This window comes from Oncorhynchus mykiss, chromosome 1 (genome assembly GCF_013265735.2).
Source record: "Oncorhynchus mykiss isolate Arlee chromosome 1, USDA_OmykA_1.1, whole genome shotgun sequence".
Lineage (NCBI taxonomy): Eukaryota > Metazoa > Chordata > Actinopteri > Salmoniformes > Salmonidae > Oncorhynchus > Oncorhynchus mykiss.
The window spans coordinates 50,709,931-50,775,075 of record NC_048565.1 but is presented as its reverse complement, the minus strand read 5'-3'; the positions used below and the strand labels follow the sequence as shown (position 1 = coordinate 50,775,075).

At 41.8% G+C, this 65,145-nt stretch overlaps 1 protein-coding gene across 2 annotated transcripts; it reads left to right on the top strand.

Annotated features, from left to right (window-relative positions):
• The first annotated feature begins 22,903 nt into the window (after positions 1-22,903).
• Positions 22,904-56,440, top strand: LOC110524488 (alpha-1,3-mannosyl-glycoprotein 4-beta-N-acetylglucosaminyltransferase C). Of its 2 annotated transcripts, XM_021604198.2 has the most exons (4): positions 22,904-23,263; positions 54,622-54,762; positions 54,853-54,988; positions 55,100-56,440. In XM_021604198.2, exons 2-4 carry the CDS (start codon positions 54,634-54,636, stop codon positions 56,239-56,241), a joined length of 1,407 nt encoding a protein of 468 aa, XP_021459873.2. In that variant the 5' UTR covers positions 22,904-23,263; positions 54,622-54,633; the 3' UTR covers positions 56,242-56,440. The 2 variants fall into 2 exon arrangements, with proteins under 2 accessions (XP_021459873.2, XP_036835389.1); XM_036979494.1 differs by lacking the exon at positions 22,904-23,263 and having other exon boundaries at positions 54,108-54,762.
• Positions 56,441-65,145: the final 8,705 nt, after the last annotated feature.

Here is a 65,145-nt window from a genome sequence, read left to right as displayed (position 1 = left end):
AAGTAATCTAACTAACAATTCCAAAACTACTGTCTTGTACACAGTGTAAGGGGATAAAGAATATGTACATAAGGATATATGAATGAGTGATGGTACAGAGCAGCATAGGCAAGATACAGTAGATGGTATCGGGTACAGTATGTACAAATGAGATGAGTATGTAAACAAAGTGGCATAGTATAGTATAAAGTGGCTAGTGATACATGTATTACATAAGGATACCGTCGATGATATAGAGTACAGTATATACGTATGCATATGAGATGAATAATGTAGGGTAAGTAACATTTATATAAGGTAGCATTGTTTAAAGTGGCTAGTGATATATTTACATCATTTCCCATCAATTCCCATTATTAAAGTGGCTGGAGTTGAGTCAGTGTCAGTGTGTTGGCAGCAGCCACTCAGTGTTAGTGGTGGCTGTTTAACAGTCTGATGGCCTTGAGATAGAAGCTGTTTTTCAGTCTCTCGGTCCCAGCTTTGATGCACCTGTACTGACCTCGCCTTCTGGATGATAGCGGGGTGAACAGGCAGTGGCTCGGGTGGTTGATGTCCTTGATGATCTTTATGGCCTTCCTGTGACATCGGGTGGTGTAGGTGTCCTGGAGGGCAGGTAGTTTTCCCCCGGTGATGCGTTGTGCAGACCTCACTACCCTCTGGAGAGCCTTACGGTTGAGGGCGGTGCAGTTGCCATACCAGGCGGTGATACAGCCCGCCAGGATGCTCTCGATTGTGCATCTGTAGAAGTTTGTGAGTGCTTTTGGTGACAAGCCGAATTTCTTCAGCCTCCTGAGGTTGAAGAGGCGCTGCTGCGCCTTCTTCACGATGCTGTCTGTGTGAGTGGACCAATTCAGTTTGTCTGTGATGTGTATGCCGAGGAACTTAAAACTTGCTACCCTCTCCACTACTGTTCCATCGATGTGGATAGGGGGGTGTTCCCTCTGCTGTTTCCTGAAGTCCACAATCATCTCCTTAGTTTTGTTGACGTTGAGTGTGAGGTTGTTTTCCTGACACCACACTCCGAGGGCCCTCACCTCCTCCCTGTAGGCCGTCTCATCGTTGTTGGTAATCAAGCCTACCACTGTTGTGTCGTCCGCAAACTTGATGATTGAGTTGGAGGCGTGCGTGGCCCCGCAGTCGTGGGTGAACAGGGAGTACAGGAGAGGGCTCAGAACGCAACCTTGTGGGGCCCCAGTGTTGAGGATCAGCGGGGAGGAGATGTTGTTGCCTACCCTCACCACCTGGGGGCGGCCCGTCAGGAAGTCCAGTACCCAGTTGCACAGGGCGGGGTCGAGACCCAGGGTCTCGAGCTTGATGACGAGCTTGGAGGGTACTATGGTGTTGAATGCCGAGCTGTAGTCGATGAACAGCATTCTCACATAGGTATTCCTCTTGTCCAGATGGGTTAGGGCAGTGTGCAGTGTGGTTGAGATTGCATCGTCTGTGGACCTATTTGGGCGGTAAGCAAATTGGAGTGGGTCTAGGGTGTCAGGTAGGGTGGAGGTGATATGGTCCTTGACTAGTCTCTCAAAGCACTTCATGATGACGGATGTGAGTGCTACGGGGCGGTAGTCATTTAGCTCAGTTACCTTAGCTTTCTTGGGAACAGGAACAATGGTGGCCCTCTTGAAGCATGTGGGAACAGCAGACTGGTATAGGGATTGATTGAATATGTCCGTAAACACACCGGCCAGCTGGTCTGCGCATGCTCTGAGGGCGCGGCTGGGGATGCCATCTGGGCCTGCAGCCTTGCGAGGGTTAACACGTTTAAATGTCTTACTCACCTCGGCTGCAGTGAAGGAGAGACCGCATGTTTTCGTTGCAGGCCGTGTCAGTGGCACTGTATTGTCCTCAAAGCGGGCAAAAAAGTTATTTAGTCTGCCTGGGAGCAAGACATCCTGGTCCGTGACTGGGCTGGGTTTCTTCCTGTAGTCCGTGATTGACTGTAGACCCTGCCACATGCCTCTTGTGTCTGAGCCGTTGAATTGAGATTCTACTTTGTCTCTGTACTGGCGCTTAGCTTGTTTGATAGCCTTGCGGAGGGAATAGCTGCACTGTTTGTATTCGGTCATGTTACCAGACACCTTGCCCTGATTAAAAGCAGTGGTTCGCGCTTTCAGTTTCACACGAATGCTGCCATCAATCCACGGTTTCTGGTTAGGGAATGTTTTAATCGTTGCTATGGGAACGACATCTTCAGCGCACGTTCTAATGAACTCGCACACCGAATCAGCGTATTCGTCAATGTTGTTATCTGACGCAATACGAAACATCTCCCAGTCCACGTGATGGAAGCAGTCTTGGAGTGTGGAGTCAGCTTGGTCGGACCAGCGTTGGACAGACCTCAGCGTGGGAGCCTCTTGTTTTAGTTTCTGTCTGTAGGCAGGGATCAACAAAATGGAGTCGTGGTCAGCTTTTCCGAAAGGGGGGCGGGGCAGGGCCTTATATGCGTCGCGGAAGTTAGAGTAACAATGGTCCAAGGTCTTTCCTCCCCTGGTTGCGCAATCGATATGCTGATAAAATTTGGGGAGTCTTGTTTTCAGATTAGCCTTGTTAAAATCCCCAGCTATCAATCAATCAATCAATCAAATTTATTTTATATAGCCCTTCGTACATCAGCTGATATCTCAAAGTGCTGTACAGAAACCCAGCCTAAAACCCCAAACAGCAAGCAATGCAGGTGAAGAAGCACGGTGGCTAGGAAAAACTCCCTAGAAAGGCCAAAACCTAGGAAGAAACCTAGAGAGGAACCAGTCTATGTGGGGTGGCCAGTCCTCTTCTGGCTGTGCCGGGTGGAGATTATAACAAAACATGGTCAAGATGTTCAAATGTTCATAAATGACCAGCATGGTCGAATAATAATAAGGCAGAATAGTTGAAACTGGAGCAGCAGCACAGTCAGGTGGACTGGGGACAGCAAGGAGTCATCATGTCAGGTATTCCTGGGGCATGGTCCTAGGGCTCAGGTCCTCCGAGAGAGAGAAAGAAAGAGAGAATTAGAGAGAGCATATGTGGGATGGCCAGTCCTCTTCTGGCTGTGCCGGGTGGAGATTATAACAGAACATGGCCAAGATGTTCAAATGTTCATAAATGATCAGCATGGTCAAATAATAATAAGGCAGAACAGTTGAAACTGGAGCAGCAGCACAGCCAGGTGGACTGGGGACAGCAAGGAGTCATCATGTCAGGTAGTCCTGGGGCATGGTCCTAGGGCTCAGGTCCTCCGAGAGAGAGAAAGAGAGAAGGAGAGAATTAGAGAACGCACACTTAGATTCGAATAGGACAGGAGAAGTACTCCAGATATAACAAACTGACCCTAGCCCCCCGACACATAAACTACTGCAGCATAAATACTGGAGGCTGAGACAGGAGGGGTCAGGAGACACTGTGGCCCACACTGTGGCTACAATGAATGCAGCCTCCGGATAAATTGTTTCCAGTTTGCAGAGAGTTAAATAAAGTTCGTTCAGAGCCATCGATGTGTCTGCTTGGGGGGGGATATATACGGCTGTGATTATAATCGAAGAGAATTCTCTTGGTAGATAATGCGGTCTACATTTGATTGTGAGGAATTCTAAAATCAGGTGAACAGAAGGATTTGAGTTCCTGTATGTTTCTTTCGTCGCACCATGTCACGTTAGTCATAAGGCATACGCCCCCGCCCCTCTTTTTACCAGAAAGATGTTTTTTCCTGTCTGCGCGATGCGTGGAGAAACCTGTTGGCTGCACCGCTTCGGATAGCGTCTCTCCAGTAAGCCACGTTTCCGTGAAGCAAAGAACGTTACAGTCTCTGATGTCCCTCTGGAATGCTACCCTTGCTCGGATTTCATCAACCTTGTTGTCAAGAGACTGGACATTGGCAAGAAGAATGCTAGGGAGTGGTGCGCGCTGTGCCCGTCTCCGGAGTCTGACCAGAAGACCGCCTCGTTTCCCTCTCTTTCGGAGTCGTTTTTTTGGGTCGCTGCATAGGATCCACTCCGTTGTCCTGTTTGTAAGGCAGAACACAGGATCCGCGTCGCGAAAAACATATTCTTGGTCGTACTGATGGTGAGTTGATGCTGATCTTATATTCAGTAGTTCTTCTCGACTGTATGTAATGAAACCTAAGATGACCTGGGGTACTAATGTAAGAAATAACACGTAAAAAAACAAAAAACTGCATAGTTTCCTAGGAACGCGAAGCGAGGCGGCCATCTCTGTCGGCGCCGGAAGAAGAACAGTACGTCCAACCAGCCTCACAACCACAGTCAACGTGTAACCACGTCAGCCCAGGACCTCCACATCCGGCTTCTTCACTTGCGGAATCGTTGGAGACCAGCCACCTGGACAGATGATGAAGGAGGAGTATTTCTGTCTGTAGTAAAGCCCTTTTTGTGGGGGAAAACTAATTCTGATTTGCTGGGCCTGGCTCCCCAATTTGATTTATTTTTATTTTACCTTTATTTAACCAGGCAAGTCAGTTAAGAACAAATTCTTATTTTCAATGACGGCCTGGGAACAGTGGGTTAACTGCCTGTTCAGGGGCAGAACGACAGATTTGTACCTTGTCAGCTCGGGGGTTTGAACTCGCAACCTTCCGGTTACTAGTCCAACGCTCTAACCACTAGGCTACCCTGCCTATGCCCTCCCAGGCCCAACCATGGCTGTGAAATCCATAGATTAGGGCCTAATTAATTAATTTCCTTCAATTAACTAATTAAAATCATTGAAATTGTTGTATTTACATTGTTTTATCATTATATTTCTATGATGAAACATACCGATATGTAGCTATAGCCAGGGGCATCATTTGGATTCCTGCATTGGAATTATATTGAATTCTGCAGTAACCAAATTTTCCACCCACTCTTCTATGAACCAGTTGCTATTAAATTAATGTTTTTGGACAGAACCTGCAGCTAGGGTAAGATTCTAGCTAACCTGGGCTGGCTCCTCGTCAGGAACAGTCGGAGGTGGAGAGGGCTGTAGAGCCATTATCCTGGCAGAGCTTGTGGAAGGGTGGGTAGGCTCTGCACTTGGCGCTAGCTGGAGTCCGTCAGCATCATCGCTGCTGGGCTTGATGTCGGCCTCGTGGTTTGATGCTCCTGCTGCTCATTGCTTTCCTCCTTTTGGCTTTGTTTTGTCACTTTAGCGAAGCCTATTTCTGATAACCATCATGGCAGATTAGCTGGTTCGAGCTAGCTAAATAGGCTAAGGCTAATAACACTAACACGTTCTACAGCTAGCTCAGTGGTGGGGTGTGAGGCAGAGTTGAGTGAAGCAGCAAACTTGATCAGTAAATTTGATCCCGCCCTTCTAAATCCAAATATGTGCAACACAGAATTGTATCACGTTATTCACTTATCCTATCACAGATGAGAAGTGTTTCTTTCATTATTTTTATGGAAACCCAACGGAGCCATACCTAACCACCTCATTTGCTTTCCATAGCCACCCTACACACTGCGGTACGCTCTGTCCATTGGCCTGACAGCGCAGAGGAGATACATATTTTGTGCCACCTTTCACGTATCCTTTGAATTCTTTTGATATTTTTATATAGGCACATAAAATGACAACTGAAGGGGCACAAGTTCAACTGAGGGGGCTAAGCCCCCCTTTGCCCCCTTGTGGAACCAGGCCTGCATGGCCAAAGAGGCTTATTTTCATTTTGGAGTAAATAAAATGGAGGCATCAGCAGGAAAGTACCTTGTACTGACTGCAAAATATGATGGTGGATCTTTGATATCATGAGGCTATTTTGCTTCCACTGTTGTTGTTTAAGGCCCAGTGAGGTCAAAAATGTGATTTTAGTGTAAGAGCTGTTTGAACAAACTTCCTTGAAATATCAGCCTCTTTTAGTGGGAAGGAGTTTTGGCTTGCCTGGTGATATGATATCACCAGTAGTAAAACAATAAGAAAGTGAGTTCCAAAGTTCTCTGCCAATAACAGCTAGTTTTAATTGTTCTGCTCCCCACTCAGGCCATTCCCAGACAGTCCTAGCAAAACTCTTTGCTTGAGAAATCGCTATTTGCTAAGAAGTTATTTTTATTTATTTTTGACCATTTTAATTGAACAATTCACAGTAAGGTACTCAGAAATGTTTTGATATGGAGATAAAAACAGATATGTTGGTCCTTTTAAGGTCAACAGCATCATGAACTTTACCAAGTACCTGGACATTTTTGCCAAAAATGTGGTTGCCTCTGCCAGGAGGCTGAAACTTGGCTGCAAATGGATCTTCCAGCAAGACAATAACCCAAAGCATACATGAAAATTCACAAAGAGATGTTTAATTGACCACAAAATAAATTAATTGCAATGGCCATAAATTGCAATGGCCGGACTGTGGTTTGAAATGAAGAGGACAGTCCATAAGCAAAGATGAAGGATATCAAGGATCTGGAAAGATTCTGTTTGAAGGAATGGGTTCAAATCCCTCACAATGTGTTTTCCAATCTCATAAAACATTTTAGGAAAAGGCTGTGTCGTTATCCTCGCAAGGGGAGGCTGCAGGAGTATTGAAAACGGGTGCAAATCATTTTTGCAGGTATATTGAAAACAGGGGTGTCAATAATTTGTACTATTATTACTTGTTAAAGGGGCAATCAGTAGTTGCTAAATCCATGTTTGGACTTATAAACTAACAATATGTACCCATTGATTCTTGAAGAATCCAGACCTGACTGCCCTTAACCAACACAAAAACATCCTATGGCGTTCTGCATTAGCATCGAACAGCCCCCGTGATATGCAGCTGTTCAGGGAAGCTAGAAACCATTATACACAGGCAGTTAGAAAAGCCAAGGCTAGCTTTTTCAAGCAGAAATTTGCTTCCTGCAACACTAACTCAAAAAAGTTCTGGGACACTGTAAAGTCCATGGAGAATAAGAACACCTCCTCCCAGCTGCCCACTGCACTGAAGATAGGAAACACTGTCACCACTGATAAATCCACCATAATTGAGAATTTCAATAAGCATTTTTCTACGGCTGGCCATGCTTTCCACCTGGCTACTCCTACCCCGGTCAACAGCACTGCACCCCCCACAACAACTCGCCCAAGCCTTCCCCATTTCTCCTTCTCCCAAATCTGCTCAGCGGATGTTCTGAATGAGCTGCAAAATCTGGACCCGTACAAATCAGCCGGGCTAGACAATCTGGACCCTTTCTTTCTAAAATGATCTGCCAAAATTGTTGCCACCCCTATTACTAGCCTGTTCAACCTCTCTTTCGTGTCGTCTGAGATTCCCAAAGATTGGAAAGCAGCTGCGGTCATCCCCCTCTTCAAAGGGGGTGACACTCTTGACCCAAACTGCTACAGACCTATATATATCCTACCAGGCCTTTCTAAGGTCTTCGAAAGCCAAGTCAACAAACAGATTACCGACCATTTCGAATCTCACCATACCTTCTCTGCTATGCAATCTGGTTTCAGAGCTGGTCATGGGTGCACCTCAGCCACGCTCAAGGTCCTAAATGATATCTTAACCGCCATCGATAAGAAACATTACTGTGCAGCCGTATTCATTGATCTGGCCAAGGCTTTCGACTCTGTCAATCACCACATCCTCATCGGCAGACTCGACAGCCTTGGTTTCTCAAATGATTACCTCGCCTGGTTCACCAACTACTTCTCTGATAGAGTTCAGTGTTTCAAATCGGAGGGTCTGCTGTCCGGACCTCTGGCAGTCTCTATGGGGGTGCCACAGGGTTCAATTATTGGACCGACTCTCTTCTCTGTATACATCAATGAGGTCGCTCTTGCTGCTGGTGAGTCTCTGATCCACCTCTATGCAGACGACACCATTCTGTATACTTCTGGCCCTTCTTTGGACACTGTGTTAACCTTTCTGATCTCCCCATCCCGGATCCGGGTTCGTGAATACAGACTCAAGCTCATTACCATAACGCAACGTTAACTATTCATGAAAATCGCAAATGAAATGAAATAAATATGCTAGCTCTCAAGCTTAGCCTTTTGTTAACAACACTGTCATCTCAGATTTTCAAAATATGCTTCTCAACCATTGCAAAACAAGCATTTGTGTAACAGTATTGATGGCTAACGTAGCATTTAGCATTAGCATTCAGCTGGCAACATTTACACAAAAAAACAGAAAAGCATTCAAAAAAATCATTTACCTTTGAAGAACTTCAGATGTTTTCAATGAGGAGACTCTCAGATAGCAAATGTTCAGTTTTTCCTGAAAGATTATTTGTTTAGGACAAATCGCTCCGTTTTCTGTGTCACGTTTAGCTATGAAAAAAACCCTGTATCCAGGATTGTGTAAATCTATCAGCAAGCTCATTAGCATAACACAACGTTAACTATTTCTGAAAATCGCAAATGAAATGAAATAAATATGCCATCTCTCAAGCTTAGCCTTTTGTAAACAACACTGTCATCTCAGATTTTCAAAATATGCTTCTCAACCATAGGAAAACAATCATTTGTGTAAAAGTAGCTAGCTAGAGTTAGCATTTCGCGTTAGCATTTAGCGTTAGCATTAGCGTTAGCATCCAGCACGCAACATTAACAAAAACATAAAAGCCTTCAAATAAAATCATTTACCTTTGAAGAACTTCTGATGTTTTCAATGAGGATACTCTCAGTTAGATAGCAGATGCTCAGTTTTTCCAAAAAGATTCCTTGTGTATTAGAAATAGCTCCGTTTTATACATCACATTTGGCTACCAAAAAAAATCCATAAATTCAGTCCTCAAAACGCAAACTTTTTTCCAAATTAACTCCATAATATCGACTGAAAACATGGCAAACGTTGTTTAGAATCAATCCTCAAGGTGTTTTTCACATATCTCTTCATTGATACATCGTTCTTGGACACATGCTTTCTCTCCTGAATCCCAGGAGAAAATGCCCGCACCTGAAGATTACTCACAAATTTAGACAAAGGACACCGGGCGGACCTCTGGAAAATGTAGTCTCTTATGGCCAATCTTCCAATGATATGCCTACAAATACGTCACAATGCTGCTAAGACATTGGGCGAACGACAGAAAGTGTAGGCTCATTCCTTGCGCAATCACAGCCATATAAGGAGAGAATGGAAAACAGAGCTTCAGAAATTCTGCTAATTCCTGGGTGATGCATCATCTTGGTTTCGCCTGTAGAATGAGTTCTGGGGCACTTACAGACAAAATCTTTGCAGATTCTGAAACTTCAGAGTGTTTTCTTTCCAAAACTGTCAAGAATATGCATAGTCGAGCATCTTTTCGTGACAAAATATCGCGCTTAAAACGGGAACGTTTTTTATCCAAAAATGAAATAGCGCCCCTAGAGCTCTAACAGGTTAACAACCCTCCAGGCAAGCTTCAATGCCATACAACTCTCCTTCCGTGGCCTCCAATTGCTCTTAAATACAAGTAAAACTAAATGCATGCTCTTCAACCGATCGCTACCTGTACCTACCCGCCTGTCCAACATTACTACTCTGGACGGCTCTGACTTAGAATACGTGGACAACTACAAATACTTAGGTGTCTGGTTAGACTGTAAACTCTCCTTCCAGACCCATATCAAACATCTCCAATCCAAAGTTAAATCTAGAATTGGCTTCCTATTTTGCAACAAAGCATCCTTCACTCATGCTGCCAAACATACCCTTGTAAAACTGACCATCCTACCAATCCTCGACTTTGGCGATGTCATTTACAAAATAGCCTCCAATACCCTACTCAACAAATTGGATGCAGTCTATCACAGTGCAATCCGTTTTGTCACCAAAGCCCCATATACTACCCACCATTGCGACCTGTACGCTCTCGTTGGCTAGCCCTCGCTTCATACTCGTCGCCAAACCCACTGGCTCCATGTCATTTACAAGACCCTGCTAGGTAAAGTCCCCCCTTATCTCAGCTCGCTGGTCACCATAGCATCTCCCACCTGTAGCACACGCTCCAGCAGGTATATCTCTCTAGTCACCCCCAAAACCAATTCTTTCTTTGGCCGCCTCTCCTTCCAGTTCTCTGCTGCCAATGACTGGAACGAACTACAAAAATCTCTGAAACTGGAAACACTTATCTCCCTCACTAGCTTTAAGCACCAACTGTCAGAGCAGCTCACAGATTACTGCACCTGTACATAGCCCACCTATAATTTAGCCCAAACAACTACCTCTTTCCCTACTGTATTTAATTAATTCATTTATTTTGCTCCTTTGCACCCCATTATTTTTATTTCTACTTTGCACATTCTCCCATTGCAAATCTACCATTCCAGTGTTTTACTTGCTATATTGTATTTACTTTGCCACCATGGCCTTTTTGCCTTTACCTCCCTTATCTCACCTCATTTGCTCACATCGTATATAGACTTGTTTATACTGTATTATTGACTGTATGTTTGTTTTACTCCATGTGTAACTCTGTGTCGTTGTATGTGTCGAACTGCTTTGCTTTATCTTGGCCAGGTCGCAATTGTAAATGAGAACTTGTTCTCAACTTGCCTACCTGGTTAAATAAAGGTGAAATAAAAATAAAATAAATAAATAAAAGAATAAAGAGTGGTGGGGAGAACACTTTGCTATTGTTTCAAGTGCTGAGTGCCGCTTTAAACAATATCTCTTTCTCTGAGCCATTGTATTAGTATAAAATAATATATACAGTACCAGTCAAAAGATTGGACACACCTACTCATTCCAGGATTTTTTCTTTTCTTTTTACTATTTTGTACATTGTGGAATAATGGTGAAGACATCAGAACTATGAAATAACACATATGGAATCACGTAGTTACCAAAAAAGTGTTAAACAAATCCAAATATATTTAAATTCTTCAAAGTAGCCACCCTTTGCCTTGGTGACAGCTTTGCACACTCTTGGCATTCTCTCAACCAGCTTCACCTGGAATGCTTTTCCAACAGGGAACCACACATGCGGAGATCCTCTGTTTACCTACTTTGCGTCTCACAAAAAATATACAAATGTTTTTCTTTGTTTAAGACTTTGTTGTTTAATACATGATTCCATATGTGTTATTTCCAGTGGTGGAAAAAGTACTCAAAAGTCATAACAGACATCACAACTATCTTGTTTTTTTTTCTTTCTATTTACGGATAACCAGGGGTACACTACAACACCCTGACATTAATTTCCAAACAAAGCATGTGTTTAGTGAGTCCACAAGATCAGAGGCAGTAGAGATGACCAGGGATGTTTTCTTGATAGTTGTGTGAATTGGACCATTTTCCTGTCAAAATGTAAGTACTTTTGGGTGTCATGGAAAATATATGGAGTAAAAAGTACATTTTTGTCTTTAGGAATGTAGTGAAATAAAAGTTAAGTAAAGTACAGATACCCCCAAAAAACTACCATAGTAGTACTTTAAAGTATTTTTAGTGAAGTACTTTACACCACTGGTTATTTCACAGTTTTCATGTCTTCACTATTATTCTACAATGTAGAAAATTGTTTTTAAAAAATAAAGAAAAACCTTGGAATGAGTAGGTGTGTCCAAACTATTGACTGGTACTGTGTATATTTTCATACAATATAGTGCAGAATTTGTATGATTTATTTAAAAGTATTTTTTAGCTCATCTTTATCGGGAGGGTGCCAATCATTTTAGTTTTCACTTATTCAGTGAGGATGTGGCCATTGAATTTCAATCTTAGCGTAAATACTTCATTAGCATTGTGGAGAAAAGTTCTCTCCCTCGCCTCTGTAACTTTCAATGTATGGCGCCTTTTGAATTCTAATGTTGGGACTTGAAATATGATCGCCTTTCACATGTAAATGAACAAGGACCAAATCCCCAAAATTGCTTAGGGGGAATTGTTTGAACATGGAAACTGGAATGGAAATGTGAGTCAGTCTGCACACAGACAGAGAGCTAATGTTAATTCTTGTGCAGAGCTCCTTTGTGGTTGGAGGGTTCTATTCAACCTACCTTTGTACTGTGAAATGAAGAATAGGCCTAGCCTGATGATCCTCATAGCCTGGATATTAATACAGCAAGATGATCCAATACAATTTGCCATCAGGAAATTCATTTCTGAGAAATCCAATTTCCACACATAGGCCTACTGCTCATTTGAATATAAATCAAAGGGACAGTTTTTATACTATTCTTTTTTGTTTCTGTATTCCGAATCGATCCATAGCTAAGACTATGAGTGGGAGGAGATTCTCATCTGTTGAAATGTCCTGCTGTAAAGTACCGAATCCTGATTCTTTCTCTGAGGCTGGACTAGGTGCATACTAATGAGCAGAGCTATTAGCTGCCTGAAAACTCTGCTGTTGTAGAGAAGCGTTCTAAATCAACTACCTTGTGGTTATATGATTATCATTTCAGAATGGATAAGTATTCAATGTTTCTCTGAACAGGCTGTACCTTCATGTTCTGTCTTATGTATTGGGTTGCAATTCATTTCTAGAAGAGGAATGAAACATCAGACAACTGTGCCCGTAGTAGGCCTATCAACTGTTTGGGTTTCAGTTGGAGAATAAGACTGTGTGTCAAATAAGAGGAAGCACTGTCACAAAAATGGCTTGATACACACGTGGCATGGTTAGACCTGAGAATTGCTTTGTTTGGGCTGCTCAATGATGATGCAGAGAGCTGTTAGTAGATGTTAGCTAGCCATCTTTTGTCACTCAACTTCAACAAACAGCCAAAACGTTTTTATTGGTAGAAGCTATTCCTAATCCGCTCTATCCAATCAGTGGGGTACAGCCCACCCTTCTCTTTAAAGACAGTTAAGGTATTTAGAGCACGGAGCATGATCCTGGAAAAGGAGGACCAAGCTAGTAAGCATAAGAAATCGTATCTTTCTCATTCCAGGTCATCCAGACCGGGAAGGTAGTTTAAATCTTAGTACTAGCTGTTCGGTCTGAAAAAGACTGACAAATCATGGGAATTTGAAGAGCTATGAAGACATTCATACCTGTGAGTCAAGCGTTGCTAGGTAACAGTAGCCTTGGCAACACTGCTCCCTTTTGGCTAAAGCAAGTGTGAGAAGCATGGTTACATGCAGTAAGTTTGTGCTTTTAATATGAACTAAATACTGCACTCTGAGCCAGATGCATGATAGTGTTAGACAAAGCAAGGAAAGTTAACTTCAAAACGTGATGTAGTTTTATTGGAATTAACAGCTGTTGGTAAATAATTAATCTGCTAGCTTCTGACATGATTTACTGCATCAAGAAAGAGAGCAGTTGATGGGTTACTAAAACAGCTCCATCTACAGACTGGTAAAAGTTATTCCTAATTTGACAAGCAGAAAAGTAGGGGAAGATTTCATAACCTCTATGTCTTTGTCTGACTTGTTGGGTTAGTGGCAAAAAATGGCAGTTGTTTGTAACAAGTTTGTGGAAAATGTGGGAATGCAGTTACTAAAACAGCTGTACTGATCTGAAGTGAAAATGTTGGTTCCACAAACATATGAATGGCAGAGAAGTAGAGGAAGATGTCATACCCTCTAACTTTTTTTGTCTAACTTGTTGGGGTAGTGGTCAAAACGGGAGCTGTTTGCGAAAAAAGTTACAGTAAATGTTGTTGATGCGGTACCTAAAACAGCCATATTGTTAGATCCGTAATGGATATTTCTGTTATTATTTCAGATTTGAAAAGCAGAGAAGTAGACCAAGATGTCATACCGTCTAACTTTTTGGCTAAAATGTTAGGAAAAGGAAAAGACGGTGTAAGAGAGGCGGACGTGCGGGCACCCTGACCAGTGGCAATATTAGCATGTAAATCTTGGTGGGGCAAAAAAAAAAACACAACACTAAACAATACATTAATTGCACTATAACAGTGACAAACGGTGCCCACACACTATTAGGGCCTACATGAAGCTGTCCCTTCAGCAGAGACCCAACAGCAGTCCCAACACCTTACCACTGCTACACCTGGCTATCAGCGGAGCCTTGTCTGGCAGCGAAACTGTTCATTCAACCTCATTTACTGCCTTTTTAAAAAAACATCGCTGATATGGCTGACTTGTTTAAACAAAGTGGTTTCTAATGACAATTGAGATGTACAAACTATGGTATAAGGGGACGACGAGTGGATAAGAGACAATGTGTAATTTCGATTAAGACATTAATGAGCGAGCTAGGATGGACGTAGTCAATATAACTACTTATTCAGCACTTTTGAAATGTACAGCGACAGAATTCAGAACATGGGCCGTTTTGACAGTATTTTTTACACCAAGTCAGAACCATATGATAATAAAGGGGTCATATAATCAGACAATGAAAGCTCTTACAATATTCGATTACATTTCTCTAAAACAGGCTACACGTGCACCACCAAGGCAGAAGAGTAGGCGAACTTAGGAGGGGAAACGGGACTAAATTATCAGGGCGAGGCACATGGGCTACTAACACTTAGTATTCCTTTCTTAGCTACAGTGTACATATCTCCCTGGCATATTACATTGTTTATGCAGCAGCAAACAAGATATTTTTGGACTCACCTTGTGCTGTTCTCACTTGAACAGGAAGGTGGTGCGGCGGTCCTTTTTGTGGGCAAATTTTCTCATCAAACTTTGTCATCAAAGTCTGGCATTCTCTGGATTTATTGTGCTTTCAAGACAACTGGGAACTCAAAAAAAAAAACAAGGTCGACTCATGATGACGTCAGTAATCTTCAGGTCGGAGCTCTAGAAAGAGGCCAGATTTCCCGACTTGCAATTCCAAGTTGGATGACCGTTCAAAATGTATTTTCCCCAGTCGGATCTAGTTTTTTCCTGAGTTCCCAGTTGTCTTGAACTCACTGAAATCAGATTTCCCAATTCAGAGCTCCCAGTTGTTTTGAGCGAGGCAGAATGCTGTATTGACACCATGGCCAATGTTGAATGTTTATCCTTTTAAGCTTGGAAAAGAGACCCTTAAACCCAGACTTGGGACCACACACCCACTCCACTGAATAGCAGGCTAGTGATTGCTTTGCAATGCTTGCCGTTAGCCACAGATTCCTTCCAAACCACTCAATGTTGTGTAATGTTTATGTCCAATGGCCGTTGAGCAACAATACGTTTTATCTATATTTTTTCTTCATTATTTCTCTTCATATGACATGGATTAAAAAGGATTTGCCGGTAGATTGTCGACTTGATTCATGATGATGACTGCTCGCTTGGAAGCTAAGATTTTGAAAGCATGATGTTGACATCAGTCCAATCAAAGCTGCTGTAAATATAACATGATTTGATGTAATTTTATATGTGGCCAATGACCTTGAGCATTCTTGGATGGTAGCCTCTAATGTAACCCTATGGCAGCACCCAAGGGGCTTGAATTGTTTAGATTTGGCGGTGACGTAGTGTCCCCATGAGTGACAGAACACTGAGCCAATCACAGCGCAACTAGAGAACATTACCAACCGCTACGCTCCGTATTTTCTACTGGCTGCCCCACCACCACAGAAAGCATTGAGCTAGACTGAAACACGTGCATTTTGGGGCTGACTTACTCAAGAAAGCAAAAAAGAGACCAAGTTTGTTTCCGGCTTTATTAACTCAAAGGTTATATGTCTTGACCCTGACAAAACTACGTTGGCAAATAAATAATCAGTCTCTACCCGCCATTGTACTGGTGAACGTACAATCCCTGGAGAGGAAACTGGACAAGGTCTGTTTGAGATTATCCTATCAACGGGACCTGAAGAACTGTAATATCCTATGTTTCTCAGAGTCGTGGCTGAACAAGAACATTGAAAATATACATCTAGCTGGTTTTTCAATGCATCGTCAAGACTGTACGGCAGCATTGGGTAAGGTTAGGGAGAAGAGGGGTGTCTTTGTTATCAACAGATTGTGCACCATCTCTAATATTAAGGACTATTCATGGTTCTGCTCACCAGAGTTAGAATACCTCATGATAAACTGTAGATCATACTATTTACCAAGAGAGTTTTCATATATATTTTTTGTAGCTGTCTATTTACCACCATAAACTGGTGCTGGAGCTAAGACCGCACTCAACCAGCTGTATAGGGCCATAAGCAAACAAGAACATGCTCATCCAGAGGTGACGCTCCTAGTGGCTGGTGATTTTAATGCAGGGAAACTGAAATCCATTTTACCTAATTTCTACTAGCATGTCACCGTGTCACAAATATCATACACCCAAGACATTGTCATGACTGTCCACGAGAATCCAAATAGGTCAGATCAGGTTTGCAATGAATAACTTCAATCAGACACCCTCTCACCCTAGAGGGGGAAGGAAATAACTAGTGGGGGTTAGCAACTCACGCCCTGTTGTAAATCAAGTGAGAAGATTCAGGCATGCGCTCTCAAGATTCACCAAAGGAATGTGTTTTGTTTCAACTGACTTTTTCCCGCTGAAACTAACACGTTCAATATTTCTAACATAGAACGTGGGGAATGGTCAGAGGCGATCTATAGAACACTAATATCATTAAACATTTTATAAAGGAAATACTGTAACTTGGAAAGTATACCCACTGTATGTATGAAGTTTCCATGTTTTTGTTAAGAGAGGGATGTGATTTGAGAAGCTAGTTAGGGAAAGGGGGATACCTAGTCAGTTGTCCAACAATGTATTCAACTTAAATGTGTCTTCCGCATTTAACCTCTGAATCAGAGAGGTCCAGGGGGCTGCCATAATCAACATCCACGTCTTCAGCGCCCGGAGAACAGTGGGTTAACTGCCTTGCTCAGAGGCAGATTGACAGATTTTTACCTTGTCAGTTCCGGTTACTGGCCCAATTCTCTAAACACTAGGCTACCCGCCGTGAGGTCAGGGAGTGTGCCAGCCTGCCGGAACAGCCCCTTTCGAACAAATTGTATAAATGATGGGTTAAGAAAAAACCCACATTGGACTAGAAAAGTGTGAAGCTGTAGCTGCACGTTTAAAGTGGTCTGAACTTTGAATCTCAACATGAGGTGGAGACGATAAACTCCACTACACCACTGCTCTTTTCTGTGAAGGTCATGTTAGGCTGAATTCAGTGCATGAACTATCACTTTACTGTAGGAGGAGAGTGGAAGAAGCTCCACATGACAGGACTCATGTCTGGCAGAGTCTCTTTGTGTTATTCACCAAGACAACGGAGTCAGTCAAGCCTCCAGGAGTTTTTCTACTGGAGGTCAGTCATCTCTGATGTTCAAATACTGTAGTGCCCCTGAAGTCTTCTTGTGATACGGAGTAGTTTTGATAAATAAAAGTCTACCTTTTTTTACTTGATTTTGAACATAATGCAGGACAATATTGAGTCAGTTTTATTAAGACCAGAACATATAGAATAGCCTACTTTAGTATAAAATTTTTCCAAAACCATGCACATGGTAGGCCAAGCTCTACTTTTTTTTATATATGCCATAGTAATAGATGAAAAAGACAATGTATTACAACAAAAATATGTTTTATATTGCCAATAGCAGCCCATCCTGTCAGACGTGATTGTCATGGTTGTCTTGATATATAGGTTATTCTGACCCTGTAATAACATAAGTTGAAGTCGTGAGCGTCTACTGACCCCACTTCAGAATTAACTTGTCACTGGGCTCTGCCCTTATTATTCATTATTAACACAGCAATTGGATTTAGATGGACTTGAATACATCAGTGAGAACAACACCCAAAATATGGTTAGGAGGAACAACTTAATGTAATGCGACCATAATGACGTTGAAGCACTTGCAGTTGGAGCGTGCTCTATTGAACAAAGCCTATTATTTCAAATGCAGATTATTACTCAGTTTTATGATTTATATAGTTGTATTACTTAGTTTTAGGAGCAGCATTTCCCTCTTAAACAGCTACTCATGGGTCGATGCAAGTTAACATCGTGTTCAAACCAACACGATGTGAACTTGCATCGACCATGAATGGTTGTTTAAGAGGGAAATGCTGCTCCTAAAACTAAGTAATACACCTATTTAAATAATACAACTGAGTAATAATCTGCATTTGAATGGAATAAATAATTAATGGAATTATGCAACAGACAGATATTGCATAATTGAAAACAGCTGAAACTGGGTAAGGGGTTCTGATTGAATAGTGCCTCAAGTAACCTTTTTGAGCTAAACCTCAAACATCTACAATTAGATGGTTCAGCCATGCTCTGAATTGAATGTACATATTCCTACTAAATAAGCTAAAGCCAAGCCAAGTCATTTAGTTTTGGCAGTGTTGTTTTGTCTTCGAAATGAGGTTAAAGAAAAGGAAATTGTATGCTTTCCTATTACACACACAATCAAGTCCCAAGGTGCTTGTGTTGCTTAACGACTTGGTTTGCTGCCACTTCCTTTGCGGTGATTTGGGATGGTGCCCCATTCACTCTCACTGTTTTAGCTCATCAGTGCTATGTATTGTATATTTCACCGTATTTCTGTGAATCAGACCCCCCACACTGAGGGCATCTGATCTGTGCGATAACAGTTGAGAGGATCACGCAGCTCATGCCTTCTCTTTCTCTTTAGCATCTGCTCTTCCCTGTCTGCCCTTCTTGTTCCACTTGGGTGAAATCTGAATCTGGGTGCCACACTGTTTCATCGAATTTTCAGTGAAACTGGGATTTCCCACAACACCTCAAATTAGAGGATATGAAAAATTCAGACTCTTCCAACCCCACGGGGATAGCCAGCCTGAGCCTACATGGCAGGTTGGCAGGCTGATTTGAGTGACAACCTATGAAAGAAGAAGTCCTTTGCTCTCAATAAATTGCGCGCGGGCGCACACACACACGCACATTCACCTTTGACGAACCTCACTAAATGATAACATTGATGCCTGTCAAGCCAAGCATGTAATCACAGAGCATGCAAACAGACAGTAATTAGCATCAGCGAAGCATAACCTTGACTTTGTGTACATTACAGTGCATATAAGGAAATCAGTAAATTTAAATAAATGCATTAGGCCCTAATCTATGTATTTCACATGACTGGGCAGGAGTGCAGCCATCAACCATGGGTGGCCCACACACTTGGGAGTCAAGGTGACCCACTGGGGAGCCAGTCCCAGTCAATCAGAATGAGTTTTTACCCACAAAAGGGCATTATTACAGATATAAATACAATTGGTGGCTTATGGTAGAGAAATTAACATTAAATTCCCTGGCAGCAGCTCTGGCGGATATTCCTGCAGTCAGAATGGCAATTGCTAGCTCCCTCAGAACTTGAGACATCGGTGGCATTATGTTGTGTGACAAAACTTCACATTTTAGAGTGGCCTTTTATTGTCCCCAGCACAAGGTGCACCTGTGTAATGATAATGCTGTTTAATCAGCTTCAAATTTGTTTACACCTGTCAGGTGGATGGATTATCTTGACAAAGGATAAAATGCTCACTAACAGGGATGTAAACAAATTTGTGCACAACATTTGAGAGAAATAAGCTTGTTGTGCATATGGAACATTTCGGGGAACTTTAATTTCAGTTCATGAAACATGGATGAAGCAGGACGATTTTTTAAACATTTCGTCTGACAAACTTGTCTCTTTCTGAAAAGTTGAATGGCCCTACAATGCTGCATGATTCTGCCAGTAAGATTTAAGGACCTGTCAATCTGTTCTGTCAACCTGGGTGCCCTCTGAAGCTGTTCTCTGATTCTCTACATGGCAATTTTCGTCTAGGAGTGACTCTTACCCGTCATTTGATAGTGGCCATGGTTATCACATTGCTGTACACGCTGGTATGCAAGACTTTCAGGCAGAGAGAATGGCGTGTAAATTAGTTTACATCCCCCCACACTATGAGAATGATTGGGTTGACTCGAGGTTGTCAGACTGCTTGTGTCTGACTGAGGAATTATTCATGCATTCCAGGAATTATTCATGCATTCCAGGAATGAATAATACATTCCAGGAATTACTAATATATTCCAGGAACAACAGAGGCAGGTGTCGTGGAGAAGTTGAGGCATTTGTAATCTCTCCGATACCTCCAACTTTTTAATGTCTGACCCTCTATACCTATAATCTACCACCTGTTTGCCGAGAAGTCTAAGGTTCACTCAGTGTTGTCAAGCAATCGAATCAATGTGTTTGGTAAGGCTTTGCTTAGGCTGCATGTGTAATGCATTATGATGCTGTTATAAATGTATTGTAAGAATTGTCAAAATCATATATGACCCTCATAATAAGGCACTTCACAGGTCAGTGAAGTACAGATTTCATGTTTGTTGGCCAAGCCATCTTTAATTGTCAGTGTTCCTCTCCTCCACCATCCTTTACCATATGACGTTGTTGGTGAAAGATAAGGGAGAAGCTATCCTTGGAAGAGCACTTGATATCACAACATACATTTTTATTAATATTCATTCATTTAGCCAAGCTCACTTCCAAAGTACAGTACATATAGAGCCCCAGTTTAACCAATTTAACTACAACTTAACTTCAGATTAACTACAGAGCAGACTGTCTCTAAAAATCTGAGATGGGAATTGTTTGGAGCTTGTTTGCTACTGTAGAGGAGGGTGACATTGCTGCAGAGTGCAGACAAAGTATACTCTTTTGACTCTGCTGGCAATTTCACCCCAGGGCGAGTTGCCCCTGGGCTCAACCTGGTGTTTTAACCCTGGATGTTTTCGAACTTGTGTCAGTCATCTCTGGGTTGGATTTTATCAGTGAGTATTCTTTACAGAACGATGGGAAAGGCATGTTCCTAGAGGTAGGAATGGTCTATTGGTCTCTTGTGCAGATCAAATGGAGCACAGTTTAATTGAGTTCATGCTTACAACAGTGAACAGTGAACCCCAACACACCAAGACGAGGTGATGTGTTGGTGTAGATGATTTAGAGTGTTCCATTTAAACTGCAGCAGCCACCCTTGAAATGCCTTATTAACATCACAAGTATGCAGGGCACCAAGCACGTCACACCACAAAGCTCCACCACTGGCAATGTTATTATTCACTCATTAATTTATGATTCATGTCTAGGCATTAGAAATATTGTATGAGAGAGAGCACCATGGATGGCACAGTATACTATGTACTGTGTGTATCTACATTTTTAGGTGCATTCACTCTTGGCCCCCTTGTTTTCACTAATGGACCAGTACACTTTGTACCCACTCTCTTTGAGAGAGGATCAACACTGACTGAAATCTGTCCATTGGCTGGGGGGCAGTATTGAGTAGCTTGGATGAATAAGGTGCCCAAAGTAAGCGGCTTGCTCCTCAGTCTCAGTTGCTAATATATGCATATTATTTTTAATATTGGACAGCAAACACTCTAACGTTTCTAAAACTGTTTGAATGATGTCTGTTAGTATAACAGAATTCATATGGCAGGCAAAAACCTGAGGAGAAATCAAAGCAGGAAGTGAGAAATCTGAGGCTGGCATGTACTCAACACAGTTCCCATTGAAATCCGCTTGAGATATTAATGATGTTGCACTTCCTAGGGCTTCCACTAGATGTCACCCGTCTATAGAAATTTGAATGAGGCTTCTACTGTGTTGTGGGACTGAATGACAGCAGAATTAATCAGGTGTCTGGCAGTCAGCCATTCTGGTCAAGCGCATTGCACATGATAGCGACTTGCGTTCCATGGCTCCCGAAAACACAAAGGAATACCCCCGGTTGGAACTTTATTGAAGGGGAATGTTAAAAACATCCTAATGATTGATTCTGTACTTAGTTTGAAATGTTTCTTCGACCTGTATTAAAGGTTTTTAAAGTTTTTGTCTGACTTAACGCTGACCAAAACGAGCGTTTGGATATGTATACCAAACGCGCTAACAAAAGTAGCTAATTGGACATAAATAACGGACATTGTCGAACAAATCAAGCATTTTTTGTGGACCTGGGATTCATTGGAGTGAATTCTGATGAAGATCATCAAAGGTAAGGGAATATTTAGCATGTAATTTATAGTTTATGTTGACTACAACATGGCAACTATTTTGACTTGATTGTTCTGAGTGCCGTCTCAGATTATTGCATGGTTTGCTTTTTCAGTAAAGTTTTTTCGAAATCTGACACAGCGGTTGCATTAAGGACAGGTATATCTATAATTCCATGTGTATAACTTGTATTCTCATCTACATTTAGGGTGAGTATTTCTGTTGAATCAATGTGGCTATGCAAAATCACTGGATGTGTTTGGAACTAATGAATGTAACGTGCCAATGTTAACTCTGATTTTTTTATATAAATATGAACTTTATCAAACAAAACATAAATGTATTGTGTAACATGAAGTCCTATGAGTGTCATCTGATGAAGATCATCAAAGGTTAGTGATTCATTTTATCTCTATTTGTGGTTTTTGTGACTCCTCTCTTTGGCTGGAAAAATGGCTGTGTTTTATTGTCACTAGGTGCTGACCTAACTTAATCGTTTGTGGTTCTTTCGCCGTAAATCCTATTTGAAATCGTACACTGTGGTGCGATTAACAACAATAATACATTTAAAACGATATAAGATACATGTATGTTTAAGGAATTTTAATTATGAGATTTCTGTTGTTTTGAATTTGGCGCCCTGCACTTTCAGTGGCTGTTGTCATATCATCCCGGGTAATAGGATTGCAGCCTTAAAGGGCCAATCAGCAGTTGTCACAATAACAAAGCATCTTCCCCGCCACTGTTTCGGTAAAAAGTTGAGGAATGGGCCTAGAGAAATTCATAGACAGAGCTATGGATGCAAGGACTGACCATCTATGATATAAAAATTATAGTTTTAACCATGTATCGAGGCTTATATCTTGGGTTCTGATGGGATACGACAGTTAAGCTAAGCTCGTGAGGCATTTACAGGTTATATTCTTCAAGAATAAATGGGTACACATCATCCATTTAATGAATCATTAAGTCCATGAATGGATGTAACAACTGCTGATTGCCTCTTATGACCTTAGTATGCTCTTAGGCCGTATTTTTTGGATTGGTTTAAATCTCTTAGTCTAACTGACAGATGGGTATCTCGAGCCACCGAGTTGAGGCTGAGGGATGCATTACAATGTGTTGTCACTTTAAGACCAAACGTCTGGAAAGGGGAGGAGAGTCAGGAGAGGGAAAAACTGACAACAAATGAGAAGCAGTGTATGTGCAGACACAGTGACACCTTGGTGAGGAGAGTCAGAGCGGGGGAGTGAGGCAGGCAGAGGGGAAGAGAGTAAGAGGGCTGGAAAAGAGAGACTGAGATCAAAGAGAGCGAGATGGAGACAGACAGAGATAGCCTCACCAGACGACTGCCATTATAATTAGTGTTTACGGAACTTTTTTCAGAGCTAATGATCTGCTCTTGTGTGAGTCACGGAGATAATTTAGACTGGTGGCAACGTGCAGCACAGAGCATCGCCAGAACTCCTTCACATTCACACAGACAGCAGGCAGGTGAGTGTGCCTGTCGCTTCATGGGCTTTCTTTCTTTTTGAGTAACTATCACTTATATACAATTACCATGTTATTACCATTTTATTCTGTGCTGTAATGTAAAATTCTCCCATAGGTATAGTGTTTAATGCACAAGTATGTGTTGGCTGCATTAAATATTGAACTACTGTTCCATTGTAAAAACCAAATCTTCTCTCACTGAGACTTGCAGCTCCTTTGTCCTGAAAATGGCTGTATATCCCAAGATTTATCATGGCTTTGCCTGGTGACTCAAATCCCCTTCCTCTCAGTGATGTGGGGATAACTTGCTCTCCCTCACAGTTTATAATGAGATGGGGTACTACTGGTCTGCTCTCTGTCAGTCAGGGTGTTTGTCTGGCTGTGACTTTGACCTATAATAGCATCATCTAATGGTATCATATGTTGTGTCCTAGAAGATGGGCTCTTCTCCCTGTCAGATGGAACTGATTTGAGCGGCTTCCACTAAGCACATCATGTTGTAACTTGCCAAACCAGTTGCTATTGATGTTGGTTCCCTTTATGACCCACTTCACCTGTCAAACCCGAGTGCTAGACAGAGTCTGCATCCCAAATCGTACCCTATTCCCTATATAGTGCACTACTTTTGACGGGGGACGTATCGGCCCTGGTCAAAAGTAAAGTAGACTAGAGTAGAGCAGAGTAGTGTAGTGTAGAGTAGACTAGTGTAGAGTCTTTATTAACCCATGGGGCAATTCATTTTGCAGCACATAGTAAAAACACATTGAACACAGACAAATAAATATACCCCAAAACAATAAATACAGCAATATGTACACAACTAACAGTAGTCCTTCAGCTTATTGAGAAAGCTGATAGCAGCTGGCATGAAGGAGAGTTTTGAGCCATTTTAAACTTGGGGAGTGTGTACTGTGGCTGTGCCCTGGGGGAAACAACATAAATTCATCAAACAAGGGATGCTGGGAGTTCCTCAGAATGGATTGCGCCTTACATATGACTGGTGTCTGTAGTGCACTATATAGGGAATAGGGTGCCATTTGGACCTCAGCCAGAGCCATCTTTATATACGGCTCTCTCTGGTGCTCGACAATAATTAATGGACCCCTTAAAAATGTTAAAGTACTTTTATTGCAGATTGGAGTTACCTTCAGACAGTGAAACCTCTGCTCTTCAGTCTTGGTGTGCGACTCAAATGACACCCTATTCCCTATATAGTGTGCTATTTTTCACCAGTCCCGGTCAAATATAGTGCACTTAATATGGAATAGGGTGCCATTTGTTTCGGTAAAGGACGTCCCTGGGGCTATTTTTATGTATTTTGGCCAGACTGCTGGATAGTCATCAACGGCTACCCTGAGTGTAAATGGAGCTTATCTCTTTTATTGATCCCTGTCTATTAGTCTCACCATAGACTACACACTTATTAAGGCCTAGATTCAATCAGATGAAGCGTTAACCGGCGGTAGCCGACATCTCCACAGCTGGGGGTTTTGGCTGTGTCGGGGTTGTAACTGCATTAGAGCTGTCAAATCGGTGAGCAGCTGCTCCTGTGGTTGTCACTAAGCCATACACATTCCAGTATAGGTATAACACCAGGAGCGTTTGCCGATTTGATAGCTCCAACACAGTTACACCTCTGACATCGTCTAAATAAAAGCAATGAAACTGCTATGCAACTGTTGGTTATCGCGGGTTAAGGCAGAACTGATTGAATCTAGCCCTAAAATCTGGGATACCGTTGCACAGTAAAAGGAGTCAGTGTTGACTTAGCCCAAAGGCCGGCAGATGACGATATTGAGTCGTGTCATCTTACTGTCCAAAGGGAATCTATTCAGCTGGCTATGCACTAGTTCCCCCCATAGACCAGTTCGTACATAAAACATTCTCCATTAAGGTGGTATTTGTATTTTGTATTTGTTATGGATCCCCATTCGCTGCTGCCAAGGCAGCTACTCTTCCTGGGGTCCAGGAAGAACAGTTATACTATTTTTAAAACATTACAATACATTCACAACAGATTTCACAACATATTAAGTGTGTGCCCACTACTACCACATATTTACAACACAAAATCCACATGTACCTGTGTGCATAGTTATTGTGTGTTTGTATGCATGTATCTGTGCCTATGTTTGTGTTGCTTCACAGTCCCCACCATTCCATAAGGTGTATTTTTATCTGTTTTTCAAATCAGATTTTACTGCTTGCATGAGTTACTTGTTGTCAAATAGAGTTCCATGTAATCATAGCTCTATGTAGTACTGTGTGCTTCCCATAGTCTGTTCTGGACTGTGAAGAGACCTCTTGTCTTGTGGGGTTGCATGGGTGTCCGAGCTTTGTGCCAGTAGTTCAACATGTCAATACCTCTCAGAAATAAAAGTAGTGATGAATTCAATCTCTCCTACACTTTGAGCCAGGAACGATTGACATTATTAATGTTAGATCTCTGTGTACATCTAAGCGCCAGATGTGCTGCCCTGTTAGGGGCCAATTGCAATTTGTCTAAATCCCTCTTTATGGCACCTGACCACACGACTGAACAGTAATCCAGGTGCGGCAAAACTAGGTCCTTTAGGACCTGCCTTGTTGATAGTACAGCTAAGAAGGCAGAGCAGCACATTATTATGGACACACTTCTCCCCATCTTAGCTACTATTGTATCAGTATGTTTTGACCATGACAGTTGAAAATCCAAGGTTACACCAAGCAGTTTTGTCCCTCCAACATTATTCATTACAATATGTAGTTGAGGTTTAGGGTTTAGTGAATGATTTGTCCCAAATACAATGCTTTTAGTTTTAGAAAAATTTAGGTCCATTCTGAAACTAACTGCAACTCTTTGTTAACCAGTTAGAGCTCTAGGGGCGCTATTTCATTTTTGGATAAAAAACGTTCCCGTTTTAAGCGCGATATTTTGTCACGAAAAGATGCTCGACTATGCATATTCTTGACAGTTTTGGAAAGAAAACACTCTGAAGTTTCAGAATCTGCAAAGATTTTGTCTGTAAGTGCCCCAGAACTCATTCTACAGGCGAAACCAAGATGATGCATCACCCAGGAATTAGCAGAATTTCTGAAGCTCTGTTTTCCATTCTCTCCTTATATGGCTGTGATTGCGCAAGGAACGAGCCTACACTTTCTGTCGTTCGCCCAAGGTCTTAGCAGCATTGTGACGTATTTGTAGGCATATCATTGGAAGATTGGCCATAAGAGACTACATTTTCCAGAGGTCCGCCCGGTGTCCTTTGTCTAAATTTGTGCGTAATCTTCAGGTGCGGTCATTTTCTCCTGGGATTCAGGAGAGAAAGCATGTATCCAAGAACGATGTATCAATGAAGAGATATGTGAAAAACACCTTGAGGCTTGATTCTAAAAAACGTTTGCCATGTTTTCAGTCGATATTATGGAGTTAATTTGGAAAAAAGTTTGCGTTTTGAGGACTGAATTTATGGATTTTTTTTGGTAGCCAAATGTGATGTATAAAACGGAGCTATTTCTAATACACAAGGAATCTTTTTGGAAAAACTGAGCATCTGCTATCTAACTGAGAGTATCCTCATTGAAAACATCAGAAGTTCTTCAAAGGTAAATGATTTTATTTGAAGGCTTTTATGTTTTTGTTAATGTTGCGTGCTGGATGCTAACGCTAATGCTAACGCTAAATGCTAACGCGAAATGCTAACTCTAGCTAGCTACTTTTACACAAATGATTGTTTTCCTATGGTTGAGAAGCATATTTTGAAAATCTGAGATGACAGTGTTGTTTACAAAAGGCTAAGCTTGAGAGATGGCATATTTATTTCATTTCATTTGCGATTTTCATAAATAGTTAACGTTGTGTTATGCTAATGAGCTTGCTGATAGATTTACACAATCCTGGATACAGGGGTTTTTTCATAGCTAAACGTGACGCAGAAAACGGAGCGATTTGTCCTAAACAAATAATCTTTCAGGAAAAACTGAACATTTGCTATCTGAGAGTCTCCTCATTGAAAACATCTGAAGTTCTTCAAAGGTAAATGATTTTTTTGAATGCTTTTCTGTTTTTTTGTGTAAATGTTGCCAGCTGAATGTTAATGCTAAATGCTACGTTAGCCATCAATACTGTTACACAAATGCTTGTTTTGCAATGGTTGAGAAGCATATTTTGAAAATCTGAGATGACAGTGTTGTTAACAAAAGGCTAAGCTTGAGAGATGGCATATTTATTTCATTTCATTTGCGATTTTCATGAATAGTTAACGTTGCGTTATGGTAATGAGCTTGAGTCTGTATTCACGAACCCGGATCCGGGATGGGGAGATCAGAAAGGTTAAGTTTTGCAGTTATTTCAGTTGCTGTAGAAGCTGATGTGTATAATGTTGAGTCATCTGTGTACATAGACACACTGGCTTTACTCAAAGCATGTCGTTAGTAAAGATTGAAAAAAGTAAGGGGCCTAGATAGCTGCCCTGGGGAATTCCTGATTCTACCTGGATTATGTTGGATAGGCTTCCATTAAAGAACACCATCTGTGTTCTGTTAGACAGGTAACTTGTTATCCACAATATAGCAGGGGGTGTAAAGCCATAACACATGTTTTTTTTCCAGCAGCAGACTTTGATTGCTAATGTAAAAAACTGCACTGAAGTCTAACAAAACAGCCACCACAATATTTTTATCATCAATTTCTCTCAGCCAATCATCAGTAATTTGTGTAAGTGCTGTGCTTGTTGAATGTCCTTCCCTGTGTGCTAAAAGTCTGTTGTCAATTTGTTTATTGTAAAATGGCATTGTATCTCGACATGCATCCCTTGTATCTAACCCGGACGACACTGGGCCAATTGTGTGCCACTCTATGGGACTCCCAATCACGGCCAGTTTTGAGACAGCCTGGAATCAAACCAGGGTCTGTAGTGACACCTCAAGCACTGAGATGCGGCGCTTTAAACCGCTGAGCCACCCGGGAGCCCAAGATAATGCTTGTCTTTCATATTTTGGTTAGATATACTTGAATGTGTACTGTCAACGTTTGTTGTTGGTATGTCAGGCCTAAGTTTGCACATCTTGCCAATGAAAAAAACATTAAATTAGTTGGCAATATCAGTGGGTTTTGTGATGAATGAGCCATCTGATTCAATGAATGTATCACGTTTCAGGTAAGACCCAGATGCAGACAGTGTCGAAGTAACAAAAGTGTATTACTAATACAGGGGCAGGAAAAATGACAGGTCAAGGGCAGGCAGAGGTCAGTAATCCAGATAGGGTGCAAAGGTCCAGAACGGCAGGCAGTCTTAGGGTCAGAGCAGGCAGTGGTCAATAATCCAATGTGGTGGGGCAAGGTATAGAACGGCAGGCAGGCTCAGCGCAGGCAGGCGCAGGCAAAACAGGAACTAGAACAGACAGGCGCAAGGGGAAAACCGCTGGTAGGTTTTACAAAACAAAACAAACTGGCAACAGACAAACAAAGAACACAGGTATAAATACACTGGGGATAATGGGGAAGATTGGCAACACCTGGAGGGGGGTGGAGACAAGAACAGAGACAGGTGAAACAAATGTCTGTAGTGACACCTCTGTCACCTGTGACAGAATGATGGAGCTCCAAAGCTTTTTACTATCATTCTTTATGTAATTTATCTCTGTTTCATAGTGTAGTTTCTTCTTCTTTTTATTCAGGTTAGTCACATGATTTCTCAATTTGCAGTACATTTGCCAATCGGTTGTGCAGCCAGACTTGGTAGTAGTGTCCCAACAGTTACATGTGTATAGGGGACATATTGGAGGGGCAGCAACCCTTGGTCTGTTTTACCATGTAGTCACTGCAGGTTTGGAAGCCTTTGTTAATCTCTGTGCACGGAACCCGCTAGCGGGCTGAAATTCCACAACATACGGTGATCGCTACATAAATAGTCATATTAAACATTCATGAAAATACAAGTGTCTCACATGTATCGAAAGCCTAGAATCTGTGAACCACTTGTGTCGTGAATTTCGTCTCATTCCATTTTCGATGACACATTCCAGGTAAATAACCCACACAGAACGTGACTTTTCCTGTCATGTTTGGTTTCACTGCAATCAACTGGTTTGTTTGTAACACAATCAGACCAGATGGGCCATTTCGCGGGACGTATTGACTGAAAGAAACCGATTTGAAGACAACAAGTCATGACATCATTGTGCACCAATGATTTGCCCGCTGTTTCGTTGATTGACTGTATTTTAACCCAATGACCACTGATCGTTTTGAAATCTAGCCTGGTAGATAGCCAATGAGCTGAGCTAAACGGCAATAGGCCATGTTTATATATTGCAAGCCCAACCCATGTAGTAAACTCCAGCGTAAAGTGAGTAATTCGCTATTGAAGTTTCATACCGGAAGGAGAAACACATATTACGCATTGCATTGTTTGGTAAATGCGCAGATTCAGCTGTTTATATATCAATCATTATGGCGACTAAGTCAGGGAAAGCTAAATCTAAGTCTAGATATACAGATGTACACACAATTTTAGAATAAATTGATTGGGAAGGTGAGACAGAGATTGTTGTAGGATGATTCGTTTTGCGATTGTGGAGGAATATTTTTTGAACGGGAGAGGACGTCTTTTGAACTGGTAAGTTCTTATCATGCTAATGCCCTTGTTCTAAATTAATAATATAAAACATTATTTGTGATTTTTTGTAAATTTTAGAAGCAATATATAAACACGTAATGTCATGAAATGTGAGATGCGTGTGTCTGCTGCCCCACCCCAACCCACATGAAATAGCCTATTTGAGGCTGTTGAGGGGAGGGCAGGCCCACACAACAATGGCCAAAGTGAAATGGAGACAGTAGATACAGCTGGTCTGTGGTAATATAAGAAAGACAGTAGATCTAGCTGGTCTGTCATAATATAATAGAGACAGTAGATCTAGCTGAAATGTCATAATATAAAAGAGACAGTAGATCTAGCAGGTCATAATAATGTATTCAACCTTATGTTCCCTGTACTCTCTCTCTATATATATCTGTTTATTATACCTGTTGATACAGGGCTCATATGTGAAACTATTCTAACTGAACATTTTCTTTCACAGTGACACTGACTCCGAATGGGAGTCTTATCTGGTGTCCTGTGTGAATTTAAGTATGCTCTCTCTAATTCTCTCTTTCTCTCTCTCGGAGGACCTGAGCCCTAGGACCATGCGTCAGGACTACCTGGCATGATGACTCCTTGCTGTCCCCAGTCCACCTGGCCTTGCCGCTGTTCCAGTTTCAAATGTTCTGCCTGCGGCTATGGAACCCTAAACGATTCATTTTTACTCTTGAGGTGCTGTCCTGTTGCACCCTATACAACCACTGTGAACTCCACCCGGCACAGCCAGAAGAGGACTGGCCACCCCTCATAGCCTGGTTCCTCTCTAGGTTTCTTCCTAGGTTTTTGCCTTTCTAGGGAGTTTTTCCTAGCCACCGTGCTTCTACACCTGCATTGCTTGCTGTTTGGGGTTTTAGGCTGGGGCTATATAAATTGATTTGATTTGATAGAGGACTGAGGGTCTTCCAAATATTGAAAGTGTGTAAATAGTTACCCATGTTATTTTGTAAATGTATATATATATATATATATATATATATATATATATATATATATATATATATATATATATATATATATATATATATATATATATTTTTTTTTTTCATATACTTTTTAATCAATAATTTTTTTTTTCCCATTTTTTTTCTTTTTTTTCTCAATTGTTTTTTTTTTTGGGGGGGGGTGTGTTAGAATACCATTTTGGTATTTTGTTTAAAGTTATTTGTTTCAAAATGTATACCTTCACCAATTTGGCCACTTGGGTACATTTGGGCTACTTGTGTGGGACACCTGGGTGACTTTATGATAAATGTCATGTAGCACACTCATTTTGGAAGTTATCATTCTGAAACTTTGCACAAGTACTGTTGCCCTCTTATATTTTCACTGAAATTGTCCCCATCATCCTATCTGAATGTTTGTTTTATCTTGTTCATTTTAAAGATGATACAAAAATAAAAATAAAAAACATGTTTTTTTTCATTGTTTTATCTAAACCAGATCTATTGTGTTATATTCTCCTAGATTCAATTCACATTTCCACAAACTTCAGAGTTTCTTTCAAATGGTACCAAGAATATGCATATCCTTGGTTCTGTGCCTGAGCTACAGGCTGTTAGATTTGGGTATGTCTTCAGGCGGATAAATTGCACAAAGTAGGGGGGGAGCTCTTAAGAGGTTTTAAGGCCTCTAGAAGTGCAAGTGATTTTAAAGAAAACATATTCATATATATTTGATATGCTGTAATATGTAAACCAGAGATGGAAACTCGAGTCTGAGAGTCGGACTCGAGTCGCACTGAAGTCGCAAAGAAAATGACTTGCGACTTGACTTAGACTCGTGATTAATTGACTTGAGACTTGACTTGGACTCTAGATGAGAGACTCGTGAACAATGCAAGTCAGTACTGGGCAAGTCAGTGTTTGTTGTGCATTCTGTCAGATAACATGGAGCAGGCGGCATTGTAACAGAGAAAGTAGTTTAATACAGAGGGCTGAAAAGTGTTCTAGAACGTCTGCGTTCTGCAAAAAATATGCAGACAACGACATATCTATTTCAATTGGGGAGAAGACAGAATCAGTGTCTGTCACTGTAGATACATTGACTGACAGGACCATGAGGGGGCTTCATGGGAGTAATGGTCATCACATGGCCATGGAATGGAAAAAAACTCAGATCGGTTGAGCTGTGATAGATTCACGGGTTCACACACAGGGAAAGCGAGTAGCAGCAGTGTAAAAACAATGGGGGGGGGGGGGGGGGGGTTGATCAATTGTTCAGCATTCTTATAGTTTGGGGGTAGAAGTGTAAGGGCCGATGCTGGAGACGAGAAGCAAGTACAGGGATTGAACATCAAACAAAACAAGAACAGCGTCTGGACAGAGGGAACCAAACAACATCATGACAATAATGCTGACACGGGAAACAAAACTGAGAAACTGACAGTTATAGAGGGGTCCAGGTGAGTCCAATGAGCGCGGATGCGTGTAATGATGGTGACAGGTGTGCGTAATGAAGGGCAGCCTGTTGCTCTCGAGCACTAGAGAGGGGGAGAGGAAGCAGGTGTGACAAGAAGCTGTTATCAGTGTAGATGAAGAGATTGAGACAGGTTAAAGAATGATTTTTAAGCATTGAGACATTTAAGACATGGATTGTGTATGCTTACCATTCAGAAGGTTTAATTGGCAAGACAAAAGATTTAAGTGCCTTTGAATGGGGTATGGTAGTACCTGCAAGGCGCACCGGTTGGAATGTGTCAAGAACTGCAACGCTGCTGGGTTTGTCATGTTCAAAATTCTCCTGTGTGTATAAAGAATGGTCCACCAACCAAAGAACATCCAGCCAACTTGACACAACTGTTGGAAGCATTGGAATCAACATGGGCCAGCATCCCTGTGGGACGCTTTCGACACCTTGTAGAGTCCATGGCCAGTCGAACTGAGGCTGTTCTTAGGGCCAAAGGGGGTGCAACTCAACATTAGGAAGGTGTTCCTAATGTTTTGTACACTCATTGTACATAGATCCCAGACAATATTGTATCTGTGGCTTTTAGGCTAACGTGAATGTTAGTTTTATTTCAATTTTCAGATCTATGCCTTTTTCATCTGTGAAAGAGTGGCTAGCCGGTTAAACATATTGGCACAAAGGTTAAGCTGTCAAAGTAAGAGCTTCTTGATGTATTTTTCAATCCTCTTATTTCAATACAATCTCCTCTGATCAATCATGTGTTTCACTCAGTAAGCTTTGAAGACACACAGATCCTATTAAGATTTTAAAAGGATTCCTTTGTGAGGTATAGAAATGTAGAGAAGAGACATCCAGAGTTACAAGCCAATCCTGTTCACTAATGGGTGGCAGAGACTGTAATTTGTTCAAGGAATCTGAAGTAGCCTATCACTTTGTGGAAACTAACAACAACTCAAGAATTAGGCTGAGCACCTACTGTGTTTTCAGCCTAAAGTATAGGCCTATTACCGTAAGACGTGTGTGTTCGAAATGTTCTACTGTATGTACCAGATGTGTATGTAAACTCAGCAAAAAAAGAAACGTCCCTTTTTCAGGACCCTGTCTTTCAAAGATAATTCGTAAAAATCAAATTAACTTCACAGACCTTCGTTGTGAAGGGTTTAAACACTACAATGAACACCATGCCTGTTCAATGAAACAGAAACAAGTAATGAACATGCACCTGTGGAACGGTCGTTATTAAGACACTAACAGCGTACAGACAGTAGGCAACACTAACAGCTTACAGACGTAGGCAATTAAGGTCACAGTTATGAAAACTTAGGACACTAAAGAGGCCTTTCTACTGACTCTGAAAAATACCAAAAGAAACATGCCCAGGGTCCCTGCTCATCTGCATGAACATGCCTTAGGCATGCTGCAAGGAGGCATGAGGACTGTAGATGTTGCCAGGGCATTAAATTGCAATGTCCGTACTGTGAGATGCCTAAGACAGCACTACAAGGTGACAGGACGGACAGCTGATCATCCTCGCAGTGGCAGACCACGTGTAACAACACCTGCACAGGATCGGTACATCCGAACATCACACCTGTGGGACAGGTACAGGATGGCAACAGCAACTGCCCGAGTTACACCAGGAATGCACAATCTCTCCAACAGTGCTCAGACTGTCCGCAGTAGGTTGAGAGAGACTGAACTGAGGGCTTGTAGGCCTGTTGTAAGGCAGGTCCTCACCAGACATCACGGGCAACAACGGGCACAAAGCCACAGTCGCTGGACCAGACAGAACTGGCAAAAAGTGCTCTTCACTGACGAGTCGGGTTTTGTCTCACCAGGGGTGATAGTCGGATTCGCGTTTCTCATCGAAGGAATGAGCGTTACAACAAAGCCTGTACTCTGGAGCGGGATCGATTTTGAGGTGGAGAGTCCGTCATGGCGGTGTGTCACAGCATCATCAGACTGAGCTTGATGTCATTGCAGGCAATCTCAGCGTTGTGCGTTACAGGGAAGACATCCTCCTCCCTCATGTGGTACCCTTCCTGCAGGCTCATCCTGACATGACCCTCCAGCATGATAATGCCACCAGCCATACTGCCCATTCTGTGCGTGATCTCCTGCAAGACAGGAATGTCAGTGTTCTACCATGGCCAGTGAAGAGCCCGGATCTCAATCCCATTGAGCACGTCTGGGACCTGTTGGATCGGAGGGTGAGGGCTAGGGCCATTCCCCCGAGAAATGTCAAGGAACTTGCAGGTGCCTTGGTGGAAGAGTGGGGTAACATCTCACAGCAAGAACTGGAAAATCTGGTGCAGTCCATGAGGAGATGCACTGCAGTACTTAATGCAGCTGGTGGCCACACCAGATACTGACTGTTACTTTTGATTTCAACCCACCCTTTGTTCAGGGACACAATATTCAATTTCTGTTAGTCACATGTCTGTGGAACTTGTTCAGTTTATGTCTCAGTTGTTGAATCTTGTTATGTTCACACAAATATTTGCTGAAAATAAACGCAGTTGACAGAGAGAGGATGTTTCTTTTTTGCTGAGTTTAAAAGATAATGTGGATAAAGAGTCTCTGCCAAGTCATTAACCAGTTTATATCTAATTTAGTCCACATTTCCCTCTTTGTTTTGGCCAAAGTCCATTATATAAAATCTTTGGTCATGCAGAATATAATACTTTTCTAAACACTTACAGTATACGTTAATGTGGATGCTATAATGATTACAGATAATCCTGAATGAATCGTGAATAATGATGAGTGAAACATTTTTTGTAATGGTGAAAGGTTGTCTTGGGGGTATGATATTTGTGCGTCTGTAACTTTCTCACTCATCATTATTCACGATTCATTCAGTTATATCCGTAATCATGTTAGCATCCACATCAATGTAGAATTGTTTAGAAACATATTCTATTCTTATTTACAATAAAAGTGACTTCAAAATGACACAATACATTGTTCACCATTAATTTCTATTGGGCACAGAATAAATGTACCCAACAAGGTTGTAGAGTCACACGCTTGATGTAATCATTGGGTGCTATGAATATGGATGAAAACACAGTCAAATTAATGCTGACAGTCTGCACTTTAACCTCGTAGTCATTGTATCATTTCAAATCCAAAGTGCTTGAGTATAGAGCCAAAACAACAAGAAATGTGTCCCTGTCCCCAATACTTTTGGAGCTCACTGTATCAACAGTACTGCCACAGCAGCATAACATTTTATTAACACTTGACAAGACTTGCATCATTTACATCATCATCAATATTCAGTCTGATTGGCTGATAGCCTGCACATGGCAGAGAGAGGCAGAAAGAGTGAGGAGGGGCTCCATCCTCAACCGAACTCCATTAGTTCTTCAGTTGGGAGGTGCACGTATGTCAGGCCAGCAGCAACACAGGTAGTCTAACCACCATATACAAAAATATCCACACAAGCCACTAGCCATATGTCATGAGTTAGAAGATCAGTGTTGGGATGAGTTACTTGGAAAAGTAATATATTACATACTACTCATTGCATTGAACAAAAGAAATGTGTTATATTACTAGTGAGATCACTTTGCGTTACTTTCATCAAAAGGTTGTGTCTGCTAAAGTCTTTGTGATGGAAGTTTGGTAGTGTTGCGTATCGATGCTAAACAACATGAATAGGCTCTCAAACTCAAGCAGGTATGTAAACGTGTGGTTGATAGTAGCATGCCAGATCAAACCGGATGGAATTGGGTAAAGGGATTTATTACGGGAGTATTACTTCTCAACGTGAAGTAAATGAAGGACCACTTGAAGGGAGGCATTCTCATTGAGGCAAAGCGCCTCCAGATGACACGAGATGGTAAGAAGGTGGATAGCCTGTCAGTGCTACTAAACTTTGAGGATCTGGTACTGCCAGAAAAAGTTAGGATTGGGTATATGAGTTACTATGTGCGAATTTATGTTTCCGAAACCATTGCGTGGCTATAACTGTCAGGTTTGCGCATGTGGCAGCGTGATGTGGGTGAGAAGATGAATATGGGGAATGTGGAGACAGGATCCAGTTAAAGTGCTGTGTGGCATATATAATTCAGGGCCCTCATTTCTCAATGTTGCGTATGAACAGAAATGTTCGTAAACCATACGTGCGATCATTTCTAAGCAAAGTGTGGGATTTATTCATTTGTACTGATACTTGAGAATGTGTGTAAATTTAGCACACCTCTGACCCTGCGTACGCACAGCACCTGTAGAAAAGTCAAACTGCTAGTGAAATACCATCCACCAAATGGAGAAAGGATTGACATACTAGACAAAATCATAAACCATGAAAGAAAAAAGATAATACATTCACAGTCTATTCCTGTATTTCTTTTATAGACACTTAAGCTACTTAAAGTTCTCAGGGTGCTATTGAATTTATAAACGTGAAACCATTTAAGCCTAATTGAATAATAAAGTCAATCTGAAAGAGAGCGGAATGTAAGTTTGGAGGCAATTTAGTTAAACCAGTTGAATAATATTAAAAGGCAGCACTGAGGCATTGTGACTTGTCCAAAATGGCAAATCTTGCATTGCTGGAGCATTCTGGCACTTGCTGCATCTTGCAGGGAGCGTGTTTTCAATGAGCGTGCAGATTTCTTTTGCTGAGAGCGACGCTGGGCTTATTAGTATATTTCATTTTCCAAGGCATATTTTATTGTATCTCTGCAACTAACTCTCTCCAGTATGAGTAAGGGAGACGAAATGCAGCAATGCCATCCCAGTGCATACCCAAGTCATTTCCACCCTGGGATTTTTGGCCACTGGAACATTCCATGCGAGATTGCGGATCGGTCTGGCATTTCACAACCAACCATGAGCCGAATATTACCTGCAGTCCTTCATGGCATTATTTCATTGACCCCCACAATACATACAGTGTCCGTACACTGCTGTGCAACAGGCCAGAGTGAAAAGAGATTTCCATACCATAGCTGGATTTCACAATGTCGCAGGAGCAAGTGACTGCACCCACATCACAATAAAAACACCATCATTGAACAAATTCAACAGATTCAACAGAAAGGGTTTCCATTCTGGCAATGTGCAGGTCATCTGTGATTCACATTTGGCTTTGTTGAATGTAGCTGCCAAACGGCCAGGTGGGACACACGATTCATTCATTGAGCAGAACCGTTCAGTCGGCCTTAACCTCCAGGAAGGAGCTGTTGAGGATGGATGGCTTATTGGTAAGTGACTTGTTTTATTTGCAAGGTTTTATTTGCCATGTTAGACCTCTACTGGGAAACAATATCTGAATTGTGTTCATAACTGCAGGAGACCGGGGCTACCCATTAAAAACATGGCTGATGACTCCACTCACAAAACCCTCCACTTGGTACAACCAAGCCCACGCAAGCACAAGATCCCCATTGGAGCGCACCATAGGCCTGCTGAAAGGGCGTTGGCTGTGCTTGTCTGGGACAGGAGGCACACTGCAATATCAGCCTAGCAAGGTTTGCCTCTGAAATTACATTACTTCAAATTCCGTTACGTGAATGTAACACAATGTGCAAATTCCTTTTTAGGTTTGCTACATTGTCAAGGCTTGCAATGTGCTCCACAACATTGCAATCAAAAATGGCATTCCACCGAATGATCCACCCAGACCCGATGAGCCCATGTCTGACAGGGTGTGTTTCCCACCACCTATGGCTCTGGCACTGAGGACAAGAGTCAATTTCATACTACTGTTTTAGGTATCTGTTTTTCCAAATATTGCAATCAAATCGACAAGGAAAACACATTTACATTGCACCAGAATTTATTGTCTCACATGTTGACACAATCAACAAGTTCTTTCAATGATTGATTTCTCTCTCTCAGACCATTGCATACATCCCCCAGCTGCTGTTTGAGTCCAAGAATTGATGTGTTGATCTCTTCTTGTTGTTTCAGGACTGCGTCAGTCAAAACATGTGGCGCAGCTGAAGCGCTTCGCCAAAGAGGGACACCCTTCTGGTAGGCCTGGGGATGGCTGAGGGGTCAGGCAAATCACCGACATCTGTGAAGATTTCATGTTTTGTTATATTCATTTTGTCACACACACACGCACACACACACACCCCCATGTCTGAATATGGTTGCGAAAATAAAGCTTGACTTACCATCAGTTGGTGTGTCTGTTATTCCTTCAGGGTCTGGGAGAGAGGTCTCTCCAATTATGCTGCCATTGCGCATAGCAGGCTGTTCTGCAGATGAGGCAGAATTTACCACAGCTCTAACCTGCTCCCAAGCAATATTTATTTATCTTATTTGTCAAGCCATTGCTGAGGGCTCCAAAAAGTAGGGCTTGTTTTGCAAAAGTTATATTTCTGCGTCCGAAATGTTTTTTTTTTCTTTGTCTTCCATGATTTCTCCATGTTGGCGGACAGAAATTTGGGACATTTCTTGCAGCTTTAAAGAGAAGGTTTGTGACCATAAATGTTCATTTAGGGCAGTTCTTTATGTAAATGAGTCTTCACAAGTAGTGATTAAGTCAATCTCTCCTCCACTTTGAGCCAGGAGAGATTGACATGCAAATTATTAACGTTAGCTCTCTGCGTACATCCAAGGGCCAGCCGTGCTGCCCTGTTCTGAGCCAATTGCAATTTTCCTAAGTCCCTTTTTGTGACACTTCTCCACATGACTGAACAGTAGTCCAGGGGCGACAAAACTAGGACCTGCCTGCAGGACCTGCCTTTTTGATAGTGTTGTTAAGAAGGTAGACTAGCCCTTTATTATGGACAGACTTCTCCCCATCTTTGCTACTGTTGTATCAGTATATTTTGACCATGACATTTTACAATCAAGGGTTCTGACAACAGCCACCATCCTGCAGCTCCATATTAGCCTTCCCTGCCGAGCTGCGACGAGTCTTCAACCCCCCAGTTGGCGGACGAGAAGCGGCCAACCGACTGTTCAACACCAGCCAAGGAAACGGACCAGTGGCTGACTTCGCCATTGAGTTCCGCACCCTTGCCGTCGAGAGTGGGTGAAATATGCAGGCCCTGGTCACCGCTTTCCACCAGGGTTTGTCTAACTCCATCAAGGATGAACTAGCCTCTCAGGAACTGGGAGAGGACCTTGAGTCCTTGATAACGCTGGCAATCAGGATTGACAATCGCCGCGGAGAATGCGTGAGACATGGCCTTTTTGACACCACCCCAGTCTCCCTGTTGCCTGAGCACCTAAAGCCCCCCGAAGCCCAAGCAGATGGGATGCACACATCTGAGCCCACAGGAGCATGACAGGCGCATGAGCGAAGGCAGGACAAGGGGAGACCCTGACGAGCTGTGCAGTTACCTCCCGGCAACCCAGTCACCGTCTGTCACTACCTGCAACCCTCCACTGGGACAAACGTCAGCACAAGATTCAAGCCTTCGGTGGACTCCGGGGCAGCAGAACATTTAATTGATCAGGACTTTCAGATCACTGCGTGAAATGTCCCATTCCTCTGCAGATTCAAGGCCTCAATGGATGGCCCATTGGCTTCGGTCGGGTGGAATATCAGACCAAGCCCATTCTACTGCAGGTTGGGCTGAACCACGCAGACTATTAGTTTTCTTTTGATCACTGCTCCCGTGGAGAACTCCCTTATCCTAGGGTACCCCTGGCTAGCACTACATAACTCACAATTCTCCTGGTCCATGGGACACCTTCTAGACTGGGGTAAAGACTGCCAGACTAAATGTCAAAGACAACGTTTATCCTTAACCACTGATTCCTTGTCTGGTCTCTTCTCTGCGCCTGGATCCAACCTCACCATGTCACACAATGGATCTGGATACTGCTTTCAAGCTAATTTATGCAGCATTAGTAAAGATGTGATCAATACATGTTGATGATTTAATTCCTGCGATGTTTGTAACTACCCTGGTAGGTTGACGGATAATCTGAAGCTGGTTGCAGGCACTGGTTACAGTTTGAAGCTTTTTTTGAGTGGGCAGCTTGATGAAAGCCAGTCAATATTTAAATCACCCAGAAAATATACCTCTCTGTTGATATCCCATACATTATCAAGCATTTCACACATGTTATCCAGATACTGACTGTACCAGTCAGGAGGATATTGAGACTGTGGAACACGTTCTATTTCAGTGCCGGCAATATGGGAGAGAACGTGAGAGATTGTTATTAGATTTAATGAGTGATGGTTTTGAAGAGCCAAGCTCAAGAGAACTGCAAAAAACAATATTCAGGATTAAATAATGTATTTTGTTTCCTTAGGGAGACAAAAATAATGGGTAGGATTTAGACCTTCCCTGTCTCACGTCCACACTCAAGTCCAGTTGATGGTGGTAATGCACCTTATAGTTGGTTGCCAACCGCCATATAAAATCTGCAGAAGAAAAAGGTTTGATAACAAGTCTCTCCTTCCATCTGTAGCTGTGCTCTTCTGTGCTCGTCTACAAGTGCAAAATCATATGGGCTGCTTAATTAGCCATATGTACTGTAAGCCAGACATATGTACAGATTTCCTATCTTTTCATTCAAAATCTTTCTCTCGAGCCGGCAGTTCTGGTGATAGACTACACGTACACGGACCCCGAGAGATGTATAGAGGGCACACTTGCCACTAGACAGAAAATCGCTCCATGGGCTTTACTATCACAGAAGTGATCAATGGAAAATATCAGAGGTGTGCCCACTATACATTTTATATGGACAGAAGCGGTCATGACATTTCTAGCCTTTCTCCGCTAATGAGGAAACAAGTTGAGATCAGATCATGGAAACACGCACCCGGTAGAGATATGATTCTGAAAGAAACCCACGCGTTGATTGACAAAAACTGTAATGCCTCGAACACACATACTGTACAGTGTCATTGCACAAAATAGTACGCAGCATCACCTGGATATGTGTGCAACAAAAGCTCAAAATTCCCCTTCTGCTACCATTTCTGTCAAACCGCCTACGAATGCAATTTGATGCATGTGTTCCATAAATCCAAGAATGCACCACACAGAACACACTGCAACTGCCTCTGCCACGCAATGCTGCAAGGAAACAGCAGAGGGAACACCCCCCTATCCACATCGATGGAACAGTAGTGGAGAGGGTAGCAAGTTTTAAGTTCCTCGGAATACACATCACAGACAAACTGAATTGGTCCACTCACACAGACAGCATCGTGAAGAAGGCGCAGCAGCGCCTCTTCAACCTCAGGAGGCTGAAGAAATTCGGCTTGTCACCAAAAGCACTCACAAACTTCTACAGATGCACAATCGAGAGCATCCTGGCGGGCTGTATCACCGCCTGGTATGGCAACTGCACCGCCCTCAACCGTAAGGCTCTCCAGAGGGTAGTGAGGTCTGCACAACGCATCACCGGGGGCAAGCTACCTGCCCTCCAGGACACCTACACCACCCGATGTCACAGGAAGGCCATAAAGATCATCAAGGACATCAACCACCCGAGCCACTGCCTGTTCACCCCGCTATCATCCAGAAGGCGAGGTCAGTACAGGTGCATCAAAGCTGGGACCGAGAGACTGAAAAACAGCTTCTATCTCAAGGCCATCAGGCTGTTAAACAGCCACCACTAACACTGAGTGGCTGCTGCCAACACACTGACACTGACTCAACTCCAGCCACTTTAATAATGGGAATTGATGGGAAATTATGTAAATATATCACTAGCCACTTTAAACAATGCTACCTTATATAATGTTACTTACCCTACATTATTCATCTCATATGCATACGTATAGACTGTACTCTATATCATCGACTGTATCCTTATGTAATACATGTATCACTAGCCACTTTAAACTATGCCACTTTGTTTACATACTCATCTCATTTGTACATACTGTACTCGATACCATCTACTGTATCTTGCCTATGCTGCTCTGTACCATCACTCATTCATATATCCTTATGTACATATTCTTTATCCCCTTACACTGTATACAAGACAGTAGTTTTGGAATTGTTAGTTAGATTACTTGTTATTACTGCATTGTCGGAACTAGAAGCACAAGCATTTCGCTACACTCGCATTAACATCTGCTAACCATGTGTATGTGACAAATAAAATTTGATTTGATTTGATATAAACGCAAGAGTTCCATTGGAAATTAATGTATTTCTGGTGTACCAAAACGCAATAACATTTGTAGGTGTGATCGAGGGGTAATATTATTACCCAATTTGGAAAAGTAACGAGTTAATTTACTCTGTTACTCATAAGAGTGATCTGACTACTTAGCCTTAGCTTTTGTAATGTATTACCCGCAACACTGTACAGGATTCCGAATATTATTTATGAAGTTATTGTTTAAGAGCATTGAAGATGCTTCTTCAGTCATCAGAACACATTTTGTTTCCATCTATGCTTTTGGGGCCCGATTCAGAAATAGGAAATGTATGCCTTTCTTAAGGGTGCTTTCAGAACATTTATCTAAAGCCATCCCTTTAAATACTGTGTAGCTTAATTAGAATTTTCCCAACAGACTCAATATAATATATATAGAGAGAACAGGTTCCGAATATTAGGGATCAATGAAAGAAAACCATCTAAATATTTGTATATTCATTTTTGTTTCAGTACCAATAGGTAGATGTAAAAATACTCTCATCTTGTAGATCATTTAGGGTTAGCAAAGTAGTTATGAATCATAAAGAAATAGGTTTGGAGAGCCTTACACACAAAATATATTGCTGAATTAAAAAAAAATCGGTTTGATTCATTCTAAAAGTTGCCATATTCAATTGTTCAAACCATTAACTTCTTACGGCTGAAATCCCGTTAACGGGATCGATTTGACAACAGCCAGTGAAAGTGCAGGGCGCCAAATTCAAACAACAGAAATCTCATAATTAAAATTCCTCAAACATACAAGTATTATACACCATTTTAAAGATAAATTGTTGTTAATCCCACCACAGTGTCCGATTTCAAAAAGGCTTTACGGTGAAAGCATACCATGCGATTATGTTAGGTCAGCACCTAGTCACAGAAAAACACAGCCATTTTTTTCCAGCCAAAGAGAGGAGTCACAAAAAGCAGAAAAATAGATAAAATGAATTACCAACCTTTGATGATCTTCATCAGATGACACTCATAGGACTTCATGTTACACAATACATGTATGTTTTGTTCGATAAAGTTCATATTCATATCTAAACATCTCAGTTTACATTGGCGCGTTATGTTCAGTAATGTGTTGCTTTCAAAACATCCGGTGATTTTGCAGAGAGCCACAACAATTTACAGAAATACTCATCATAAATGTTGATGAAAATACAAGTGTTATACATGGAATTAAAGATAGACTTCTCCTTAATTCAACCGCTGTGTCAGATTTCAAAAAAGCTTTACAGAAAAAGCACACCATGCAATAATCTGAGTACAGCGCTCAGGCACCAAAACAAGCCATACCCGCCATGTTGTGGAGTCAAAAGAAGTCAGAAATAGTATTATAAATATTCACTTACCTTTGATGATCTTCATCGGAATGCACTCCCAGGAATCCCAGTTCCACAATAAATGTTTGTTTTGTTCAATCAAGTCCATCATTTATGTCCAAATACCTCCTTTTTGTTTGCGCGTTTAGTTCACAAATCCAAATTCACAAGGCGCAGGCACTTAGTCCAGACGAAAAGTCAAAAAAGTTATATTACAGTTCATAGCAACATGTCAAACGATGTATAGAATCAATCTTTAGGATGTTTTTAAAATTAAATCTTTAATAATGTTTCAACCGGACAATTCCTTTGTCTTTAGAAATGAAAAGGAATGCAACTCGCTCTCACGGCCACGCGCATGATTTAGCTCATGGCATTCTGCCAGACCTCTTAGTCAAACAGCTCTTATTCACTCCCCCTTCACAGTAGAAGCCTGAAACAAGGTTCTAACGACTGTTGACATCTAGTGGATGCCTTAGGAAGTGCAATCGGACCAAATTTACACAGTATCTTGAATAGGCAAAGACTTGAAAGCCTACCAACCTCAGATTTCCCACTTCCTGGTTGGATTTTATCTCAGGTTTTTGCCTGCCATATGAGTTCTGTTATACTCACAGACATCATTCAAACAGTTTTAGAGTGTTTTCTATCCAAATCTACTAATAATATGCATATCTTAGCTTCTGGGCCTGAGTAGCAGGAAGTTTACTCCTGGCACATTATTACTCATACTGCCCCCCCGCCATAAGAAGTTTTAAATATTGGAAGGTGAGAAAAGTTTACAGTAGGGTTTGAAAAATAGTCCTTTAAATCTACCCAAAATGTAGGCTACGAATTGGAGAAAACTCACTAAAGTGACAGTTATAAATGTATGTGGGAATTACTGACGGTGGCTACCGATAGTGGCTAATATTTAACATGATCCAAATGTTAAAAAAAGGGGAAAAAAGAAGAAAAGCCTGGGCATACACGTAATTAAAACATTCTAGAACGCATAAATCATCTCGGTAGGTCCGGCACTACAGAAGCCTGTAGCTTTGGTCTCCAAATTCCATCAATGCAAATTATGAGGAAATACCATAACAATTCTGAACGGCACAGCTATTTATACTTAAAAAAATATGTTTTTCATTTTATTCAAATTAAAAACCAATCAAAAACCAAGCATAGCCTCCACATCCCTCAATAAGGGCTGTTTTTTTTGTCCTGCCAAATGCAGAATATCAATGAAAGGTTTGACCCGTGAGACTGCTTTGCAATAAATATTAATCACCAAAGCTTTATTCAAAAATCAAGTTAGGAAGCAGCATTAGATCTTTGTCCAGCTCCTGTGAAAAGTTTGGATGTGCATAAAACCTCCATATTTTACCATAATATTATATGCCCACTGGGAGCAATTATGGTGCCTGTAACTATATTTAGACATAACCTATTTGAAACAAGTTGTTGTTTAGTTTTGATTGGAATTTGAATATAATTATTCACTCTTTTTAAGCCTTGTCAATAGTGAATTAAATCTTGCTTATTAACATAATGCAATTTACAGTAGGTCTAGCCCCTATATCAATGTGAATTCCATGTTTAACAATATATTTCCATATTGAAGCCATGCAATTATACTTCTTACAATGTGGACTGCAAACATGTTCAACATATTTAGCAAAGATTGGATAGGCCTACATACATTTTATTTAGTTTATTTTGGGCTATTTAATTTAACAAACTACGATATAACGGACTAAAATTCAATATATGCCATTACCGTCGTTGCTAAGATTTACCCTTTCGTTAGGTTTGCTACAATAGACCCCAAGATGTAGATGTCACACCCCATAAGCATAACACAAGCTCCCAGGTTTACCTCAAGTCAGAATACACAACCGATCTTCTACACTTTTTTAGGAAGCCGTGTGGCTTTTGAAGAATTAATAAGCCTGTCTGATTTGAATGTGTCAAGCGTTGCAGGCAGTCTCTAGAAGCCCCAGTTACACATTATCTTGACAGTGCCTTTGATGATCACTGCTAACATAGGCAAGAGGGAGCGAAGCATCCGACAATGCAGAGAGAGTCAGTGGAGACCAACTCTACTGATCCTGACTGAGCTTTATTGTCTGGCCTCTCTCCAGCATCGCACCTTTGGCTTAGCTGGAATTATGTACGACTGACTCATAGCATTCATGCACACATTCTCTGGAGTCATTACCGACTGAGATATGTGGGAGGAAATGCTACACGGGCTGTAACTCCTACGTGCCAGCTTTAGTGAATCACAGACAGTTCAGATGTGATTTCTAAATGGGAAAAGAAAACAGGTTCTAGACAGTCTACATGTTGTTACTTCCGGGGGAATGGACCCCCATCCCCGGTCCATTTTCTGTGGTCTGGCCTCAGGTGTGCCAGAACTGAACCTTCAGTGATGCTTTTATTCATCCGAGTGCTGTTGTTTTAAACAGGGTGAAACTGTGCGTGAATCTTTGAGAAGATTTATACAGTATTTAATCACGTAACCTGTTGACGAATGCAAAAGAGCTGAAATTGCAGAGCAGTGTGCAAGTTATCGAACGGAAGAACACAATTAGAATGGATTTGGTGAGAACAGGGAAGAGACCTTCCAACCGCCTGCAGTGAATTTGTAATCCAGCAGTCTTTGAGGAAATGTCGGTGGCAGAACCGGCCTCTCATTACTCTGCCAGACAGACAGGCCTGCAGAGGAGCAGATTGGAAACTAGACAGACATCAGGCTGCATTAAGGTTCTGCCCCTCCTCAATGCCCCCAACAGACAGTTGGGTTGAAGAGAGAGGGATTCTTGTTTAGTGAGAATTTCGTCTGGGTATGTGACACCGACCATAATATAATGACTTGGGTTAGTTGAGTCCGGCTGTTCAGTGGCATTTTAGTTCGTTGTTGGCGGTGTCGTTGTGGCAAAGTTTAAGCTTGCCTCATCATTCACTGCAGAACTTCCTGCATGTAGTCCGTGTGGAATGAACAGTGATTGGATTTCCACACTTATTTCCACCCAAGCTGTGTTTGTGACATTGTTAGTTATGTGGATATAGGACAAGTACCAGGGGGAATAACACACCTTCATCAGTGTTCGTCTTTGATGACAGAGTGTCACCGATAACTGCTGCTGGATCATGTAAGCTGCCTGACGTACTCTGCTCCTGATCCTGAACCCAACTCAGACACTTCTGCTATTACATTCCTTCACGTCCCTCAGCCTGTCATTCTAACTGTTCCTAGGTTTCCTGGAAAGATTACATTTTCACTCCTTATGTCAGTTGAGCCACTAAGTGTCATGATGGTTTAGATTACAACGCTGCCCTGCAGCCTCTAACTACAGCTCCATTAGAGGGTTGGTGTCTGGTGTCACGAAGCCCCCTGTGTCATTAATCAACACTGTCTGTTGCGAACAGTTGTTAATACAACTGTGTTAATCAGTCATTATAATTGTTTTCCTTTGCCTCACTGAGATCAGACCTGCAGGACCCTCTGATGTTACCACACGGTTACACCGGTGGTCACTATGGAGACCAACATCTAATCGAGGCCTGTATATTGCATCTTTCAATCTTCTCCTATTATCTCCTGAAAGACTCCTGAAAGACTGTAGTGTTTTGTATTGGTGCTCTTTGGGTTGTAAACACAATTTGACTACTGGATTGTGTAAGGGAAGTGATGCTAGGCTTGTGAATACAGATTTGACATGGACAGGGCAAATTGCTCAACATGTCAGGGTTCACATCAATGTAAATCTGCTGGAGTTAGCAAAATACCATATTCGTCTGTAATAATCCGCAATACTATCCTACCTACTAACGTGCTTTCCTGTTGTGTGTCTACAACCATTCTCTCACATGTAATATAAATTCGAAATCAAAATAACTGCTTCTTCTGACAGTCTGATATCATCACTATTCTCTTCTTGGCATTTGTGCAACAACACACCACATTGTCATGTCTCCAGAACGATCTATGGCAAGTGTGGTCCCTCAGGGCATTGTTGACTTGTCACAAAGGGCCATTTGTTCGTTGGAAATGTAACTCAGAATAGCTGGAAAGTTCCCAATACTGCCCAGGTGCGCCTGTCACAGCCGTCAAAAGAAGTGGACCGTGGTGAGCGTACATTTTCCTTCATTGTGGAATGACGCCAACAAAACAAGAAACAAGATAAACAACCGTGAAGCTTACGAGGGCTAAGTGCCACTAACACAAGTGAACTTCCCACAATGACAGGTGGGAAAAAGGGCTGCCTAAGTATGATTCCCAATCAGAGACAATGAAAGACAGCCGTCCCTGATTGAGAACCATACCCTTTCAAAACATAGAAATATAAATCATAGAAATAAAGAACATAGAATGCCCACCCAAATCACACATCAGCGCCGCTGATTTGAAAATCATCACATACTGGGTAAGTATCATCACATTCCACAGCCTGATGGCCCAGGGTCTCAAGCAACTGGAATAATAATGCAATAATAAGGGAATGTATTATATCTGCGCTGGGGACCAGACTGAACAGTGACCTCAGTCAAATACATTGTGTGTAGTGTACTGCCCCCCTCCCACTGGTCCACTAGTTCTAGAACCAGCATCTAAATTACAGAATAATGTCAAGAAAAATGTCAAGTGTCAAGGGATCAGCCCTAGGAACTGACAGTTGATCTATTGTCAAATACCAACAGCTGCACTGGAAACATTCAGGTGGAATAACATTATCAGAACATACATACAGTACCAGTCAAAAGTTTAGATACACCTACTCATTCAAGGGTTTTTCTTACATTTTTACCTTGATCACAGCTTTGCACACTCTTGGAATTATCTCAACCAGCTTCACTTGGAAGGCTTTTCCAACAGTCTTGAAGGAGTTCCCACATATGCTGAGCACTGGTTAGCTGCATGTCCTTCACTCTGTGGTCAAACTCATCCCAAACCATCTCAATTGGTCAGGTCATCTGATGCAACACTTCATTACTCTCCTTCTTGGTCAAATAGCCCTTACACAGCCTGGAGGTGTGTTGGGTCATTGTCCTTGAAAAACAAATGATAGTCCCACTATGCGCAAACCAGATGAGATGGTGTATCGCTGCAGAATGTTGTGGTAGCCATGCTGGTTAAGTGTGCCTACAATTCTAAATAAATCACAGACAGTGTTACCAGCAAAGCACCATCACACCTCCTCCTCCATGCTTCATGGTGGGAAACACACATGCGGAGATCATCTGTTCACCTACCCTGCGTCTAACAAAAAGACATAGCAGTTGGAACCATTTATTTGGGCTGCAATCTGAGGTGCAGTTAACTCTAATAAACTTATCCTGCACCCGAGGTAACTCTGGGTCTTCCTTTCCTGTGGCGGTCCTCATGAGAGCCAGTTTCATCATAGCGCTTGATGGTTTTTCCGGATTGACTGACCTTCATGTCTTAAAGTGATGATGGACTGTCATTTCTCTTTGATTATTTGAGCCGTTCTCGCCATAATTATGGACTTGGTCTTTTACCAAACAGGGCTATCTTCTGTTTACCACCCCTACCTTGTCAGAACACAAATGATTGGCTCAAACGCATTAAGGAAAGAAATTCCACAAATTAACATTTACCAAAGGAACACCTGTTAATTGAAATGCATTTCAGGTGACTACCTCATGAAGCTGTTTGAAAGAATGCCAAGAGTGTGCAAAGCTGTCAACAAAGCAAAGAGTGGCTTTGAAGAATCTCAAATATAAAATCTATTTTTATTTGATTAACACTTTTTTGGTTACTACATGTTTCAATATGTGTTATTTCATAGTTTTGATGTCTTCACTATTATTCTACAATGTAGAAAATAGTAAAAATAAAGCAAAATCCTGGAATGAATAGGTGTGTCCAAACTTTTGACTGGTACTGTACATAGGCCAGCCAATCTCAGCTTCATTTCCAGTTCCTCATACCAGTGTGCATTTCATCATCTTTGTTATCTCAATAGTCATTCCTATTATTATTCGTGACATATGGAAGCTTTCCCCGAGACACAATAACACAAAATGACATGTCCCCTAACACCCCTAACCCAGATCATCGATTTCTCCTTCCGCCAGCTGAGCTTTGACAGCCCACACAAACGGGAGTAGAGAAAGAGCAGGCCAGGCTCAGTGCCCATCATCACTCATCCTGAACACAAGGAAATAATCGCCCATGCATTTCCAATCTGAGACGGTAATAAAACAAAGTGACAAAATGGACGCTACCACAGTCACAGGCCAGCAGCACCGAGGACAATCAATGACACCGTAACCACTTTCAGCATCACTGCCATTAGAATGTGGTGAGATGAAAGGGGAGAGATGTGAACATTTTGATGAACCACAGCTAAGTGAATAAGTGACTTGTGGACAGTAGGATCCTATTTCATGATCATACAGTGCGTCGAATATCACAGGCTATGGATAGTATATGTCATCGTCCTTCCAATAAAAGCCCTCTTATATCAAGGAGCTGAGTGGGTTGGTTGAAGAGAGGGGTTGTGTATTGGCTACTTGTCATTGTTACAGAGATAATGTAACTGTCACTTGTCATATCTTGTTTTTTTAAATTATGGATTTAGTGATCAAACTGGAGGTTCAACACAGCAGTGAAGCTCTTCTCTCCTTGGTTGGCATTGTCTTCAGTGTTTCAACCTCCATGTGCTGAAGACCGCATACATAGCGTTGGGCATGAATATTTGAAGAGAGCTTTGAGAACGTTAAACTCAACTCACAGGTCCCCATGCATCTTTAATGAGGTCTGCCCCTCTTGTCCAGAAGCAGGAAGGGGATAACTGCTGGGGTCCATTGTTGGAGAACTAGCAGCCTTCTTCCTTGATTAATATGTCGGAGAACTAGCAGCCTTCTTCCTTGAATAATATGTCGGAGAACTAGCAGCCTTCTTCCTTGATAATATGTCGGAGAACTAGCAGCCTTCTTCCTTGATTAATATGTCGGAGAACTAGCAGCCTTCTTCCTTGATTAATATGTCGGAGAACTAGCAGCCTTCTTCCTTGATTTATATGTCGGAGAACTAGCAGCCTTCTTCCTTGACTAATATGTCGGAGAACTAGCAGCCTTCTTCCTTGATTAATATGTCGGAGAACTAGCAGCCTTCTTCCTTGATTAATATGTCGGAGAACTAGCAGCCTTCTTCCTTGATTAATATGTCGGAGAACTAGCAGCCTTCTTCCTTGATTAATATGTCGGAGAACTAGCAGCCTTCTTCCCAGATTTATATGTCGGAGAACTAGCAGCCTTCTTCCTTGATTAATGTCGGAGAACTAGCAGCCTTCTTCCTTGATTAATATGTCAGAGAACTAGCAGCCTTCTTCCTTGATTAATATGTTGGAGAACTAGCAGCCTTCTTCCTTGATTAATATGTCGGAGAACTAGCAGCCTTCTTCCTTGATTAATATGTCGGAGAACTAGCAGCCTTCTTCCTTGATTAATATCTCGGAGAACTAGCAGCCTTCTTCCTTGATTAATATGTCGGAGAACTAGCAGCCTTCTTCCTTGATTAATATGTTGGAGAACTAGCAGCCTTCTTCCTCGATTAATATGTTGGAGAACTAGCAGCCTTCTTCCTTGATTAATATGTTGGAGAACTAGCAGCCTTCTTCCTTGATTAATATGTCGGAGAACTAGCAGCCTTCTTCCTTGATTAATATCTCGGAGAACTAGCAGCCTTCTTCCTTGATTAATAAGTAAACAGTCGGAAAACGTCCAGTCACAGCAGAATTGTTTTCTTCTGAAAGCAATGCTGTTTAAATTGATGATAACCCAACTCCTTGACCTCAGCACTTAAGAGTTTTACACTTGTCTTGGCATCTTCGATAAAAGGTGAAATAAAAAAATTAAAAAATAACTACCATAACCTACAGTAGCTGAAATATAGCCACTTATCTAACAACATCGATGATGTTTACAGAATACATTGATTCTTTGTTTCGAGCATATTGAATGCAATATTGTGTCTTAATCTTTTTATAGTCTCAGCTCTGTTGCCTGTATCCCATGTAATTTGTGTCACGCCCTGTCCTTAGAGAGCCTTTTTTATGTATCTTTTTGGTTTGGTCAGGGTGTGATTTGGGTGGGCATTCTATGTCCTTTATTTCTCTGATTTGTGTTTCTATGTGTTGGCCGGGTATGGTTCTCAATCAGGGACAGCTGTCTATCATTGTCTCTGATTGGGAATCATACTTAGGTAGCCCTTTTCCCCTCCTTTCAGTGTGGGTAGATAACTTTGTTTGTGGCACTTAGCCACAAATTATTCAGCCCCTTTACTTTCAGTGCAGCAAACTCTCTCCAGAAGTTCAGTGAGGATCTCTGAATGATCCAATGTTGACCTAAATGACTAATGATGATAAATACAATCCACCTGTGTGTAATCAAGTCTCCGTATAAATGCACCTGCACTGTGATAGTCTCAGAGGTCCGTTAAAAGCGCAGAGAGCATCATGAAGAACAAGGAACACACCAGGCAGGTCCGAGATACTGTTGTGAAGAAGTTTAAAGCCGGATTTGGATACAAAAAGATTTCCCAAGCTTTAAACATCCCAAGGAGCACTGTGCAAGCGATAATATTGAAATGGAAGGAGTATCAGACCACTGCAAATCTACCAAGACCTGGCCGTCCCTCTAAACTTTCAGCTCATACAAGGAGAAGACTGATCAGAGATGCAGCCAAGAGGCCCATGATCACTCTGGATGAACTGCAGAGATCTACAGCTGAGGTGGGAGACTCTGTCCATAGGACAACAATCAGTCGTATATTGCACAAATCTGGCCTTTATGGAAGAGTGGCAAGAAGAAAGCCATTTCTTAAAGATATCCATAAAAAGTGTAGTTTAAAGTTTGCCACAAGCCACCTGGGAGACACACCAAACATGTGGAAGAAGGTGCTCTGGTCAGATGAAACCAAAATTGAACTTTTTGGCAACAATGCAAAACGTTATGTTTGGCGTAAAAGCAACACAGCTCATCACCCTGAACACACCATCCCCACTGTCAAACATGGTGGTGGCAGCATCATGGTTTGGGCCTGCTTTTCTTCAGCAGGGACAGGGAAGATGGTTCAAATTGATGGGAAGATGGATGGAGCCAAATACAGGACCATTCTGGAAGAAAACCTGATGGAGTCTGCAAAAGACCTGAGACTGGGACAGAGATTTGTCTTCCAACAAGACAATGATCCAAAACATAAAGCAAAATCTACAATGGAATGGTTCAAAAATAAACATATCCAGGTGTTAGAATGGCCAAGTCAAAGTCCAGACCTGAATCCAATCGAGAATCTGTGGAAAGAACTGAAAACTGCTGTTCACAAATGCTCTCCATCCAACCTCACTGAGCTCGAGCTGTTTTGCAAGGAGGAATGGGAAAAAATTTCAGTCTCTCGATGTGCAAAACTGATAGAGACATACCCCAAGCGACTTACAGCTGTAATCGCAGCAAAAGGTGGCGCTACAAAGTATTAACTTAAGGGGGCTGAATAATTTTGCACACCCAATTTTTCAGTTTTTGATTTGTTAAAAAAGTTTGAAATATCCAATAAATGTCGTTCCACTTCATGATTATGTCCCACTTGTTGTTGATTCTTCACAAAAACATACAGTTTTATATCTTTATGTTTAAAGCCTGAAATGTGGCAAAAGGTCGCAAAGTTCAAGGGGGCCGAATACTTTCGCAAGGCACTGTATGTTGTCTGCATATCATCAAACAAATGAACAATATTGTTTACCAAATGGCTTTGTTGTACAACATACCCGCTTATTAAAATGGCGTCTCATTAGCCACATTGAGCTGCCGTTTCACATACGATTAAATTGCTTTTTATCATTCTGTGTTGCAAATGGATTCACTGCAACAGTGTACTTTTACAGGAAGCTTGGAAATGGTTAGGAAATGAGCCTAAGGTGGAGCTCGGCTGGTGTGCATGCACACGCTGAATTCTAAACACGAGCTTCCGCTCCGAGGCAAGAGAGGCCAGTTAGTTGTCTGTAAGGAATATATTCACCTCTTCAATATAATGTTTTTCATAGGCAGAGTACAATCAATTTCTTCCTGTCAGCATAAATTCATCTCAGAGAGCTGTTTATACATTACAGAATCTCTCTCTCTCTCTCTCTCTCTCTCTCTCTCTCTCTCTCTCTCTCTCTCTCTCTCTCTCTCTCTCTCTCTCTCTCTCTCTCTCTCTCTCTCTCTCTCTCTCTCTCTCTCTCTCTCTCTCTCTCTCTCTCTCTCTCTCTCTCTCTCTCTCTCTCTCTCTCTCTCTCTCTCTATATATATATATATATATATATATATATATATATATATAGAAAATATATGTTCCTATTCAATAAGGCTTTTGATCCAGACTGTTACTTTTTAAGGTCAGAGGGAAACATGAAAGGCTTTGCTGTTCCATCAGTGGTGAGAATAATGAAGACGGGAGGTTGTGTGATTGTGTGAGCGAGCCTCTCCCAGGCCTTTCTCAGCATTCAGCACTTTGACCCAGGTTAGCGCTCCACCAGAGGCTCACTGGGAAGGCCTGGAGATGGAGGGCCGTATTCTGCAACACACCGTATAAGTATGTGTATGGTTCAGTGCCCATCACACACAGCCATGCAGGTGCGCGCACACATACACACACACACACAGTATGCATACTTGTGCAGTTTATATATATATATATATACATACACATTTCATATGCATATTGCTGACTTCAAACAAGCACATCAACAAACCCATGGCACAGGCAGTTCTGCACAATATGTGCACTCACACAGACAATGTACATTCGACAATACTGAATTGATATCAATATCGCCTACCTACACCGTAAGCAGAGAATGATAATGATGATAATAATTTGTTCAAACCTTTTTCTTTTCTGTCCTACCTGAAGTGTGTCTCCATCATGAGGCTGGTGTGGAAGTCCCTGGACAAGATGAGGTGTTTCCGTAAACGCTCCACCATCCCCTTCCTGGGGGTCCTGATCACATGTCTTCTGTTCTTCAACCTGTATATGGAGGATGGATACGTCTTGGTAGGTTATTATTGGCTGTCTCTGGATCTTCTTTCCTATGATATCATATTTGTATTTTACATTTGAGTAACAATATAGTAATTTTTTTAGGAGGCGGGTAAAAGACAGCTGATGCATCCTTCAAACTCTGAGAGATATGTTCACAACTTTAGAGACCTCACAAATTTCTCTGGAACCATAAACATCACATACCGTTACCTCGCTGGGAATCCACTGCCCCGGAAAAGTAAATATACCTTTTATTTTAGATATGTAGAGATACACATATTATCCTGAACCTCAATGATTTGTTCAAAAATAATTTCATTTGGAATCATATCAATGTTTGTGTTTACAGAATTTCTAACCATTGGGTTGTCATCTGTGAAAAGAAAAAAAGGGAATTACCTCATGGAGACGATCAAATCCATTTTTGACCAGTCCAGTTATGAGGAACTGAAAGAGATTGTGGTGGTGGTTCACCTGGCAGACTTTGACCTGGCCTGGTGTGAAAAGCTGGTGCAGGACATCTCCAGGAAGTTTGCCCACCACATCATCGCAGGGCGTCTCCTAGTGATCCATGCCCCTGAGGAGTACTACCCATCACTGGATGGGCTGAAAAGGAACTACGACGACCCAGAGGACAGGGTACGCTTCCGCTCCAAGCAGAACGTGGACTACGCCTTCCTCCTCAACTTCTGCACCAACCTCTCAGATTTTTACATGATGCTGGAGGACGATGTGCTCTGCTCACGGAACTTCCTGACATCCCTGAAGAAGGTGGTCACCTCCAGGGAAGGCTCCTACTGGGTGATGCTGGAATTCTCCAAGCTTGGCTACATAGGGAAGCTCTACCAATCAAGAGACCTGCCGCGCCTGGTCCACTTCCTGCTCATGTTCTACCAGGAGATGCCTTGCGACTGGCTCCTTATTCACTTCCGGGGCCTGTTGGCCCAGAAAAATGTGATCCGCTTCAAGCCCTCTCTGTTCCAGCACATGGGCTACTACTCCTCATATAAGGGGACAGAGAACAAGTTGAAGGATGATGACTTTGAAGAGGACTCTATTGATATCCCTGACAACCCTCCTGCCAGCCTGTACACAAACATTAATGTATTTGAAAACTATGACGCCACCAAGGCTTATAGCAGTGTGGACGAATACTTTTGGGGGAAACCCCCCTCTACCGGAGACTTCTTTGTCATTGTCTTTCACGAACCAAGCAATATTAGCAATATCAAAATCTTGACAGGAACGGACGATCGTCAGAATGATATCCTGCACCATGGAGCTCTGGAAGTAGGAGAGAAGCTGGTGGGGACAAAGAGAGGAAGGCAGTGTTCTTCCTACATCACGTTAGGGGAGTTTAAAAATGGCAACATTGACGTTCAAGACGTGGACCACAAGATTGCCTTTGACATCCAGTGTGTTCGTATTGTGGTGACTGCCAGTCAGAATGAATGGCTGATTATTAGGAAAATAAGTCTGTGGACGACATAGTTGGCACACAGAGGGCTCATACTATCTGGACTAAAGTGTTGTATTCATTTATATATATTGATTATATTGGATGCTTTATGGTTTATATTCCTTTATACTTTGCATACAGTAGCCTACATTTTTTTTTTTATCTGAAACAATTAGACTATTGGGTTGTCAGCATTGTATGTTTTTCATAAAATAAAATGCAGACAATTGTGTTTGGGTTTCTAAAAGGGTTTTTAAAAGAGAAGTTATCAAATATGTGTTTTTCACAGGTTTACAGAAAATACACTCATGTATTTCCTTAAATAGCAACAATTCTACAGAGACAAGTGTTAAAGGATGACTGTGATACTTTTCAAGTGGAGAACGTAACACTTGCTTTTTCCCATCTTCCGAGGAGCTGTCATAGAGTGCATTACACTCAAAGGAATGAGGTAGATATTTTTTTTCTCTACACATACAGTATTTACTTCAGTGAATTGGATGATGTTTGGTTCTCCTGGAATTACATTAAACTTTTTCTCTATGAATGATCTTCTCAGGAAAGGTGAGTTTAGACAAATAGTTCTACAGAATGTGCAACAACTTTGCGAAGTACTTGAACATTGGTCGAACAACTGCATAATTTCTGCAGCATTGGTTTCTGCTTACGCAGTGAGAGGAGAGGAGTGCCCCCTGCTGGATCTTCAAAATCACTTCCAGCAGTACAGTATCTGGTCAGAGAGGAGTAGACTGAACAAGATGCCCAACTCCCCCCTCACTTCGTTTCCGCTTGTACCATTTCCGCCTGAACCATGCTGATAGTTGTTCATGTTGGTTGTTGACCAGCAGGCATGCCACAGTGAACAGTTGATTCATGGTATCTGAGAGGTACAGGGGGAGCACTGTCTCAAACAAGCTTGTGGTCTTTGACTCTCCGCATGGTCCACTCTACCATTCCCCTCAGCTTTGCAATGATCCATGTCTCACCCTCCATCACCTTTGCACCCTGCTGGCATCTAGGTGCCCTTTTACCAGGAAGTTGGCCAGTGGACGTTGCAATGGCTGTGTCTGAGGTGAGTAAGGGAACAATTCCACACTGCTGGAATATCTCCTTGTCACTTTACAGATCTAGGATAAAGTACAGATACAAAATGACCGCGTCATGAGGTGCCATCCCCACCGTCCCATTGAAGGTGGAGGAAGACTCTTCACTTTACCGCTAATTAAAATACATGTAAAATATATATATATACAGTGCCTTGCGAAAGTATTCGGCCCCTTGAACTTTGCGACCTTTTGCCACATTTCAGGCTTCAAACATAAAGATATAAAACTGTATTTTTTTGTGAAGAATCAACAACAAGTGGGACACAATCATGAAGTGGAACGACATTTATTGGATATTTCAAACTTTTTTAACAAATAAAAAACTGAAAAATTGGGAGTGAAAAATTATTCAGCCCCTTTACTTTCAGTGCAGCAAACTCTCTCCAGAAGTTCAGTGAGGATCTCTGAATGATCCAATGTTGACCTAAATGACTAATGATGATAAATACAATCCACCTGTGTGTAATCAAGTCTCCGTATAAATGCACCTGCACTGTGATAGTCTCAGAGGTCCGTTAAAAGCGCAGAGAGCATCATGAAGAACAAGGAACACACCAGGCAGGTCCGAGATACTGTCCACTTCATGATTATGTCCCACTTGTTGTTGATTCTTCACAAAAACATACAGTTTTATATCTTTATGTTTGAAGCCTGAAATGTGGCAAAAGGTCGCAAAGTTCAAGGGGGCCGAATACTTTCGCAAGGCACTGTATATATTATTTAACCAGGTAGGCTAGTTGAGAACAAGTTCTCATTTACAACTGCGACCTGGCCAAGAATAAGGGTCCCAGTTACATAACAAATGGTCCTTTTGTTCGATAAAGTCCTTCTTTATATCCCAAAAAAGTAAGTGTCAATGGCGCGCTTGACTCAGTAATCCACCTGTTTCCCCTTGTTCAAAATGCATACAAAATCAATCCCAAACGTTACCAATAAACTTGGTCCAAACATGTCAAACAATCAATCTTAATCCTAATCAATCTTCAGGTACCATAATATGTTAGTAAACGCTAAAAGTTAAGACGATGAATAGTATATTCAATACCGGAGAAAAATAACCAAATGCCTGCCCTCACCAGAGCGTGCCACAAACATTTTCCAACCAAGCAGATGCATTACAAAAGTCAGAAATAGCGATAAAATAAATCACTTACCGTTGAAGATCTTCATCTTTTTGCAATCCCAAGGGTCCCAGCTACATAACAAATGGTCCTTTTGTTCGATAAAGTCCTTCTTTACATCCCAAAAAAGTAAGTGTCAATGGCGCGCTTGACTCAGTAATCCACCGGTTTCCCTTGCTCAAAATACATACAAAATGAATCCCGTAAGTTACTTATACATTTCTTCTTTACAAGTCAAACAACGGTCCTAATCAATCCTCAGGTACCCTATTATGTAAATAAACTATAAAATTTAAGACGGAGAATACCATAGACCATTACCGGAGATAAATAATGACGTACGCGTACTCACTTGAACCCACTAAAAACACTACAGCCAAAATGGGAGCCATTTAAAAAAAACAAGCCTGAAACACTTTCTAAAGACTGTTGACATCCAGTGGAAGCCCTAGGAACTGCAATCTGGGAGGACTTTCTTTTATATTCCCATTCCCAGCCATTGTAATCAGAGGTGAGCTGAATTGTATTTTTCTGGATGGATTGTCCTTGGGGTTTCGCCTGCCAAATCAGTTCTATTATACCCACAGAATATTTTAACAGTTTTAGAAACTTCAGAGTTCAGAGTGTCTATCCAATGGCACCAATTATATGCATATCCTAGCTTCTGGGCCTGAGCAACAGGCAGTTAACTTTGGGCACCTCATTCATCCAAACTTCCAAATACTGCCCCCTATCCCAAAGAAGTTTTAACACGGTGTCCAAAGAAGGGCCAGAAGTATACAGAATGGTGTCCTCTGCGTAGAGGAAGATGGTGTGTTGCAGAGGAATTCTATGAAGTCAACCAGAACCTGGGTATCTGCGAAGTCCTTGAAATCCAAGGGCAGGTGGGCTTAGACACTCTGGTTACATCCAGATGGAGGCGGTGCCATGCAGGCAGTACAGGAAGTGATCATCTGGCTCATGGTGGATTGGCAGTCCCCGAAGCGATTGGTCAGGTCCCTGTGCTTCAGGCCCACAGCAAGATTTTGCTACACCCGCAATAACATCTGCTAAATATGTGTATGTGACCAATAAAATTTGATTTGAAGATGAGTCATGACCAGGAAAAAGAAATCTATCAGTAGACGGGTCTACTGAACACAAAGCAGAAAATATTATTAGCCAAATAGATTTTCTATGAATTGATTTACATAACACTTGAAATCATTAATAACAAACATTATGTTTATCATTAGCAGAGAAAGGTTGTTTCGTTGTGGGGAAAATGGGTTTGATGGCAGCTTTACCCCCTCAAGACTTGACCACCTGGATCACAACATTCAATGTTTAAGTACTGTATTATCCTCAAGTGAGTAGTCATTTTGGGCCCGATTCTAACCCGGGTTGAGGTCTAGCGAACCTACCAGTTCCAAGTGGAAAAAGCATCTACTTAATTTTGTTCAATCGAAATAACACAATTTTCCATACACTGGAATTTACAAGTTGGTAAGAGCTACAGTACCAGTCAAAAGTTTGGACACACCTACACATACCAGGGTTTTTATTTTACTATTTTCTATGTTGTAGAATAATAGTGAAGACATCTAAACTATGAAATAACAATGTAGTAACCAAAAAAGTGTTAAACAAATCTAAATATATGTTATATTTGAGATTCTTCAAAGTAGCCTTACCCTTTGCCTTGATGACAGCTTTGCACACGCCTTTTGACTGGTACTGTAGTAAATGAGTAATTTGCTTGGATAAGGGAATTGTAAATATAAATAACACATATTTTGGAGCGGCAGGTTAGAGCGTTGGGCCAGTAACCGAAAGGTTGCTGGATTGAATCCCAGAGCAGCTAACAAGGTAAAAATATGTTGTTCTGCCCCTGAACAAGGCAATAAACCCACTGTTCCCCGGTAGGCTGTCATTGTAAATAAGAATTTGTCCTTAACTGGTTTGCCTAGTTAAATAAAGGTTCAATATAAATCACAGTAAGATCCCAGTAAGAAATGTTTTTTTTTTTATCTCAATATCAAATAATTTCTTAGTGGTCTGAGAGAAGGGCCTAATTGGATGAGCCTACTGTGAGGAATGTGTAACCTGAAAACAACCTGTTATCAGCAGAGAGGAGGTCAAACTCTCTTTGTTATTTATTGGCCTAATAAACTTATCACCAGGTGGCCCAAAAACCCCACCCAGCCAAACATTGTTTTTACACTAAAAGTGCATTATCATACGTTTCATGATTTCACTGTACTATTCCAACCTCATGGTGTGGAAATATATAAAGCACAACACAAAGCAAGGTCCATAGACTCCATAACTGTTACTATGGCTCCCACTTTACCTGAGATATGGTCCTCTGGGCTTGATGTTTGTGTCTTCAAATAAACAGGGTTCATCTGGTTTGGCCCTAATACAAGAACATCGGATCAGACAGTTACCATAGTAACTTATTGGGATAATAGCAGGTTACTAGAAGAATATAATTATTTGTGACAAATAACTGGGTGTGTGTGTCAATAGGACATTTCCCTCCATGTGTCTGTACTCAAGCTGGAGCAGACAGGGACATCCGATGATGTCATAAGAACACTCAACCACATTAGTCAAATAAAATAGGCTGCAGCTGTGCATCTGACATTTCCCGGTCCTTTTTTTCCGAGTGCTAAATGCTTCTGAGCATATGTTTCTTTACCTCTACTCTAAGCACACATTTTTGTGTTCTCCTTCCCTTCACATTTCTCACTGTCAATCGTGACTGATAATTCTTCAAGTTTTATTGGTGAAACGTTCATGCAGCCTCTGCATACCAACAAGTTCATCTCAATCTTATCAGTTTCATGGGGATATGCATTAGATCTTCTTGAGTTATACAGTGTTGTTTGGAAGTAGCCTACAGTGCTGTTTTGAATGATGTACAGTGAGCGAATTGTAGAGCAGATGGTGCTAACAAACTGAAGCATAGCCTACCTGTGTGTTTTGCCTAGTGGCGCGCACTGTTGAGTTCTGGCCACATGAGAGGGAAAATGCTCAAAATAAAAGGTCAGGGAAAAGTCAGATCCACAGCCACTCCGAATAAAATAGAATAAATCACACTGCACATTACAACTTCACCCATCCATAAGTTACCAGGCATTTGCTCACAACACAGGTGTGTTTGCGAGAGGAAAATGTTGCCCATAACCTAGGACATCAGATAATTTCAACACAATTACATTATGCTCTAAAAGATCTCTATATGCAGAGGGGTATTTTGGGCTGGGAGAGAGGGCAAAGAACACCTGGTTGTTAGTGCTTGAGGCCTGGCTTGTTCAGAATAGCTTCGGTTTGATCCGGTTGAAATGAGAGATTCCTATGGCTTTGACCATCCCTGCATCCACAAGTTCTTCCATACCCTGAGATATATGGTGAGCAGAACACCCAAATGGATATGTTCAAAGGGTGATAATCTAAATGTAATGATGATGTAAAAAAATGGCCCAGAAATTATCTTAACTTGACCTGTCATTCTCACCTCCCAGGTGTCCATGAAGCTGGTTGCCCTGGCTACAGTGTGCTGTCCACAGGAAACAGCTCATCCCTAATCTACAACATAACAATAAATCATTGAGTGATGATGATCAGCGCATATCAACCCCCCCCCCCCCCCCCCCCCCCACCAGTTAATCATCAAAGGGTGGAATTGTTTTTCTAAATGATGCATGACAAAATGTGTGAGTCATTAAATAAATGGGAGCAAAGACATTTTGTACGGGCAAGTCAGGCAGTGCAGGCACTGTAAGCGTTAAATGGAACTATTTCATCAAAACAACCTAAAACCCCATCATTTCAAATCTTCAGCTCAAGTGTTTTATTACAAGAGTATTACAAGATACAAGTGGCAAGGATTCTTCAAAGACATGTTGAGAACAGTGCGCATGTCAAGAGGACTATAGGGAGAGAGTGCACCTTCGTTCCCATGGGGCCGTGGATGAGGCAGAGGTCCAGATGGTCCAGTTGGAGGTGCTCACGGTCTTCTGACAATCTGCTTTCAGAGCGGACTTCTCATGGAAGGTACATCACAGCTGGTAGAAAGAGAAAAACAGGAAAGGCAATCTGCATGGATTGGGGCTGTGTCCTAAATGGCACAGGCACCCTATAAGGCACTACTTATGGCCAGCTCAGGCAGTAGTACACCCTAGGCTATATGGAATAGGGTGCCATTTGGGACGTAATCTGAGACACACATGTAGACTACACATCACCGGAAAGGTTCCATGGAATAACAGTATTCACCATTTGACAAACACTATCAATTCCAAGATGCATACACACACAGTATGCCTACTATAGTTCTGTTTGGTGCCATTGTACTCATAGTACCATAATATCGTACCATAGTACCTAGTACCACAATAGGATAATAGTACTATAAGAACCAGAGCCCTGCCTAACCTAGGTACAGGGGGTCCTTAATGTACACTGGATTTCTTTCCTCTATAGGAAAAGCCTAAAAGACTGTCCCACATTAGCTACTCCATGCTGTCATACTTCAGCTAGCTATGGTTGGTAAAGCAAGACAGCAACAAAAAATGACTTCATATTGGAAACATTTGTATTTATTTTGATGCACCAGTGCATAGTATTCACATTTACACCACAGTTTGGCACAGTTATTATTCATGAGTTTTATAACCTTAACATCAAAACAGAAAAGAAAAGCTATGTCACAGATACCGTGTGCTTCACTCGGCGAGCTTCCTCTTTGAAGCTTGATTTGCCCAGCTCTCTGATGGCACACCAATGAAGTGATGTGATTTTGATCATGTGGTTTCTCTGCAAGGGCTTAGTAACAGTAGTTTAGATTTTCACTTATCAGAGAAATAGAAACGTGTCAGCATTAAGCTGTCCCAGTTAATATGATGTCCCGCTTTTTTGCATTTCCGTCTTCTGTAACCTCACTTGACATCTATTCAACATATAAGCCCAACACATGATACAATTCTGACATGCTCAAGATGACAACATAACAACAAAGTGTGAATTGAATTGTCATTGAGGTATAATTAAGCCTATAACAATGCTGTCCTAGTTTATCTAACCTGCTGTCCCATTTTACCAAACGCGAACTGAAAATATTGTTTTGAAGAAAGCCCTGTCGATGGGTCTGTAGCCAGCAGCGATGGCAGCCTTTACTGCCTCTGCTACATTGCCTGGGGGGGAAGACAGAAAGGGAAGGACCAGTAAAATGTGACCCCAAGTTACCCTATCAGTAAATATGTAAGCATACAAGTCCCAAGGGGATTTACACTGGAAAATAATGTATGTATTCAAGCACCATTTATTTTCCATGATATTTAACTACACGGTATGCAGTGCCTTCGGAAAGTATTCAGACCCCTTCCCCTTTTCCACATTTGGTTACGTTACAGCCTAATTTTAAAATATTGATTGAATAAAAAACATCCTCAGCAATCTACGCACAACACCCCATGACGAGGAAGCAAAAACAGGTCTGTATATGTTTTAGCGAATGTATTCAAAATAAAAAAAACTGAAAAAACATATTTGCATAAGTATTCAGACCCTTTGCTGTGAGACTCAAATTGAGCTCGGGCGCATCCTGTTTCCAATGATCACCCTTGAGATGTTTCTACAAATTGATTGGAGTCCACCTGGTGGTCAATTCAAGTGATTGGACACGATTTGGAAAAGGCACACACTTGTCTATATAAGGTCCCACAGATGACAGAGCACGTCAGAGCAAAATACCAAGCCATGAGGTTAAAAGGAATTGTCCGTAGAAATCCGAGACAGGATTGTGTCGTGGCACAGATCTGGGGAAGGGTACCAAACACATTTCTGCAGCATTGAATGTCCCCAAGAACACAGTGGCCTCCATCATTCTTAAATGGAAGAAGTTTGGAACCACCAAGACTTCATAGTGCTGGCCGCCCGGCCAAACTGAGCAATCGGGGGAGAAGGGCCTTCATCTGGGAGGTGACCAAGAACCCCATGGTCACACTGACAGAGCTGTCCCCTGTGGAGATGGGAGAAACTTCCAGAAGGACAACCATCTCTGCAGCTCTCCACCAATCAGGCCTCTATGGTAGGGTGGCCAGACGGAAGCCACTCCTCAGTAAAAGGCACATGACAGCTCGCTTGGAGTTTGACAAAAGGCACCTTAAGACTCTCAGACCATGGAGAAACAAGATTCTCTGGTCTGATGAAACCAAGATTGAACTCTTTGGCCTGAATGTCACGTCTGGAGAAAACCTGGCACCATCCTCACGGTGAAGCATGGTGGTGGCAGCATCATGCTGTGGGGATGTTTTTCAGCGGCAGGGACTGGGAGACTAGTCAGGTTCGAGGCAAAGAGGAACAGAGCAAAGTACAGAGAGATTCTTGATGGAAACCTGCGCTTGTGACCTCAGACTGGGGTGAAAGTTCACATTCCTAAAGGACAGCGACCATAAGCACACAGCCAAGACAAAGCAGGAGTGGCTTTGGGACAAGTCTCTGAATGTCCTTGAGTGGCCTAGCAAAGAGCCTGGACTTGAACCAGATTTAAAATCTCTGGAGAGATATGAAAATATCTATGCAGCAGTGCATATATTGAGAGGATCTGGAGACTAGAATAGGAGATACTCCCCAAATACAGGTGTGACAAGCATGTAGCATCATACCCAAGAAAACTCTATGCCGTTATTGCTGCCAAAGGTCCTTCAACAAAGTACTGCGT

What these genes read in the sequence shown, in the direction of transcription:
- LOC110524488 (XM_021604198.2), top strand. Translation starts at nt 54,634, where the DNA reads ATGAGGCTGGTGTGGAAGTCCCTGGACAAGATGAGGTGTTTCCGTAAA. An exon ending in TGGAGGATGGATACGTCTTG is followed by an intron (nt 54,763 to 54,852) that starts GTAGGTTATTAT and finishes TAATTTTTTTAG; the next exon opens with GAGGCGGGTAAAAGACAGCT. An exon ending in GAATCCACTGCCCCGGAAAA is followed by an intron (nt 54,989 to 55,099) that starts GTAAATATACCT and finishes TTGTGTTTACAG; the next exon opens with AATTTCTAACCATTGGGTTG.